This window comes from Melanostigma gelatinosum (genome assembly GCF_949748355.1).
Source record: "Melanostigma gelatinosum genome assembly, chromosome: 11".
Lineage (NCBI taxonomy): Eukaryota > Metazoa > Chordata > Actinopteri > Perciformes > Zoarcidae > Melanostigma > Melanostigma gelatinosum.
In genome coordinates this window covers 27,216,495-27,288,583 of record NC_136644.1, presented here as the reverse complement: position 1 = coordinate 27,288,583, position 72,089 = coordinate 27,216,495, and the positions used below count along the sequence as shown (strand labels likewise).

Below are 72,089 nucleotides of genomic sequence, written 5' to 3'. Positions count from 1 at the left end.
GAAAACAAATGGGAGAAAAGAAAAAGGAGTGGGAGGCACAGAGGAGAGGTATGCTCTGCTGGAGGACTGGGAGAGGAAAAGCACAGGAAGGAGTGAGAGAGAGGGAGGGAGAGAGGGAGGGAGGTGGTGAGGGAGGGAGAGAGAAAGAGAGGGGGGAGAGAGAGGGAGGTAGAGAGGGAGGGAGGGAGAGAGAAAGAGAGGGGGAGAGAGAGGGAGGTAGAGAGGGAGGGAGAGAGAAAGAGAGGGGGAGAGAGAGAGGGAGGTAGAGAGGGAGGGAGAGAGAGACAAAGAGAGGGGGAGAGAGAGACAAAGAGAGGGAGAGGGAGAGAGGGAGGTAGAGAGGGAGGTAGAGAGGGCGGGAGAGAGGGGGAGAGAGAGGAAGAGAGAGACAGAGAGAGAGAGAGAGAGAGAGAGAGAGAGAGGGAGATAGAGAGGGAGGGAGAGAGAAAGAGAGGGGGAGAGAGAGAGGGAGAGAGAGAGGTAGAGAGGGAGGGAGAGAGAGACAAAGAGAGGGGGAGAGAGAGAGAGAGAGAGAGGGAGGGTGAAAGAGAGGGGGAGAGAGGGAGGTAGAGAGGGAGGTAGAGAGGGAGGGAGAGAGGGGGAGAGAGAGGGAGAGAGAGAGAGAGAGAGGGAGAGAGGGAGGTAGAGAGGGCGGTAGAGAGGGAGGTAGAGAGGGAGGGAGAGGGCGGGAGAGAGAAAGAGAGGGGGAGAGAGGGAGAGAGCGGTAGAGAGGGAGGTAGAGAGGGAGGGAGAGAGAGAGGGAGAGAGAGAGAGAGAGGGATGGAGAGAGAAAGAGAGGGGGAGAGAGCGGTAGAGAGGGAGGTAGAGAGGGAGGGAGAGAGAGAGGGAGAGAGAGAGAGAGAGGGATGGAGAGAGAAAGAGAGGGGGAGAGAGGGAGGTAGAGGGAGGGAGGGAGAGAGAGAGGCCAGATCAGGGAGCTGTGGGAGGAACTATTTCCTGTGAGAGGAGAGAGAGCGTCAGTGAACTCTCTGCATAGTTTGACTCTCACAGTTTCCACAACACTCCTCTGAGGAACCATCCTCTGAAGGGAGGGTTGGTGCGTGTGCACGTGACTGAATGTGCACGTGTTGCTTCAGCAACACTCTTTGTACGTCTGAACTCCTTTACGTGCAACTCATTGTTGTAGGTTGTTCTTCATACGTCAAACTAGTTGCTCCTCTGCCTGTCAGATGCTGCTCTGGGTCAAAAGGACCCTGACCTACTCCCTCACTAGCTCCCTACCTTTCTCCTTCACCAACTCCTTCACTTGTTCCTTTCCTCGCTCCCTCATTCGCTTCCTCACTAGCTCCCTACCTTTCTCCCTCACTCACTCCCTCACTAGCTCCCTACCTTTCTCCTTCACCAACTCCTTCACTTGTTCCTTTCCTCGCTCCCTCATTCGCTTCCTCACTAGCTCCCTACCTTTCTCCCTCACTCACTTCCTCACTAGCTCCCTACCTTTCTCCTTCACTAGCTCCTTCATTCACTTCCTCATTTGCTCCCTAACTTGCTCCCTTACTAGCTCCCTACCTTTCTCCTTCATCAACTCCTTCACCAGTTCCTTTACTCGCTCCCTCATTCGCTTCCTCACTAGCTCCCTACCTTTCTCCTTCATCAACTCCTTCACTAGTTCCTTCATTTACTCCCTCACTAGCTCCCTGACTTCCTCCTTCACTCGCTCCCTGATTCGCTCCCTCCCTTGCACCCTAACTCCCTGTAGCCTACATGAAACCATCACAACATGAGCAATGAATCCTCGTTCCCTTGTTCCCTCTCACATCCTCAGCCCTCCCTCTCGTCTCTTTGCTGCAGAAATGTTTCCGTGTCACAGAATTCACTTTTTCATCACCAGAGGCAGGTTTGTTATAAACTGTCTCGCAGACCAGATGGAAAGTGGAAAGAAGAAAGATCTTTATCCGAGATAAGGACACGAGAAAAGCCGTGATGACCTCCTGAGGTCCCTCCAGCTGTGGGACACATGTTGACTTTAGATGAGACTGAAGGTCCTGTAGAGAAGAAGTCTCTCTCTCCTGGACATACCGATGACTCTAAACAGCTCTTTCCCGTCTCCTCAGGTGAGCAGCAGCCACCTGCAGCCATGCTGTCATTGGACGAGCCGCTGGACTTGAAGCTTCCCGTCAGAAAGAGGGCGTGTCCTTCATCTATCTCCGCCCCTTTCTGCATCGCGCGACCTCGCCTGCTGTGCTCCACATTCCCGTCTCCTCCCTCCTCACCAGGTAAGAGTGAACCAGCTGACCTGACAAATGTCTCCTCAGTAGTCACTTCACTGATCTGAAATAAAATATTGTATTTTTATTATCATTATTATATTTAATGATGTATAATAATGTGCCGATTACATCTCCTTCAAACTACTGGATTTATTCTAGTTCATCACCAAAACTACATTTTACAGATGACATGTGAACACATCATGTTAACCTTATAATGAACCTTCAGCCAGTACTCATGTTCACTGAGCAGAGCCTGAAGGCATCATCATGTAACTGAAGTGAACCTCCGTTGGTTAGCCGTTAGCGGTGCTGCTAACGTTACTAGCTCTCCTCCTGTTGGTTAGCCGTTAGCGGTGCTGCTAACATTACTAGCTCTCCTCCTGTTGGTTAGCCGTTAGCGGTGCTGCTAACGTTACTAGCTCTCCTCTGATTGGTTGTTTACAATGAAACATGATCAGAGATCAGAGACTAGAAACACATGTTCTACTGAGTATTGGAAGAGAACCATTGTCAGAAGAACATGTTACCTATAGTAACTACAATTCAACTTTGCTTATGATTATTAAATGATTGCATTCTATTGGAAGGTTTTACTTCAGTGTGACAAATGTACCGTCATCTTGTTTTAACTCTGATCCAGAGTCCCAGTCCTCCCCTCGTGAACAACCCGGGTCCTGCTTCAGTCCTCCAGCCATGGACCTCAGCCTGTCACCTTCCTCCCGCCATGTCTCCTCCCTCTCCCCGTCTCCTTCCTCCCCCGCCTCCCCCCTTCCTTCCTCCCCCATGGAGTCCCCTCGCAGCATCAGCAGCCCTCAGCCACATCTCTTCTCATGGGTGAGTAACGGCGTTCACAGAACGTATTCTGCGACTCCTCTGGTTGTATAGAAGTCTATAGAAAATGACTCTACTTCTCTCTTGATTTATTCCCTCAGTAAACATTGTAAACATGAGTTTATGTCTCAATCTCTAGTTTCAAGTCTTCTTCAATACAGCATGATGTTCATTTAGTACATTATGGTCCATTTAGAGTCACAGACCATAAAGCAGGGGATGCTTTAGGGCGGGGCTACTGTGATTGACAGGTCTCTAATAGACCATAAAGCAGGGGACGCTTTAGGGCGGGGCTACTGTGATTGACAGGTCTCTAATAGACCATAAAGCAGGGGATACTTTAGGGCGGGGCTACACGGTGATTGACAGGTCTCTAATAGACCATAAAGCAGGGGATGCTTTAGGGCGGGGCTACTGTGATTGACAGGTCTCTAATAGACTATAAAGCAGGGGATGCTTTAGGGCGGGGCTACTGTGATTGACAGGTCTCTAATAGACTATAAAGCAGGGGATGCTTTAGGGCGGGGCTACACGCTGATTCCTCATGTGAAACGAGAAATCAATGTTGAGTTACTTGTCACGTAACTTGTGTACTTCATTTTTCTAAACCTAACTAAGTAGTTTTGTTGTCTAAACCTAACTAAGTAGCTTTGTTGTCTAACCCTAACTAAGTAGCTTTGTTGTCTAAACCTAACTAAGTAGCTTTGTTGTCTAAACCTAACTAAGTAGCTTTGTTGTCTAAACCTAACTACATTTTGTTGTCTGGGAGTTGTTGTCTTCATAAGAGAATGAGAATGAGGATATGTGGTTCACCGTACCTTCCTCTTCATCCTCCTCTTTTTCAGGAGCTGACTCGTCATCGCGGTCTGGAGGGCGGAGCTTCACCGCAGGGTTATCCGTTTTATCTGCCGATTGGAAGCCCGCCGAAGGCATACAGCTTCCCCTCCTCCGTGTTCATTGGTCAGAATGGAGAGAAGCAAACATCACCAGAGCCCTCATTGGACGGTCAGCTGGCCTGCCGTTGGATGAAGGTGAATATACAAAAATCAATTCACACTTGTCTCAGTATTTGTATTCTGTGCATTGACAATGGAGAGCTGCAGGGATGACATGTTTCTGGAGTCCAACAGGCAGTCATCATTACTGGTTCCTTCCTCAAAAAGCCAATCACATTATTCCATGTGATTCTGGATTATCATATAAAATAATCTGTGTTTATGATTCTTCCAGGTTTAGTTCATCAAGATAATCTTCGCTCATGAACTCCATTTTTATGATGTTTGAAGTGTAAAGTAAGAAGCTAACTTCACTAGTCTTCAATCTTGATTTAAATGAGCTATAAAGGAACTCCACCACGGTCACGTGACTTCACATTAGTCGATAAAGGAACTCCACCACGGTCACGTGACTTCACGTTAGTCTATAAAGGAACTCCACCACGGTCACGTGATTTCACATTAGTGTATAAAGGAACTCCACCACGGTCACGTGACTTCACGTTAGTCTATAAAGGAATTCCACCGCGGTCACGTGACTTCACGTTAGTCTATAAAGGAACTCCACCACGGTCACGTGATTTCACATTAGTGTATAAAGGAACTCCACCACGGTCACGTGACTTCACGTTAGTCTATAAAGGAATTCCACCGCGGTCACGTGACTTCACGTTAGTCTATAAAGGAACTCCACCACGGTCACGTGACTTCACGTTAGTCTATAAAGGAACTCCACCACGGTCACGTGACTTCACGTTAGCCTATAAAGGAACTCCACCACGGTCACGTGACTTCACGTTAGTCTATAAAGGAACTCCACCACGGTCACGTGACTTCACGTTAGCCTATAAAGGAACTCCACCACGGTCACGTGACTTCACGTTAGTCTATAAAGGAATTCCACCACGGTGACGTGACTTCACGTTAGTGTATAAAGGAACTCCACCACGGTCACGTGACTTCACGTTAGTGTATAAAGGAATTCCACCGCGGTCACGTGACTTCACCTTAGTCTATAAAGGAACTCCACCACGGTCACGTGACTTCACGTTAGTCTATAAAGGAATTCCACCGCGGTCACGTGACTTCACGTTAGTGTATAAAGGAACTCCACCACGGTCACGTGACTTCACGTTAGTGTATAAAGGAATTCCACCGCGGTCACGTGACTTCACCTTAGTCTATAAAGGAACTCCACCACGGTCACGTGACTTCACGTTAGTCTATAAAGGAATTCCACCGCGGTCACGTGACTTCACGTTAGTCTATAAAGGAACTCCACCACGGTCACGTGACTTCACATTAGTCGATGAAGGAACTCCACCACGGTCACGTGACTTCACCTTAGTCTATAAAGGAATTCCACCGCGGTCACGTGACTTCACGTTAGTCTATAAAGGAACTCCACCACGGTCACGTGACTTCACATTAGTCGATGAAGGAACTCCACCACGGTCACGTGACTTCACGTTAGTCTATAAAGGAATTCCACCGCGGTCACGTGACTTCACATTAGTCGATGAAGGAACTCCACCACGGTCACATGACTTCACGTTAGTCTATAAAGGAACTCCACCGCGGTCACGTGACTTCACGTTAGTCTATAAAGGAACTCCACCGCGGTCACGTGACTTCACGTTAGTCTATAAAGGAACTCCACCACGGTCACGTGACTTCACGTTAGTCTATAAAGGAACTCCACCGCGGTCACGTGATTTCACATTAGTCTATAAAGGAACTCCACCGCGGTCACGTGACTTCACGTTAGTCTATAAAGGAACTCCACCGCGGTCACGTGACTTCACGTTAGTCTATAAAGGAACTCCACCGCGGTCACGTGATTTCACATTAGTCGATGAAGGAACTCCACCACGGTCACGTGATTTCACATTAGTCTATAAAGGAACTCCACCGCGGTCACGTGACTTCACGTTAGTCTATAAAGGAACTCCACCGCGGTCACGTGACTTCACGTTAGTCTATAAAGGAACTCCACCGCGGTCACGTGACTTCACGTTAGTCTATAAAGGAACTCCACCGCGGTCACGTGACTTCACGTTAGTCTATAAAGGAACTCCACCGCGGTCACGTGACTTCACGTTAGTCTATAAAGGAATTCCACTGCGGTCACGTGACTTCACATTAGTCGATGAAGGAACTCCACCACGGTCACATTACTTCACGTTAGCCTATAAAGGAACTCCACCGCAGTCACGTGACTTCACGTTAGTCTATAAAGGAACTCCACCGCGGTCACGTGACTTCACGTTAGTCTATAAAGGAACTCCACCGCGGTCACGTGACTTCACGTTAGTCTATAAAGGAACTCCACCGCGGTCACGTGACTTCACGTTAGTCTATAAAGGAACTCCACCGCGGTCACGTGACTTCACGTTAGTGTATAAAGGAACTCCACCGCGGTCACGTGACTTCACGTTAGTCTATAAAGGAACTCCACCGCGGTCACGTGACTTCACGTTAGTCTATAAAGGAACTCCACCGCGGTCACGTGACTTCACGTTAGTCTATAAAGGAACTCCACCGCGGTCACGTGACTTCACGTTAGTCGATGGAGGAACTCCACCACGGTCACGTGACTTCACGTTAGTCTATAAAGGAACTCCACTACGGTCACGTGACTTCACGTTAGTCTATAAAGGAACTCCACCGCGGTCACGTGACTTCACGTTAGTCTATAAAGGAACTCCACCACGGTCACGTGACTTCACGTTAGTCTATAAAGGAACTCCACCACGGTCACGTGACTTCACCTTAGTCGATGAAGGAACTCCACCACGGTCACGTGACTTCACGTTAGTCTATAAAGGAACTCCACTACGGTCACGTGACTTCACGTTAGTCTATAAAGGAACTCCACCGCGGTCACGTGACTTCACGTTAGTCTATAAAGGAACTCCACCACGGTCATGTGACTTCACGTTAGTCTATAAAGGAATTCCACCACGGTCACGTGACTTCACCTTAGTCGATGAAGGAACTCCACCACGGTCACGTGACTTCACGTTAGTGTATAAAGGAACTCCACCACGGTCACGTGACTTCACGTTAGTCTATAAAGGAACTCCACCACGGTCACGTGACTTCACGTTAGTCTATAAAGGAACTCCACCGCGGTCACGTGACTTCACGTTAGTGTATAAAGGAACTCCACCGCGGTCACGTGACTTCACGTTAGTCTATAAAGGAACTCCACCGCGGTCACGTGACTTCACGTTAGTCTATAAAGGAACTCCACCGCGGTCACGTGACTTCACGTTAGTCTATAAAGGAACTCCACCGCGGTCACGTGACTTCACGTTAGTCGATGGAGGAACTCCACCACGGTCACGTGACTTCACGTTAGTCTATAAAGGAACTCCACTACGGTCACGTGACTTCACGTTAGTCTATAAAGGAACTCCACCGCGGTCACGTGACTTCACGTTAGTCTATAAAGGAACTCCACCACGGTCACGTGACTTCACGTTAGTCTATAAAGGAACTCCACCACGGTCACGTGACTTCACCTTAGTCGATGAAGGAACTCCACCACGGTCACGTGACTTCACGTTAGTCTATAAAGGAACTCCACTACGGTCACGTGACTTCACGTTAGTCTATAAAGGAACTCCACCGCGGTCACGTGACTTCACGTTAGTCTATAAAGGAACTCCACCACGGTCACGTGACTTCACGTTAGTCTATAAAGGAACTCCACCACGGTCACGTGACTTCACCTTAGTCGATGAAGGAACTCCACCACGGTCACGTGACTTCACGTTAGTGTATAAAGGAACTCCACCACGGTCACGTGACTTCACGTTAGTCTATAAAGGAACTCCACCACGGTCACGTGACTTCACGTTAGTCTATAAAGGAACTCCACCACGGTCATGTGACTTCACGTTAGTCTATAAAGGAACTCCACCACGGTCATGTGACTTCACGTTAGTCTATAAAGGAACTCCACCACGGTCACGTGACTTCACATTAGTCTATGAAGGAACTCCACCGCGGTCACGTGACTTCACGTTTCCACCAACAAGATAAAGGAGGACGAGTGTTCTAGTGAGGATGTTTAGTGGTCTCATTTAGACACATTTTAGGATTCACCAGAGGGGCGTTCACTGATATGTTTTATATCAGACAACTAAATGCTGGTGCTACAGAGACCTGATTTCAGACATCTGAACAGAAACATATTAAAAACATCAATAATTGAGAAGAGCAGTCTCACTTCATAATGGTCTCAGTCTTGATTCATAATCAGATGCATTCAATTTGTCCTGGAAGAATATCAGAGAAGAAGACTGCAGGTATTTCTCTGACCACTAGGTGTTGCCAAGAACCACATCATAATTACTGCCAGTCACAGAAAACAGAAGAGGAGAACTAAAACCTGGTTCTGAAATGATTATTGGACACTCAACCAATTATTGTATTAATCCAGCCAGAAAAGAACACAAACATTTGTGTGTTGTTGAATAAAATGTGAAGATTTGCTTCTGAAAATGTAATATTTTGGGGATTGTAAAGAAGTGATTCATTATTATTTGAAACACTAAACGATTAATTATTAAAAGTGTTTCACAAAATAGAAGTCACGCAGCACAGAATGGTATGTAAGTTTAATTAAGTTGTTATTATGACAGAAGTCAACAAGAAAAGTTGCTGAATCACTGAACAAGGATTCAAAATGGTTTGAAATGGTTTAATGTACACCTCATTTTTAATTAGATTAATTAAGATTTGATGAACGTAAAATAAAAAATAAAAATCAATTGGTGGAGTGGAAGCATTTAAATCCAAAGGAAACCCCGTAAATCGAGGATGTGAAGTGACATAAATAACTAAATGAAGTTTAAATCTGTCCTCTAGTGCCACCTGTTGTTCGACTCGCTGCAGGACCTGGTGGACCACATCAACGACCTCCACGTCAAGCCTGAAAAGGATTGTGGGTACTGCTGCCGGTGGGACAGGTGTGCTCGAAATGGCCGGGGGTTCAATGCCAGGTATGATCTGATTTATGACTCCAGGTATCCTGTTGATGGGGGAGGAGCTCCCTCAGGGACGGCTTCAGAATATATTTTTCAAGTTGTAGTTTGAAGTATTGTTTAAAAATAAATAAAAAATGCTCATCCATCACAATTACAGGAGTAATAATTGTTAGTAAATAATTGTTTATTATTATTTTTAATTCACTGATTTGTTTTTTATTTGTTTATAAAACATAAACAAGGGAAAATAATCCAGCACTCAAAATCATGTGTGGAAATGTATTTAAATACAATTATTTTACGAATAATATTTATATTAATAATAATATTTATAATAATAATAATAGTAACAATAGTCGGTGAGGTTCAAGAGGTTTAATTATATTTATCAGCATGTATCAACTTCTAGGGATGTATGGAAGCCCAGAGGGGACATTATTACAATTAAAATGTAAATTAGAAAATGTAATTCCACAATAGCAATTTTCCACGTGTATGTGTTATTTGAGTAAAAAATGCAAATGCATAAATCCAATTTCTTTTTTCCAATTGAACGTTTTATTGCCATATGAGAATAAAAGACGTATTATTACATTTTCAGTTTTTATTTTAATAAAGTCCGCTTTGGGCCTCCATATGCTGGTCCGACCCTCTGTTCATGAAGAGAGTTTTACATAACCCAGCACCAGTGGTGTATAAAGTACTCAAAAGACATACTTGAGTAAAAGTAAAGATACCTTACTGGAAAACTACTCCAGTAAAAGTAAAAAGTCACCTATTAGAATACTACTTGAGTAAAAGTCTTAAAGTATCTGATATTTATTGTACTTAAGTACAAAAGTACTGAAGTATCAAAAGTAATTTTCTGATGTTAAATGTACATCATAACCTGAACATTAAATGTACATCATAACCTGTTCATTGAAAGTAAAAGTAAATGCTGTTACTAAAAGGGTCAGAATTGTGAGAATGATGAAGTTTATTCTTTTAAGTGCTGTGGCATCATGACCAAGGACATGGAGCTGTGTTGAACATAATTGGGTTGCTGTGATCCATCCAGGAGCAACAATGTTCAACATAATATATTGTACATAAGTATACTTTTGCATCTACTATGAACTTATCATCATAATTCTCCGTAAAGCAATATGACACTATGAAGGAGTTGTAACAGTGCGTTTATAAGTCTGCTCATTAGACTAGAGCAGGGATTCCCAAAGTGGGGTGCGCGCACCCCTGGGGGTGCGCGAGCTGCCTCTAGGGGGTGCGCGAGAGGAAAAGTGTAATGGCGGTCTGATGGTGTAATAATATTAAATATTAAAAGAAAATGTAATTTTAATTTAAAAGCTGTCAGGTGGGACATCTGAAGCTATCAGTCGTAAAAGAGGAGAGAGAGAGAGAGAGAGAGAGAGAGAGGAATCGGAGGCGAGGGGAACGGAGAGGTGCAGCACAGACACATCGGGAGCACATCGGCCCATCGCGGAGTCAAGGTGAAAAAAGAGGAAACGAGAGTGAGCATCAGACTGGGAAAACAAGAGGAAATATGATGGAAAGTATGTGTGTCTGGGCTTCACTTGGATTGGCAACACAGATTCCCCAAAGCCACAGTGCGTGGTGTGCAGTGAGGTTCTGGCTAACAGTCTGAAGCTCTTATTTACGTCACCACCTGAACACCAAGCATGCCAGTGCAAGTCAAAAGCCCCTTACATTCTTTATATCGAAATTGGAGGAGTTACAAAACAGCCAAAAACAACTGCAGTCTCATTCATGTGTTGGTCTATAAATGACGCACTACGGGCTTCATATCTGGTTACAGAATAGTGAGAAAGGGGCTACCGCACACAATCACTGAAGACGTGAGCTCGCCAGCTGCCAGAGAGATGGTGGAATGTATGATTGGGGAGAAAGAAGCAAACAAGTTGGACATGATCCCGGTGTCCAACAACACTGTGTCGCGCCACATCGATGCTTTGTCCGAAGACATCCTGGCTGCATTAGTCGCTCATTAATTGTAAATGAAATGTGATAATCTGCCTCTGAGCCTGTGCGTGTGTCCTCGCATCCGTATTGCTCTTTAAAAGTGACGCCTTGTGTCACTGAAAGTTATTGAAACTTTGTTGCAGTGTTTCAGGGCGTTTTCACACCTTCAGTTCGTTTGCTTTGTTGCAGTTGCTCCTTTGTTCGGTTTGTGTTCACACTGCAACATTTAACAGCGGACTAAATCCTGTAAACAAATGCCACGCGCGAGCAAACTGTTCTCTCATTGGTCCGATTCTTATGCGGCTATGAAGGCTTAAAAGGCTCTGTTGCTTCTTTTTTTCTTTTTTCTTTTTTAAGGGGGGGGGGGGGGGGGGGGTGCGCGGACCCGGTCGGGATGTAGAAGGGGGTGCGCGGCCTAAAAAGTTTGGGAACCGCTGGACTAGAGGATGTAGAGGACCAATGCATAATATTATGTTCATCAAAACATATCCACTTGATGCATCAGGTCAGTGTTTAGAGAAAGGACGCCTGCCTTGTAAACTCCTGTGGGCTGATTTGAACACAAAGGTTTTGCTCAAGCTGAATCTGCAATTGGGCGACTGCTCCCATCATAACTCCATCTGATCATCCACAACATGACTCAGATATCAAAACATGATCAATACTAAAGCAGCACCGAAAGTAACAACACAGTCATTACTTGAAACTGAAACATGTCCTGTTCATCTTCAGAAGAAGTTGGTTTTCAAAATTGTGAGAATTCCGTCTCGCTCTTCTTGGGCTGAAGACTCGTCCTGCGATGCTAAATAGTCTTTCACAGGCCGCTGAGGCAGGTAGAGGTGTGTTCAGCGTCACAGACAGCTGCGAAGGATTCCCCTAATGCTAACGCTAATGCTAACGCTAATGCTAACACTGCGCTCTCTCGGCTCCCGTCAATCCTATGGTGTCACAACTGTCAACACTTCCTCAGCTCACTAACTCGCTAGCGATCCACTGGTGTTGGTCTTCGTCACCACCGTGGTTTGTTGCGGGAGTAGCAGGTGCTTCCATTTCTGCTTCCACCATGAAATCAGTCATCGTAGAGTGGAATTCTACTCATGTAGTCGCCCGCTAGCTTATAGCATGTAGCATCCTGGGCATCACTGGGAATCAGAACACCGCGGCTTTGAGAGCACGTGTTTGTAATTGTGCATTAACGTGATTAACCAATGATTTAACTTGCTGCTAGCACCACTGATTCACCAAACCTGCTTGCAGTCTGTTCCACCACAGTCCCCGACGCTGCTCTCACGATTCATTTTTTTCTGAAGATAGATTTGATTTTGTAGCGAGTAACGAAGGTTTCAGGGGAAATGTATCGGAGTCAAAGTATCAGTTTTCTTTGCAAAATGTAGTCAAGTAAAAGTAAAAGTCAACAGAAATATAAGTAAGTAAAGTACAGATACCCAAAAAAACTACTTAAGTACAGTAACGAAGTATTTCTACTTCGTTACTATACACCACTGCCCAGCACACGGATGACTTGATGCGGCGTGTGTCAGGTTTGAAAGTCAAATCATTTTCCAAAGGAAGGAAAAAGTGAGATGAACTGAATGTGTTTGATGTTTGTCAGGTACAAAATGCTGATTCATATCCGCACACACACCAATGAGAAGCCGCACCACTGCCCCACCTGTAGCAAGAGCTTCTCCCGACTGGAGAACCTGAAGATACACACCCGCTCACACACAGGTGAGTTCACAAGGACACGTTCTATGTTCTATGTTCTGATTATTGATCATTAACTAAACATCATGAAAAGAACCAAACAAGTTGATCCTATTATAGGTATAGAGTTGGTCATGATGAGAAACCAGCAAGAGTACTCTAGACTTAGGTAGACAGGTAGGCAGATAGACAGGTAGACAGGTAAGTAGACAGGTAGGTAGGTAGACAGGTAGGCAGCCAGGTAGGTAGACAGGTAAGTAGGTAGACAGGTAAGTAGGTAGACAGGTAGGTAGATAGGTAGACAGGGAGGTAGGTAGACAGGTAGGTAGATAGGGAGGTAGGTAGACAGGTAGGTAGGTAGACAGGTAAGTAGGTAGACAGGTAGGTAGACAGGTAGGTAGACAGGGAGGTAGGTAGACACGTAGGTAGACAGGTAAGTAGGTAGACAGGTAGGTAGACAGGTAGGTAGACAGGGAGGTAGGTAGACAGGTAGGTAGACAGGCAGGTAGACAGGGAGGTAGGTAGACAGGTAGATAGGTAGACAGGTAAGTAGGTAGACAGGTAGGTAGACAGGGAGGTAGGTAGACAGGTAGATAGGTAGACAGGTAAGTAGGTAGACAGGTAGGTAGACAGGCAGGTAGACAGGGAGGTAGGTAGACAGGTAGATAGGTAGACAGGTAAGTAGGTAGACAGGTAGGTAGACAGGTAGGTAGACAGGCAGGTAGACAGGGAGGTAGGTAGACAGGTAGATAGGTAGACAGGTAAGTAGGTAGACAGGGAGGTATACAGGTAGGTAGGTAGACAGGTAGGTATACAGGCAGGTAGACAGGGAGGTAGACAGGTAAGTAGGTAGGTACAGACCATATTAGCTGAATCACAGTTTCCTCACCTCACATGTTGGTGATATCGATAACCTGGGACATTTAGGGGACATTTAGGGGACATTTAGGAGACATTTAGGAGGAGGAGCTTCAGAGGAATCGTGTTTCCTCTGTTGACGTAGATGACGTAGAGTCATGATGTCGGCCAAACCTGATGACGTCACTATGACATCACCCGGGTTATTTTCTCAGATGTTACAAAGCCCAACCTGATTCTAACGCGTGAAGTCGGTGCGCCGCCCCTTTAAGAGAAGCCTACCGTCACTTATTATTGAACAAAAGCGTCTCTCTTCACTCTTTTATGTCTTTTGTGTGAAGGTTCCGATACAGATAAACTAGCCTGGCCTTTTGTTGCTGACAAAGACTTTATTTTGCTATTGTGACCGTGTCACGAACACAGAGGTGGGAAAACCCGACTCGTATTATGTGTTGTGTTTGATTCCCTCCGGTGATGCCGGGCTCAGTTCACGGATTCTCTTCTTCGCTGCTGATCAGCTTTCTGCAGCTTTTATCAGCACTTTCACTACATTTGGTTTTAAGAGCACAGCACAGTGACCTGTGGTGAGTTCGCGAGTTGGAGGAATCGTCAGCCTTTCAGCCATGCTGTTAGCACGGTTCTTGGGTATGACAATGTCCGTCCGTCTGTCTCTCGGTTGGTCCAGAAAAAAACTGCAACTTTGAAAAGATGTAAGAGTGGAAACCCGGGTCTTGGCTTAGAAAGTAGGAGACAGTAATGTTCTTTATCCTTAAAGGGACACGAGGAACCACAGAGTGGAAGCTGTTTACACTGTTATTTTAAAACAAGGAGGTAGACAGGGAGGTAGGTAGACAGGGAGGTAGACAGGGAGGTAGACAGGTAGGTAGGTAGACAGGGAGGTAGACAGGGAGGTAGACAGGGAGGTAGACAGGTAGGTAGGTAGACAGGGAGGTAGACAGGGAGGTAGACAGGTAGGTAGGTAGACAGGGAGGTAGACAGGCAGGTAGACAGGTAGGTAGGTAGACAGGGAGGTAGACAGGGAGGTAGACAGGGAGGTAGGTAGACAGGGAGGTAGACAGGGAGGTAGACAGGTAGGTAGGTAGACAGGGAGGTAGACAGGCAGGTAGACAGGTAGGTAGGTAGACAGGGAGGTAGACAGGGAGGTAGACAGGTAGATAGACAGGTAGGTAGGTAGACAGGGAGGTAGACAGGCAGGTAGACAGGTAGGTAGGTAGACAGGGAGGTAGACAGGGAGGTAGACAGGCAGGTAGACAGGGAGGTAGACGGGCAGGTAGACGGGCAGGTAGGTAGACAGGGAGGTAGACAGGCAGGTAGACAGGTAGGTAGGTAGACAGGGAGGTAGACAGGGAGGTAGACAGGCAGGTAGACAGGGAGGTAGACAGGCAGGTAGACAGGGAGGTAGACAGGTAGGTAGACAGGGAGGTAGGTAGACAGGTAGGTAGGTAGACAGGCAGGTAGACAGGCAGGTAGACAGGGAGGTAGACAGACAGGTAGACAGGGAGGTAGACAGGTAGGTAGACAGGGAGGTAGGTAGACAGGTAGGTAGGTAGACAGGCAGGTAGACAGGCAGGTAGACAGGGAGGTAGACAGGGAGGTAGACAGGTAGATAGGTAGACAGGGAGGTAGACAGGTAGGTAGACAGGGAGGTAGACAGGTAGGTAGACAGGGAGGTAGACAGGGAGGTAGACAGGGAGGTAGACAGGCAGGTAGGTAGACAAGGATGTAGACAGGGAGGTAGACAGGGAGGTAGGTAGACAGGGATAAAAAGACTATTTCATGTAACTTTTGTTGGAAAAAGGCTCAAAACATAAGTAACTTTATATAATAGTATAATAACTTTGTGTAATAGTATAATAACTTCGTGTAACAGTATAATAACTTTGTGTAACAGTATAATAACTTTGTGTAACAGTATAATAACTTTGTGTAATAGTATAATAACTTTGTGTAATAGTATAATAACTTTATATAATAGTACAATAACTTTGTGTAATAGTATAATAACTTTGTGTAATAGTATAATAACTTTGTGTAACAGTATAATAACTTTATATAATAGTACAATAACTTTGTGTAATAGTATAATAACTTTGTGTAATAGTATAATAACTTTGTGTAATAGTATAATAACTTTGTGTAATAGTATAATAACTTTGTGTAATAGTATAATAACTTTGTGTAACAGTATAATAACTTTGTGTAATAGTATAATAACTTTGTGTAATAGTATAATAACTTTGTGTAATAGTATAATAACTTTGTGTAACAGTATAATAACTTTGTGTAACAGTATAATAACTTTGTGTAATAGTATAATAACTTTGTGTAATAGTATAATAACTTTGTGTAACAGTATAATAACTTTGTGTAATAGTATAATAACTTTGTGTAATAGTATAATAACTTTGTGTAATAGTATAATAACTTTGTGTAATAGTATAATAACATGGTGATTCAGACATTAGGCTCCACTTGTTGTCTGAAGAGTGATGACAGTGATAACAGGACCTGCTGGTTTTAAGCTAACGTTCCGCACCCCTTCAGTCACACGGTGAACAAACACACATCTACACCGTGTCGTACCTTTTGATTTATGACGTTAGAGTTCTTGTGAAATGTGACCACGGTGAGTGTTCGACACATTTCAGCTCAGAGAACAAAAAGGTGATTCTCCACCGTCGTCACAGGGCGTGACACCAGTGAACCAAAGAAGGGTTCAGAACTCAGACAGAGAGAGTGAGGTGGCATGTGACACCCTCGCTCTCTGTTTGAGTTCTGAACCCTTCTTTGGTTCACTGGTGTCACGGTGAATATCTGTTGTTATTATTATTATTATATCATTTCATTATTTACATTTTGCTCGTCATGAGGACGGATGAGAAAACAACCGCGACACATAAAGTCGGTTTTACACTTCAAAGAGGTTCAAACAAAGACATAATTCTCAGTTGCATTATGGGAAGTGTTTTGAAGTGTTTACCTACCGACCTGTCTACCTGTCTACCTGCCCGTCTATCTGTCTACCTGCCCGTCTATCTGTCTACCTGCCCGTCTACCCATAAAAGGCACTAAAAGCTGCGCTCATGTTGAGCTTTTATGAATCCATATATTTCTCTGTTCACGCCTTGTTTTAATCTTTGGTGTGGTATAAACGTGCTGCTTTAAAGTGAAGACGGGTTCGTTCTTTTGGCATCTGTGACTAACGAGACGTTAGATGTTTACACTGAGAGAAGAATCCATTTTGTCCTGATGACATATGAACCACTGACAGCTTCATATTACTTACACCCGCTTTTGCGTTTGTATACATTTTGCATTATGTTTGTCTTCATCCTGTAATGAAGTTCTTGTCTCTCCTCCAGGAGAAAAACCCTACGTCTGTCCTTACGACGGCTGCAGCAAACGTTACTCCAACTCCAGCGACCGCTTCAAGCACACGCGCACGCACTACGTGGACAAGCCGTACTGCTGCAAGATGAGCGGCTGCATGAAGCGCTACACCGACCCCAGCTCGCTGCGCAAGCACATCAAGGCCCACGGACACTTTGTTTCCCCGGAGCGCGGCGCCGGGAGCACGGCCGGGTTGGGTCCGGCTCTCATGGGGCCCCAGCGACTCTCTGATCTGCAGGGCTTGTGTGGGGCCCATCTCATCCTCCCCGGGGGCCCTTTCTCTGCTTTCTGCCACCGCGGGGCGCCGCCTTTCTCCTTAACGGGAGGAAGAAGCGCCGTGAGGACGCTCGCCCTCTCAGACTCTCCTCTCTTACACTTTGGACTGTCGGCCGCGTCCGTGTTGGGGCTGGGAGCTCTGGGGGCTCTGGGGGCTCTGGGACGGGTGGCAGGGAGGCAGACGGACGGAGAGGAGGAGGAGGTGGAAGGAGAGGAGAGGGAGGTGCTGAACCTGTCTGCGGGGCACATGCGAAGGGACCTCCCTCTGTCCTGGCTGGTCGTCCCCCGGAGGGCCCTCCTCCTCCAACCGGCCGTCGTCAGCTAGGATGTGCACAGATAGCAGGTAGTGTGTGTGTGTGTGTGTGTGTGCGTGTGTGTGTGTGTGTGCGTGTGCGTGTGTGTGTGCGTGTGTGTGTGTGTGCGTGTGCGTGTGCGCTGTCACCTGCCATAAAAAATGTTTAAACACTTCCGTCATTCCAGCCCAGACAACAACAGAAAACGGACTGAAAGCGTTTTGTGTGTTTTGCGTGAACGCAGGGACGAGAGTCTCCAGCTGAGATCTCTGGTGGAATTTAAAAAGTGCATGTTTATAAAGTGCCGGATGTTTTTAGACTCAACTCGTCTTCTAGTGCAATGGGGCTGATGCGGTGCATTCATGGTCCCCAGGAGACGGGTGCTTCTGACTCTGGTGATGCTGATGTTTGACATTTCAAATCCCGAATTACAAATCACAGATGTTTTTCGATATGTTGAGAACCACGTCTGTCTGCACGGAGACCACAAGTGATGGAACGATGTGTGATTTAGGTGAACCGACCCTTTAATGTTCGTCTGAACCTCGACCTCAGATTCACTAATCTGTTTATTTTATGTTTGACAACCTCCACTGACTGCTGAGCCCGTTTCACTCATGACTATGTGGGAGAGCAGCACTACGGGGAGCACCGAGGAACAAAAACACGAATGGAAACGTGTTGCAGACTTCATCAACATCCAGTGTGACGTCCATCTTTATTGTCTCCTTCAGGCAAAGTGGGTTGAAACTGAACACAAAATGAAATCCGGTTTCCGTGGATTTAGTCAGAGGGTTGGCCCCCTGGAGGAGAGCGGAGCTCGGGGGCCCAGAACCAGGTGAGCCTCTCGAGAGGCGTCGAGGTCGACGACACGTCGTCACCAGTTTGACTGCGTGATGTTCAAGTCGCAAGAAACCAAGTGAAGCCGTTGACTGGATGTGTGCGGTCGACTGACGCATTCTATTGTTCTATTAATCATTCCTCGACAACGATCTCCCGGATCGGCCCGTAGAGAGAGAGCAGACTAAAGGCCAGTGTGTGCACATCAGCTGCATGTTTGACGACGCCCACCTGCGCCGCCAGCTGTTGACTCAGCTCCTGTTCCTGTTTGCACATCCTTTGACCCCTGGTCAGCGCTTCCATAAGGTGCTTTGTGTTCCATCTAAAATACATCACTCAGCGTATGAAACATATCCACACGTCACGTGTATGAATGTACCTTTCATTACAGCTTTACTAAAGATTTCATAACTTGACAACAGACGTGATCTGGACTTCACCAGCATCGATGACGATGACTTGATGTCAATAAACACAAATAATAATTCATGAATACTGTGTCGCTCGTTCTTTTTATTTTATTTGTTTGTAGAGCTTTTTCACAAACACGTGTGAAGCGATAAAGAAGCGTTGTAGTGGAGCTCAGTTTACGGAGGTTACTCGTTTGATTCTTCACAGTTAGTGTGTTTCAGAGAGTACAGCAGCTCCTCCAGTGTGAAGGTCTGCGGAGGACACGCGAGTACGAACACAGTCGAGTGTGGAAGGAGCCGTGATCGATGCTGAGCTGTGATGCTGAACACAAGCTCAGACTTCACGACAAAGGATCGAAATCCTTCATCTTTCTTTCATATAAATATGTCAAAGTCTCTTTCTGCTCCATTTCTCAAAGATTTCACAGAAAAACAACATCAACATAACATCAAAGTCTTCCTCTTGAGTAAGCGGGCCGTGCATGTCGTACCTGGGCCTTTACGCCATCATGTGTTTCGTGTCTAAATGAAGCTCAACACCTGTAGATCCACTGACTGCAGACAACACGCCGAGAGTGCGTCTGCTCTCTGCTGTGACTGCAGCGCTGCTCCTTCACCACAGAGCAGAACTACGAGCGTCAACGCCATCGAGTCAAAGCACCACACAAGCCTCCATCACCACCACACAAGTCTCCATCACCACCACACAAGTCTCCATCACCACCACACAAGTCTCCATCACCACCACACAAGCCTCCATCACCACCACACAAGTCTCCATCACCACCACACAAGTCTCCATCACCACCACACAAGTCTCCATCACCACCACACAAGTCTCCATCACCACCACACAAGTCTCCATCACCACCACACAAGTCTCCATCACCACCACACAAGTCTCCATCACCACCACACAAGTCTCCATCACCACCACACAAGTCTCCATCAACAGAACAAGTCTCCATCAACACCACACAAGTCTCCATCACCACCACACAAGTCTCCATCACCACCACACAAGTCTCCATCAACAGAACAAGTCTCCATCACCACCACACAAGTCTCCATCACCACCACACAAGTCTCCATCACCAGAACAAGTCTCCATCACCACCACACAAGTCTCCATCACCACCACACAAGTCTCCATCACCACCACACAAGTCTCCATCACCAGAACAAGTCTCCATCACCACCACACAAGTCTCCATCACCAGAACAAGTCTCCATCACCACCAGAACAAGTCTCCATCACCACCACACAAGTCTCCATCACCAGAACAAGTCTCCATCACCACCAGAACAAGTCTCCATCACCACCACACAAGTCTCCATCACCAGAACAAGTCTCCATCACCACCAGAACAAGTCTCCATCACCACCACACAAGTCTCCATCACCACCAGAACAAGTCTCCATCACCACCACACAAGTCTCCATCACCAGAACAAGTCTCCATCACCACCACACAAGTCTCCATCACCACCAGAACAAGTCTCCATCACCACCACACAAGTCTCCATCACCACCACACAAGTCTCCATCACCACCACACAAGTCTCCATCACCACCAGAACAAGTCTCCATCACCACCACACAAGTCTCCATCACCAGAACAAGTCTCCATCACCACCACACAAGTCTCCATCACCAGAACAAGTCTCCATCACCACCAGAACAAGTCTCCATCACCACCACACAAGTCTCCATCACCACCACACAAGTCTCCATCACCACCACACAAGTCTCCATCACCACCACACAAGTCTCCATCAACAGAACAAGTCTCCATCAACACCACACAAGTCTCCATCACCACCACACAAGTCTCCATCACCACCACACAAGTCTCCATCAACAGAACAAGTCTCCATCACCACCACACAAGTCTCCATCACCACCACACAAGTCTCCATCACCAGAACAAGTCTCCATCACCACCACACAAGTCTCCATCACCAGAACAAGTCTCCATCACCACCACACAAGTCTCCATCACCACCACACAAGTCTCCATCACCACCACACAAGTCTCCATCACCAGAACAAGTCTCCATCACCACCACACAAGTCTCCATCACCAGAACAAGTCTCCATCACCACCAGAACAAGTCTCCATCACCACCACACAAGTCTCCATCACCAGAACAAGTCTCCATCACCACCAGAACAAGTCTCCATCACCACCACACAAGTCTCCATCACCAGAACAAGTCTCCATCACCACCACACAAGTCTCCATCACCAGAACAAGTCTCCATCACCACCAGAACAAGTCTCCATCACCACCACACAAGTCTCCATCACCACCACACAAGTCTCCATCACCACCACACAAGTCTCCATCACCAGAACAAGTCTCCATCACCACCACACAAGTCTCCATCACCACCAGAACAAGTCTCCATCACCACCACACAAGTCTCCATCACCACCACACAAGTCTCCATCACCACCACACAAGTCTCCATCACCACCAGAACAAGTCTCCATCACCACCACACAAGTCTCCATCACCACCAGAACAAGTCTCCATCACCACCACACAAGTCTCCATCACCACCACACAAGTCTCCATCACCACCACACAAGTCTCCATCACCACCACACAAGTCTCCATCACCACCACACAAGTCTCTATCACCACCACACAAGTCTCCATCACCAGAACAAGTCTCCATCACCACCACACAAGTCTCCATCACCACCACACAAGTCTCCATCACAACCAGAACAAGTCTCCATCACCACCACACAAGTCTCCATCACCACCAGAACAAGTCTCCATCACCACCACACAAGTCTCCATCACCACCACACAAGTCTCCATCACCACCACACAAGTCTCCATCACCACCACACAAGTCTCCATCACCACCACACAAGTCTCCATCAACAGAACAAGTCTCCATCAACACCACACAAGTCTCCATCACCACCACACAAGTCTCCATCACCACCACACAAGTCTCCATCAACAGAACAAGTCTCCATCACCACCACACAAGTCTCCATCACCACCACACAAGTCTCCATCACCAGAACAAGTCTCCATCACCACCACACAAGTCTCCATCACCACCACACAAGTCTCCATCACCACCACACAAGTCTCCATCACCAGAACAAGTCTCCATCACCACCACACAAGTCTCCATCACCAGAACAAGTCTCCATCACCACCAGAACAAGTCTCCATCACCACCACACAAGTCTCCATCACCAGAACAAGTCTCCATCACCACCAGAACAAGTCTCCATCACCACCACACAAGTCTCCATCACCAGAACAAGTCTCCATCACCACCACACAAGTCTCCATCACCAGAACAAGTCTCCATCACCACCAGAACAAGTCTCCATCACCACCACACAAGTCTCCATCACCACCACACAAGTCTCCATCACCACCACACAAGTCTCCATCACCACCACACAAGTCTCCATCACCACCAGAACAAGTCTCCATCACCACCACACAAGTCTCCATCACCAGAACAAGTCTCCATCACCACCACACAAGTCTCCATCACCAGAACAAGTCTCCATCACCACCAGAACAAGTCTCCATCACCACCACACAAGTCTCCATCACCACCACACAAGTCTCCATCACCACCACACAAGTCTCCATCACCACCACACAAGTCTCCATCAACAGAACAAGTCTCCATCAACACCACACAAGTCTCCATCACCACCACACAAGTCTCCATCACCACCACACAAGTCTCCATCAACAGAACAAGTCTCCATCACCACCACACAAGTCTCCATCACCACCACACAAGTCTCCATCACCAGAACAAGTCTCCATCACCACCACACAAGTCTCCATCACCACCACACAAGTCTCCATCACCACCACACAAGTCTCCATCACCAGAACAAGTCTCCATCACCACCACACAAGTCTCCATCACCAGAACAAGTCTCCATCACCACCAGAACAAGTCTCCATCACCACCACACAAGTCTCCATCACCAGAACAAGTCTCCATCACCACCAGAACAAGTCTCCATCACCACCACACAAGTCTCCATCACCAGAACAAGTCTCCATCACCACCACACAAGTCTCCATCACCAGAACAAGTCTCCATCACCACCAGAACAAGTCTCCATCACCACCACACAAGTCTCCATCACCACCACACAAGTCTCCATCACCACCACACAAGTCTCCATCACCAGAACAAGTCTCCATCACCACCACACAAGTCTCCATCACCACCAGAACAAGTCTCCATCACCACCACACAAGTCTCCATCACCACCACACAAGTCTCCATCACCACCACACAAGTCTCCATCACCACCAGAACAAGTCTCCATCACCACCACACAAGTCTCCATCACCACCAGAACAAGTCTCCATCACCACCACACAAGTCTCCATCACCACCACACAAGTCTCCATCACCACCACACAAGTCCACCACCACACAAGTCTCCATCACCACCACACAAGTCTCTATCACCACCACACAAGTCTCCATCACCAGAACAAGTCTCCATCACCACCACACAAGTCTCCATCACCACCACACAAGTCTCCATCACAACCAGAACAAGTCTCCATCACCACCACACAAGTCTCCATCACCACCAGAACAAGTCTCCATCACCACCACACAAGTCTCCATCACCACCACACAAGTCTCCATCACCACCACACAAGTCTCCATCACCACCACACAAGTCTCCATCACCACCACACAAGTCTCCATCACCACCAGAACAAGTCTCCATCACCACCACACAAGTCTCCATCACCACCACACAAGTCTCCATCACCACCACACAAGTCTCCATCACCACCACACAAGTCTCCATCACCACCAGAACAAGTCTCCATCACCACCAGAACAAGTCTCCATCACCACCACACAAGTCTCCATCACCACCACACAAGTCTCCATCACCACCACACAAGTCTCCATCACCACCAGAACAAGTCTCCATCACCACCACACAAGTCTCCATCACCACCACACAAGTCTCCATCACCACCACACAAGTCTCCATCACCACCAGAACAAGTCTCCATCACCACCACACAAGTCTCCATCACCACCACACAAGTCTCCATCACCACCACACAAGTCTCCATCACCACCAGAACAAGTCTCCATCACCACCAGAACAAGTCTCCATCACCACCACACAAGTCTCCATCACCACCAGAACAAGTCTCCATCACCACCACACAAGTCTCCATCACCACCACACAAGTCTCCATCACCACCACACAAGTCTCCATCACCACCACACAAGTCTCCATCACCACCAGAACAAGTCTCCATCACCACCACACAAGTCTCCATCACCACCACACAAGTCTCCATCACCACCAGAACAAGTCTCCATCACCACCACACAAGTCTCCATCACCACCAGAACAAGTCTCCATCACCACCACACAAGTCTCCATCACCACCAGAACAAGTCTCCATCACCACCACACAAGTCTCCATCACCACCAGAACAAGTCTCCATCAACACCACACAAGTCTCCATCACCACCACACAAGTCTCCATCACCACCACACAAGTCTCCATCACCACCAGAACAAGTCTCCATCAACACCACACAAGTCTCCATCACCACCACACAAGTCTCCATCACCACCAGAACAAGTCTCCATCACCACCACACAAGTCTCCATCACCACCACACAAGTCTCCATCACCACCAGAACAAGTCTCCATCACCACCAGAACAAGTCTCCATCAACACCAGAACAAGTCTCCAACACCAGAACAAGTCTCCATCAACATAACAAGTCTCCATCAACACCAGAACAAGTCTCCATCACCACCAGAACAAGTCTCCATCAACACCAGAACAAGTCTCCATCACCACCAGAACAAGTCTCCATCACCACCAGAACAAGTCTCCATCACCACCAGAACAAGTCTCCATCAACACCAGAACAAGTCTCCATCAACACCAGAACAAGTCTCCATCAACACCAGAACAAGTCTCCATCACCACCAGAACAAGTCTCCATCAACACCAGAACAAGTCTCCATCAACACCAGAACAAGTCTCCATCAACACCAGAACAAGTCTCCATCAACACCAGAACAAGTCTCCATCACCACCAGAACAAGTCTCCATCAACACCAGAACAAGTCTCCATCACCACCAGAACAAGTCTCCATCAACACCAGAACAAGTCTCCATCAACACCAGAACAAGTCTCCATCAACACCAGAACAAGTCTCCATCACCACCAGAACAAGTCTCCATCAACACCAGAACAAGTCTCCATCACCACCAGAACAAGTCTCCATCAACACCAGAACAAGTCTCCATCAACACCAGAACAAGTCTCCATCAACACCAGAACAAGTCTCCATCAACACCAGAACAAGTCTCCATCAACACCAGAACAAGTCTCCATCAACACCAGAACAAGTCTCCATCAACAGAACAAGTCTCCATCAACAGAACAAGTCTCCATCAACAGAACAAGTCTCCATCAACACCAGAACAAGTCGCTAGATTTGCCACGAGTAGCTTTTGACAAAAAAGTCTCCATGAGGGTTTAGAAAGTCGCCAAGTTGGCAACACTGGCACCGACTAAATATGTCCCCAGCACAACATAGGACGTAACAATGGTTCCTATCACATATAAAACCAGACAAAAATCCATCTTCATAAAAACAAGTTGTACAAATAATAATATATAAACAAGCCTATTAAAGCTGCTGCAGATATAAAAACAAACATTTAAATGACCAGAGCTGCTGTTCACTATCTAAAGACAAAGTGCGTCCTCCTTTCTTTGTTAATAAAGAGTTTAATCTCACGGTTGTTCAGTTCATCGGTGTGTTTTACTTCCAGTAAGAAGTCCTTCTCCATGAATGGATGCCAGTGAAGACAGTGGAGCCTCCCGTTGTATTTCTTGGGGATATATTACATATATAATATATATTAAATATATAATATATTATATATATGTTATATATATAATATATATATAATATAATAAAAATATATATTATATTATATATATATAATATATTATATAATATAATATAATATATATTATATATATATAATATATATTATATTATATATATATAATATATAATATATTATATATATATTATATATTATATATATATAATATATAATATATTATAGTCAGACATCCAACAGACAGGTATAAGCTTATAAACACAATACATGAATAAAGCAATGGTCTTCAATAGTTCATGACATTTTGTATGAAACATCTTCATCTTCCTCAAATCGATGGACAAGAGCGTCAACATCAACAGGAATCCATCTCCTCCCTGTTTAATTACTCTGAAGCCCCGCCCTCTTCACTGACCACACGCACGCACGCACGCACACACATGGTTAGGTCTCGGTGGTGGAAGGATAAGCTGGTTTCAATTTGGAGAAAAATTAGATTCTGCTAAATGCTAGATTCTCCTCGTGCGCGCGTCCTTAAGGAAGGAAGGGTCGCGGCGCTCATGGAGGTCCGAGGGTGGGGCTCAGGTGGGAACCAGCTGAAAAGGTAAGAACTTTAAAATCCTTCAGCAGCCGTGTGGTAACGAGCTCCAGTAACGAGTTCACGTTGTTTCTCCTGTTCATCAGCGGAGTCATTATTAGACAGGAGGGACTCGAGCTGGAGTTCAGCTTCAACAGTGAAGAAAATAAAACAGAGTTCCACTCATCACAACGGGAGAGTTATTAAAAAACACCTTTCATCCGGCGCGTCTCTCTCTCTCTCTCTCTGTCTCTCTCTCTCTGTCTCTCTCTCTCTCTCTCTCTCTCTCTCTATCTCTCTCTTTCTCTCTCTCTCTCTATCTCTCTCTCTCTTTGTCTGTCTCTCTGTCTCTCTCTCTCTCTCTCTCTCTGGTTTTTCCTTCCCTGAGTTTGAGTGAACTGTTCATGGTTCAAAGTTTCTGATTTTAAAATCGCAACCTATGACGTCAGCACATATCATAACGATAGTATTGAATATTGTGACAGAAGCAGCAGCTCGTGAGCTCGTTATCTCCATTATCTGAGATGAATAAATAAGCGATCAACATAATATCACATTTTTCTCCACGTTGTGTATTTGTAATAATTGAGGTCGTTCCTCCACCGATGAAGGAAGTGTGTGATGTGTTCATGAGTTCTGAGTGACTTCATATCAATGATGAAGCCTTTGTTCAGCCTGTCAGCTGAGAGACTGAACCCTTCATGAACCTCTGCTCAGCAGTATTAATGTCTGTGAAACAATCCTGTATTAAATATATTTTCTCTATTTTACTATCCACGCATTGTGAGAACTTGAAGACTCAGATATGAAATCTAAATCTTTCTCTTTATGCTGATTAATTCTGCTGACTGTGTGATTTCAGGTTTAATGAACTAACGCCGCCTCTCTCACGCGTCACACTGCGCTCCCTGTGACACAAATCCAACGCACCCTTCTTCGTGCGGCGGTCTACTTAAAACTCTTCTTCATCACCTTCAAAAGCCGCTGAAACTCGGACAGCTTTCACGTCTCTCTCGCCGTCATGGAGCCGTCCTCCCGTGCCCGTGTTATGACGCTCACCCTGCGGCGCGTCCTTGTGGCGGCTCTCCACCTCAGAAGCGCGCTCAAGGCGGAGGTGGTCGGAGACCCGTGGTCCACGCTGTCCCGGAGACTCCCGGGGTTCCCCTCCACCGAGGCCCATCAGTAAGCCCCCCGAGGCCGCCGGCTCTTCTCTCGGTCTCACGTTTTGCTGCAGGTGTCTGTCGGCTGCAGGTGTGCGCGCGCGGTTGGCAGGTGAACCCACCTGCTGCTCCCGTATAGTCCTCATCCGGGGTTTATCAAGCGGCTGCCTCCTTTCGTGTGTCAGCTCACATAGATCAGAGGCGGACAAACCTTCTTTTAGGGAAACAAATGTATGGAAGCCAAAAAAAAGAAAAGAGGAAAAGTTAGACTTGATAATAAAAATATCCCCATGAACGTCATAGTCATGAGATAGAACGTCATAGTCATGAGATAGAACGTCATAGTTATGAGATACAACGTCATAGTCATGAGATAGAACGTCATAGTCATGAGATAGAACGTCATAGTCATGAGATAGAACGTCACAGTCATGAGATACGTCACAGTTATGAGATACAACGTCACAGTTATGAGATACAACGTCACAGTCATGAGATAGAACGTCACAGTTATGAGATACAACGTCACAGTCATGAGATACAACGTCACAGTCATGAGATAGAACGTCATAGTCATGAGATAGAACGTCATAGTCATGAGATACAACGTCATAGTCATGAGATACAACGTCAGTTATGAGATACAACGTCACAGTCATGAGATACAACGTCACAGTTATGAGATACAACGTCACAGTTATGAGATAGAACGTCACAGTCATGAGATAGAACGTCACAGTTATGAGATACAACGTCAGTCATGAGATAGAACGTCACAGTCATGAGATAGAACGTCAGTCATGAGATAGAACGTCACAGTCATGAGATAGAACGTCACAGTCATGAGATACAACGTCACAGTCATGAGATACAACGTCACAGTCATGAGATACAACGTCACAGTCATGAGATACAACGTCACAGTCATGAGATACAACGTCACAGTCATGAGATAGAACGTCACAGTCATGAGATAGAACGTCACAGTCATGAGATAGAACGTCACAGTCATGAGATAGAACGTCACAGTCATGAGATAGAACGTCACAGTCATGAGATAGAACGTCACAGTCATGAGATAGAACGTCACAGTCATGAGATAGAACGTCACAGTCATGAGATAGAAGGTCACAGTCATGAGATAGAAGGTCATAGTCATGAGATAGAACGTCACAGTCATGAGATAGACCTTCATAGTCATGAGATAGAACGTCATAGTCATGAGATAGAACGTCATAGTCATGAGATAGAAGGTCATAGTCATGAGATAGAACGTCATAGTCATGAGATAGAACGTCATAGTCATGAGATACAACGTCATAGTTATGAGATACGTCATAGTCATGAGATAGAACGTCATAGTCATGAGATAGAACGTCATAGTTATGAGATAGAACGTCATAGTCATGAGATAGAATGTCATAGTCATGAGATACAACGTCATAGTCATGAGATAGAACGTCATAGTCATGAGATAGAACGTCATAGTTATGAGATAGAACGTCATAGTCATGAGATAGAACGTCATAGTCATGAGATAGAACGTCATAGTCATGAGATAGAACGTCATAGTCATGAGATAGAACGTCATAGTCATGAGATACAACGTCATAGTCATGAGATACAACGTCATAGTCATGAGATACAACGTCATAGTCATGAGATAGAACGTCATAGTCATGAGATACAACGTCATAGTCATGAGATAGAACGTCATAGTTATGAGATAGAACGTCATAGTCATGAGATAGAATGTCATAGTCATGAGATACAACGTCATAGTCATGAGATACAACGTCATAGTCATGAGATAGAACGTCATAGTCATGAGATAGAACGTCATAGTCATGAGATAGAACGTCATAGTCATGAGATACAACGTCATAGTCATGAGATACAACGTCACAGTCATGAGTTACAACGTCACAGTTATGAGATAGAACGTCACCGTCATGAGATACAACGTCACAGTTATGAGATACAACGTCATAGTCATGAGATAGAACGTCACAGTCATGAGATACAACGTCACAGTTATGAGATACAACGTCATAGTCATGAGATAGAACGTCATAGTCATGAGATAGAAGGTCATAGTCATGAGATAGAAGGTCATAGTCATGAGATAGAAGGTCATAGTCATGAGATACAACGTCATAGTCATGAGATAGAACGTCATAGTCATGAGATAGAACGTCATAGTCATGAGATAGAACGTCATAGTCATGAGATAGAACATCATAGTCATGAGATAGAACATAAGTTGCAGGAAATATAATGTTTTCTGCGCTCACGTGGGAGACAACGGGCTGTGTGACCTCTGAACCCGGAACAAATAAAACCTCAACAACTGGGAGGCTACGCTAACTAGCTAAATGGGAAAACAACAGCAGCAACACGCATTCTGCTGCACACTGGAGGGCCATTCAGATATTAGATGTAAAAAAACAAACGGTTGACTTAAAGACAAACTCCATCCTCCTTTCTTTGTTGACCAAGAGTTTAATCTCACGGTTTAATCCCAACTCACAAATCCGTTTCTCCTCCTTCAGACATTGAGTGTTAAAAAAACAAAGCAGGTAAAAAACGAAAGCATCTACACCAAGCAAAATGCAAAACATGTCATAATTTCTTCCATATCTTACAATTTTAACTCTTATTACTCCGACTAAACTCTGATGGCTACCGTAAGTTTCATTTTCCAACAGTCACCTGCTCGCCCACTGACCAATCACAGCACACGCTGCACCTGGAAACTGAGCTGCACGTAATGCTGACGTACTTGTAGGCCAGCTAGCAGCTCTGACACGTCAAAGACGCCCAACATGTCAAACTAAAGATCTGATTGGTTGAACACTGACAATCAACAATATCGTCCCCGTTCACTTAAAGTGCACATGATGCACTTGTGAGTCTGCAGGCCTCTGGCTCTGTTCTACCTAGAGACACAGAGGTGAGATCTGATTGGATGAAAGCTCTACTTAAAACAAGCTGCACTGGAAGCAGAGCAACTGAGGAAGACAGCAGCTGTGCAATGAGAACATGAGATGATGGGGAACATATGTTTATAAATTATAATACATGTAGTGTATTTAAGAAACATTAAATTATAAAACAGATAACTTTGTGATTCTGTCTAGGACAGCAGAGAAGGACCACCACTGGTGAATACAGCCTCCGGATGATTCGTCACAAGAATCGTCATGTTTTTAAGTTTTCTTCAGTATCACAGTGATGTTTGTCTGTACATCCATGAGACTCTACTTCCTGTTTCCCACCAATTTTAAACTTTGATCTTTCTTGTCTTTTTTAGTCCGAAGAAGCCTTCGTTGCTCTCCTGGTTGCTGTTCCTGCTCGTTCTGGTGCTCCTGGTCTCGTGTTACATCCTGTCCAGCAACTCTCTGTCGCTGTGGGAGAGCCTTCCACTGCAGTACTACCACAGGTTTCTCAACCAAACCAGTCGGGTTAATCTACCTCCTCGGTATCGTGTCCATCCCAAACACAGAGTCAAGCCAACGGGAATGTATGAAACCACAGAACGCCCTACCGTACCGCCGACCGTGGCCCCTACAGGTGCTCGGTTCCATCAGGCCTACCCACGCAACTACCACTTCATCATGGACAACCAAGAGGTATGCAAGACCGAGACTCCTTTCCTGGTCCTGATGGTTCCGGTGGCACCGAAAAACGTGGCGGCTCGGGACGCAATCCGGCAGACGTGGGGCAAAGACAGCGTGGTTCGGGGCCAGGTGGTGCTCACTCTGTTCATGCTGGGCCTCTCTGGAGGAGCTGATGTGCAGGAGAAGCTCCGACAGGAGAATCTCCAGCGCCATGACTTGATCCAGAGCGACTTTATGGACACGTACCGCAATCTGACCATCAAAACCATGGTGATCATGGACTGGCTGGCCACTCGCTGCCGGTCGGCCGCATACGCCATGAAGGTCGACTCGGACATGTTCCTGAACGTCGACAACTTGGTGGTCATGCTGCAGAAGCCAGGCATCCCCAAGGTGGACTACCTGACAGGGATGCTCATGTGGAACAGGCCGGTCATCCGTTCAAAGAACTCCAAGTGGTACGTCCCGGAGGAGATGTTCCCGGAACCCCAATACCCCACCTACACTCTGGGCATGGGCTACGTCTTCTCCAACGACCTGCCAGAGAAATTTGTGGAGGTCTCAAAATCAATCAAACCCTTTAACATAGAGGACGCTTATATTGGAATGTGCATGAAGAAGCTGGGACTTGCGCCGACGTCTCCGCCAAATCCCTCCCAGTTCAAGGCCTACAACCACAGATATGATCGCTGTGAGTACTCCAAGATCATCACCTACATCCTCGGGTCGTCACAGGAGTTGGTGGAATACTGGAGAGACTTGAAGAAGCCAGGACCACCTTGTTAGGACAATGACTGCTACAGATGCACTGAGAAGGTCAGCACAGAGTTCTACTGTACTGCTTTGTGATTCTCACGCCATCCTCAGGGTTCAGGTCACCGTGGTGTCAGAACAACTGCACTATAGAAATGGTCAAGAGAAGACTTTTGTTTTTTTGGAACGTGTGTGTATTTAAAACTCCGTTTGTTGGGTTGCAAACAAAATAAAAATGACAATGAAGGGAATGTGTGTCCGTGGAAATGTGCACGAGTGGAATTAAAGGTGCCCCGAGGAGCTTTTGAACCACTGCTGGTTGCGGTGGAAAATAATCTTTTTAACCTCCCTGTGAGAAATAACCGAGATGAGAAACAGCCACTAATAATAATCCAGCTGAATGGATAGAGCTCTTTCCCCACAGATGGTTTGGAGGTCTAACAACAAGGAATAGTTTAACAGAGTATATATGCACATTATCTCGTCTGTCCTCCTCCTCTGTCTGCGGATGCATCCACCAAGACCAGGTTCCAGTCTTGGTATTGTATTTTTGTGGTGAGATCAGGATGACACTACAGCAAGCCAGAAATGATAAAAGACCTTCGATATGATAACATGTATTATTAGGTTTTAAATGAGTCTGGTTGGCCTCGTCTGCATATGTTCAGGTGATACAAGTTATAACTAAAAGAACAACATGATACATTGCCACAACACTGGTGTTTTTAGTCTGTATGTCGGTAGTACTGCTGCAGGGTTACAAAGGCAGAACGTGGAAGCTGCCTACCCTGGATACACGTTAGTGCTAACCACAGAGAGCAGCAATGATGCATGAAAAACACACACTTTGTGTGCGTGTCTATGTGTGTAAATCTCCAGCTGGACATGCTTCCTTCTCGGCCTCTCCAGAGCCGGACGCAACGCCGCAATCAAAATCCAAAATAAATCTCTGTTGATGTGTCGCCATTAATACGTGGTCCGGGAAATTAGTGTGATAGTGTTTATTGTAAAGTGGCCATCCGCTCATGAAGAACAAGCACTTGAAAGATATTTCTACACCGGACAGAAAGGAAAACAACAAGGCCTCTCAAGGAACACTTAACGTTGATCATGCTCAGGACTTCTTCTGTTGTCTTGAATGGGGCAGTGAAGGTTTAATGTCTGAAAGGAAACAGGGAGAACTGACTTTAACTTTAGCTTCACTAGTGCACTACTCAAACTGCACTGGTTATAGAACAGAAGATCACACGATGTGTTTCTCCTCCCAGACACGTCAAAGCTTTGTTAAGTTAGATAAGTGAGTGTATTTAATGTGGGCCAGAGGGCAGGAGATGACTGCTCGTCTTACTTGTCTTTGTTTAAAGACAGGATGAGCTTTTTATCAGCCGCTACGTGTGAACTATGGTTGTTTTATCTGTGGACGCACCTCTCAATCTGAAGACATCCTCAGTGTGTCAGCAACATGTGAGAGTAAAAGTGTTCACTCATGTTTACTGCACATCCAGAACAAAACGTCTGATAGCAACACTGCATACATTCATTCTTTACTTTTTAAAACGGCATTCATTTAATAGTGACATTATTTGGTTCAATATTTCTTTCATGTGTTTATTTGTATGTACTTAAGTTTGTTAAGTTGGGACAAGCTGCTTACAAACATATTTGGAATGGAGAAACAAATTCACTTTACCCTAACCCGACTTTATTGGATTCTGGCTGGGCGTGTCCAGGGCTGCAGTTTGGATGTAAATCAGTGACGGAGGTTAGCGGGACACACCTGGTTCTACTGTGCACATTGTGACTCATCCAACACACGAGTACCACTGACATCATTCACCGAGTAGATGGATTACTGAACAGCCCCCCCCCCCTGGCCTTCAGCTAGGAAGTGTCACTCAAAGGAAGATTCAAAATGACGACGGAGAAATAATACAACCACCACAAACACACCAACACAACCTCAAAGAGACACAAAGTAACAACGAGACGGAAAGTGACTACAAAGAGAAACAACATGACTACAAAGAGACAAAGAGAAACAACATGACTACAAAGAGACAAAGAGAAACAACATGACTACAAGGAGACAAAGAGAAATAACATGACTACAAGGAGACACAAAGAGAAACAACATGACTACAAGGAGACCCAAAGAGAAACAACATGACTACAAAGAGACAAAGAGACACAGAGAAACAACATGACTACAAAGAGACAAAGAGAAACAACATGACTACAAGGAGACACAAAGAGAAACAACATGACTACAAAGAGACAAAGAGACACAGAGAACCAACATGACTACAAAGAGACAAAGAGAAACAACATGACTACAAAGAGACAAAGAGAAACAACATGACTACAAGGAGACAAAGAGAAATAACATGACTACAAGGAGACACAAAGAGAAACAACATGACTACAAGGAGACCCAAAGAGAAACAACATGACTACAAAGAGACAAAGAGACACAGAGAAACAACATGACTACAAAGAGACAAAGAGAAACAACATGACTACAAAGAGACAAAGAGAAACAACATGACTACAAGGAGACACAAAGAGAAACAACATGACTACAAGGAGACCCAAAGAGAAACAACATGACTACAAAGAGACAAAGAGACACAGAGAAACAACATGACTACAAAGAGACAAAGAGAAACAACATGACTACAAGGAGACACAAAGAGAAACAACATGACTACAAGGAGACAAAGAGAAACAACATGACTACAAGGAGACAAAGAGAAACAACATGACTACAAGGAGACACAAAGAAAAACATGACTACAAGGAGACCCAAAGAGAAACAACATGACTACAAAGAGACAAAGAGACACAGAGAAACAACATGACTACAAAGAGACAAAGAGAAACAACATGACTACAAGGAGACACAAAGAGAAACAACATGACTACAAGGAGACACAAAGAGAAACAACATGACTACAAAGAGACACAGAGAAACAACATGACTACAAAGAGACACAGAGAAACAACATGACTACAAAGAGACAAAGAGACACAGAGAAACAACATGACTACAAAGAGACAAAGAGACAGAGAAACAACATGACTACAAAGAGACACAGAGAAACAACATGACTACAAAGAGACACAGAGAAACAACATGACTACAAAGAGACACAAAGAGAAACAACATGACTACAAAGAGACACAGAGAAACAACATGACTACAAAGAGACACAGAGAAACAACATGACTACAAAGAGACACAGAGAAACAACATGCCTACAAAGAGACAAAGAGACACAGAGAAACAACATGACTACAAAGAGACAAAGAGACAGAGAAACAACATGACTACAAAGAGACACAGAGAAACAACATGACTACAAAGAGACACAGAGAAACAACATGACTACAAGGAGACACAAAGAGAAACAACATGACTACAAAGAGACACAGAGAAACAACATGACTACAAAGAGACACAGAGAAACAACATGACTACAAAGAGACACAGAGAAACAACATGCCTACAAAGAGACAAAGGGACACAGAGAAACAACATGACTACAAAGAGACAAAGAGACAGAGAAACAACATGACTACAAAGAGACACAGAGAAACAACATGACTACAAAGAGACACAGAGAAACAACATGACTACAAAGAGACACAAAGAGAAACAACATGACTACAAAGAGACACAGAGAAACAACATGACTACAAAGAGACAAAGAGACACAGAGAAACAACATGACTACAAAGAGACAAAGAGAAACAACATGACTACAAGGAGACACAAAGAGAAACAACATGACTACAAGGAGACACAAAGAGAAACAACATGACTACAAAGAGACACAGAGAAACAACATGACTACAAAGAGACACAGAGAAAGAACATGACTACAAAGAGACAAAGAGACAGAGAAACAACATGACTACAAAGAGACACAGAGAAACAACATGACTACAAAGAGACACAAAGAGAAACAACATGACTACAAGGAGACACAAAGAGAAACAACATGACTACAAGGAGACACAAAGAGAAAACATGACTACAAAGAGACACAGAGAAACAACATGACTACAAAGAGACACAAAGAGACACAAAGAGAAACAACATGACTACAAGGAGACACAAAGAGACACAAAGAGAAACAACATGACTACAAAGAGACACAAAGAGAAACAACATGACTACAAAGAGACACAGAGAAACAACATGACTGCAAAGAGACACAAAGAGAAACAACATGACTACAAAGAGACACAAAGAGACACAAAGAGAAACAACATAACTACAAGGAGACACAAAGAGACACAAAGAGAAACAACATGACTACAAGGAGACACAAAGAGACACAAAGAGAAACAACATGACTACAAAGAGACACAAAGAGAAACAACATGACTACAAAGAGACACAGAGAAACAACATGACTGCAAAGAGACACAAAGAGAAACAACATGACTGCAAAGAGACACAAAGAGAAACAACATGACTACAAAGAGACACAAAGAGACACAAAGAGAAACAACATGACTACAAAGAGACACAAAGAGACACAAAGAGAAACAACATAACTACAAGGAGACACAAAGAGACACAAAGAGAAACAACATGACTACAAGGAGACACAAAGAGACACAAAGAGAAACAACATGACTACAAAGAGACACAAAGAGAAACAACATGACTACAAAGAGACACAGAGAAACAACATGACTACAAGGAGACACAAAGAGACACAAAGAGAAACAACATGACTACAAAGAGACACAAAGAGAAACAACATGACTGCAAAGAGACACAAAGAGAAACAACATGACTGCAAAGAGACACAAAGAGAAACAACATGACTACAAAGAGACACAAAGAGACACAAAGATAAACAACATGACTACAAAGAGACACAAAGAGAAACAACATGACTACAAAGAGACACAAAGAGACACAAATAGAAACAACATGACTACAAAGAGACACAAAGAGAAACAACATGACTGCAAAGAGACACAAAGAGAAACAACATGACTACAATGTGGTTATGAAGTACATTTATCTTAATCTGATCTTAGTTCCTGAACACTTTCATGATAAAGTAAAGAACCAGATTATACAGGACAATATATATTGAATGCATTTGTTATTTCTTATCAACACTGAACCACTTTAACAGCACAAGTCAGATGTTCTCTCGTTTCTCTTGAACTATATTTGTGTTGTAAAACGATGCAAATGTAAATGCAAATGTAAATAATCAGGCCTGCAAGCAATTCACTTCAATCAATCAATAACATGAACATGTCTACAGATAGTCCATCATGTTCTCCTGCACTCGGAGAGTCGATAATCAAACACAGGATATAAAATACAATATTTAAACAACACATGTATTAAATATATTGGGAAACTTTAAGGGTTGAAGATACAACAGAAACACACGGTTCAGCCCCACTGCGCATGTGCGCTACCCACACAGCTCCAGACTGAGCTCATTCTGCGGTCTGGTGGGGGCGTGGTCAGTCTCAGGTGACGGTGATCCACAATCAGCAGAGCACCGAAGAAGAAGAAAGCGGATGAACGCAGACCAGACACAGGTAAGTAACGTGTTGCACCTCCACCTGGTGTACTTCTCAAGTCTCTTCATTGTCATCTCCTCGCTCGAACCGGAAGTTGTTCTGCGCCGCTATATTGACGGCCGTCCCAAAGCTCTTATTTCTGCTCTGAGGATCGAGGAGGGATCTCTGAGGAGCCATGAGGAGGACCCACGACTGTGAAGTATAGATGGTAGTACATGAAGTACTGTGAAGTATAGATGGTAGCACATGAAGTACTGTGAAGTATAGATGGTAGCACATGAAGTACTGTGAAGTATAGATGGTAGCACATGAAGTACTGTTTAGTATAGATGGTAGTACATGAAGTACTGTTTAGTATAGATGGTAGTACATGAAGTACTGTGAAGTATAGATGGTAGCACATGAAGTACTGTGAAGTATAGATGGTAGTACATGAAGTACTGTGAAGTATAGATGGTAGCACATGAAGTACTGTTTAGTATAGATGGTAGTACATGAAGTACTGTGAAGTATAGATGATAGCACATGAAGTACTGTGAAGTATAGATGGTAGCACATGAAGTACTGTGAAGTATAGATGGTAGCACATGAAGTACTGTGAAGTATAGATGGTAGCACATGAAGTACTGTGAAGTATAGATGGTAGTACATGAAGTACTGTGAAGTATAGATGGTAGTACATGAAGTACTGTGAAGTATAGATGGTAGCACATGAAGTACTGTGAAGTATAGATGGTAGTACATGAAGTACTGTTTAGTATAGATGGTAGTACATGAAGTACTGTGAAGTATAGATGGTAGCACATGAAGTACTGTGAAGTATAGATGGTAGCACATGAAGTACTGTGAAGTATAGATGGTAGCACATGAAGTACTGTGAAGTATAGATGGTAGTACATGAAGTACTGTTTAGTATAGATGGTAGTACATGAAGTACTGTTTAGTATAGATGGTAGTACATGAAGTACTGTGAAGTATAGATGGTAGTACATGAAGTACTGTGAAGTATAGATGGTAGCACATGAAGTACTGTGAAGTATAGATGATAGCACATGAAGTACTGTGAAGTATAGATGGTAGCACATGAAGTACTGTGAAGTATAGATGGTAGCACATGAAGTACTGTGAAGTATAGATGATAGCACATGAAGTACTGTGAAGTATAGATGGTAGCACATGAAGTACTGTGAAGTATAGATGATAGCACATGAAGTACTGTGAAGTATAGATGGTAGCACATGAAGTACTGTTTAGTATAGATGGTAGTACATGAAGTACTGTTTAGTATAGATGGTAGTACATGAAGTACTGTGAAGTATAGATGGTAGCACATGAAGTACTGTGAAGTATAGATGGTAGTACATGAAGTACTGTGAAGTATAGATGGTAGCACATGAAGTACTGTTTAGTATAGATGGTAGTACATGAAGTACTGTTTAGTATAGATGGTAGTACATGAAGTACTGTGAAGTATAGATGGTAGCACATGAAGTACTGTGAAGTATAGATGGTAGCACATGAAGTACTGTTTAGTATAGATGGTAGTACATGAAGTACTGTTTAGTATAGATGGTAGTACATGAAGTACTGTGAAGTATAGATGGTAGCACATGAAGTACTGTGAAGTATAGATGGTAGCACATGAAGTACTGTGAAGTATAGATGGTAGCACATGAAGTACTGTGCTGTTTAAAGAGACAGAGATCAAAGTCCTGTGAACAACAACCCTGAACTGATAACAAGTGGTACTTTCTGCTCCACTACCTTTCAGAAGGAAGTATTATTCGCTCCACTACGTGTATTTGACACTTTGAGTTACTTTTGACATGAAATAAAACCCATGATGAGGCAGTAATCTGGCGAACGACTACATTAAAACCTTCTTCCGTGGTAAAAACAGAATATTAATGTTCTGCATATTTAATACTTCAGGCTACATTCTGCTCATTGATCTCGTTCTTGACAAAAGGAAAAGCTTCTTCAGGGAAAGAGGCTCAAAGAGGTCAAATGAAAAGATAAAGAAACAGCAACACTCCCTTTACTGGCACACGACCACAACCAGTATCACTTTACAACCACAGAAGAAGAGCGCCTTCAAGCAGGAAGACAAACAAGCAGAACAACGGAGGAGAACCGCACTCAAATGTGAGGGAACAAACAGAACGGAGTTATTGAGAGCTGACTTCAGGAGAGAATCGTAATGTGAGGAGACAAACCTCAAAGCGTCACGTCTTAAAGCTGCATTCTCTCTAGTGACCACCAGGGGGCGACTCCTCTGGTTGTATAGAAGTCTGAGAAGATGACTCCAGTTCTCTCTTGATTTATTCCCTCAGTAAACATTGTAAACATGAGTTTATGGTTAGTTTAGTGTATCGGCTGGAGCAGGAGGAGGAAGAGGAGGAGAAGGAGGAGCAGGAGCAGGAGCAGGAAGTCAGACTTCATAACACAAACAGGATTCCTCTGGTGAGGCGTACTTGGTGCTCCGGGTCACATGTACTTCAGCTTGTTTGTGTCCATGCAGTGGGTCACATGTGTGTGAGCAGATAAAGAAGTGTGAGAGCAGAGAGTGAGAGAGGAGCAGCACAGCTTCAGGACGGAGGCTCTACTTCCTGAACGTCAGCGGTACGGCACCATCTTACTTCCTCTGCGTCGGACCATTGAGCTCATTGTTTTACGGAGAAGTGTTCCCCACGGATTAGAGATGTAATGATTCTCATGAATAAATGACGACAATGGGTTACAACGGGTCGCTGGTATGGAATGTATCTCACAGTCTGAGAACAGGAAATATTGACACACTTTTCATTTATTGTAATATTATTTGGATTAAATAGTATTTCAGCTCAGTAACACGAGATATTTACGAACGAAATGTACACATACATTTCTGTGATTTCACTCTGTAATACCACAGAGATGTGTCCAGTACAGCGTGATGTTTGTGAAGACATGGTTCACCTCAGACCTCAGGTCGGTGCGATCCATTCAGAGTTCACAGTAAGTTCTTCTCAGTCGACCACATGTGAGCTGCTTCTTCGTCTGTCTGCGTTTCGACATCCAGGAAATGAGGCTCGCGCACAATGATTTATGAAACGTAATCAGGCGAAAGAAGTTAGAAGACGAGAGAGCGGACTCAGGAGAGCAGAGACCACAGAGCAGGTGTGTCGATGTGAAGTGTTTAACAGCTGCAGCTGTCACGTGATCACAGTAAGGGCTCGGTGGACAGTAGTGGACAGTAGTGGACAGTAGTGGACAGTAGTGGACAGTAGTGGACAGTGTGGCGGCGTACTGGGCAACTGTAGAGTCCTCACAAGAACAGGACGTTGGGACGGTTTAGTCAAAAAGAGGAAGTGTTGTCGCATAGCTCTCTGTCTCTGAGACACAGAGCGGGCAGCGTTGACCATATAAGGAAGTATAACCTGTCAGATCAATGTGTGTGTGTGTGAAAGCGGCTCGGTGAGGAGTGTGCAAACGAGGCTCAACGGGACGATAGCAACAGAGCTGATCAGCTGGTGACTTGAAGCTCGTTCGTTGTCTGCTGGTTTATATGTGGACACGAAATACTGGACCACTTGTTCACGTCTTCTTCTCACTGACAGCACTCGCTCTGGAAAGTCCCTTTGTTTCAGTTTCATCTTTGCTGGTTCATCGTTCATTGTTTGCAAACTACATTTAGGACAAAAGTCATCTCTTGAAAAGATGGTATCACCTTAATGTTATTTTGCTGTTCCACAGAGATTCTTACTGGCAATGAAAGTAATTTAATCTAAGACGAGTAATATCCAAAGGAATAAAGCCAGCTCAACTTTGTTGACAGCATCATCAGCATCATCAGCTCCAAAAGTCTCTAAATCTAGAGAGAAAGTGTCCAAGTCTTCATCAGTGACCGTCCGACCCAAACGGTCTCCCTCCAAAGACACGCCCCCTAAATTATCATAGAGAACGTAAACAACCAACATGGCCGCTGTTAGAACTCACAGCTGTTCAGAGAGAAGCTGGAGGAAGACTCTGGTGATGAAGAATGAGTGAACGGGCAGAGTGCACCATTTTCCTGCAGCTTTTGTTGTTGCATTTTAAATGCATGACATCATTTATTTGTTCATCACATATGGTAGAGTGCTGAATTGTGTGTTATCAGAATTATCTTTGCTGAGACGAGAGTGGCGTCATAATGCGAGTCTCTTCTGTTTGCAGTTTTAATGGAGAACAGGAGGAGACACTTCTTGATCTGCAGCCTGGGAGCAGTGACTGTCTTCTTCATTTATCTCAACTGGGACGGGACTTTCGCAATGAGGATTACTTCAGCACCGTCGTCAGATCCTGGACCGTATCACGTGGCCTATCCACGAAACTACCAGTTCATCATGGACGACACGCCCACGTGTCGCACCAAGACTCCTTTCCTGGTCCTGATGGTTCACGTCGCAACCGGTGACGTTGCAGCTCGGGACACCGTCCGGAAGACGTGGGGAAGTGAGAAACTGGTTCTGGGTCAGCTGGTGGAGACTCTCTTCGTGCTGGGCCTACCCGGGGGAGCTGATGCCGAGCAGCAGCAGGAGAAGCTCAAACGGGAGAACCTGCAGCACCGTGACCTGATCCAGAGTAACTTCCAGGACAGCTACCGCAATCTGACCATCAAGACTATGGTGATGCTGGAGTGGCTGGCTGCGCACTGCGTCAAGGCTTCCTATGTCATGAAGATCGACTCTGATGTGTTCCTGCATGTCCACAACGTGGTGAAACTGCTGCTGGATCCCAGCACGGCCAAACACAACTACATGACAGGTTTGGTGTGGTGGCACAGCCCGGTTTTAAGAAACCCATTCAACAAGTTCTACATGCCCCGAAACGTGATAGCGGAGCCAGAGTACCCCCCGTATCCTCTGGGCATGGCCTACGTCATGTCCCTGGACCTGCTGGCCAAGATCCTGGCGGTCTCTCCTCAGATTAAACCGATCTTCATTGAAGACGCCTACCTGGGAATGTGCCTCAAGCGCCTGGGCGTCTCCCCCACCGACCCTCCGGAACAAACTATGTTCATTGTCGCCCCCGAGCATCCTCTGAGCAGCTGCAGCCTTTCAAAGGCCATCGCCGTGACGACGACGAGCATCCCGCAGATGACGAGTTACTGGGAGAGGAGCAGACAGCCAGACGCTAAATGTTGAACCCTGTTCTAGGTTTACCAAGACTGGCTTTAGACTGTTGGGGGGGGGGTCATGTGTTTGGATCATGTCTTTGTGTTTGTCTGAAATATGTGTTAAACTCTCAAGCGTTGATTTCTTGAAGGTTTATTTCTCCCCTCAGCACTGAGGGGCCCTGAGTTACGATAAGAGACTGTAAGAAATGGACGCAGCATGTCACGTCTCGCATTGCTTTCTAGATGGTTCTGAAACCTCCAGTTTGGCGTTTGGCCAACGCCATCTTGTTTCTTTTGCAACTAGAAATGACAGGATTCACAGTTTTTTGCTCCGGCGCCACCTGGAGGGTTAGTAGTGCTTCCAAAGATAAGGTCCTTCTATCTACGTTATAGACGTGTATCATGCTCAGTGGAGAGAATAGGTCACTTTCAACTGAACTGGGGAAGACTGGTTTCCAGTACTATGCATCTAGTGGGATGGACTGCAGACTGTACTGATCACACATGCATTACTCTGCGGGGCATTAACGTGTGACTTGGTAACCGTGTTCTCCTTAAAGGTGACTTTCTGAATGTATACGAGTGACTGAATTGTCTCATTGTAATGTATAGACGTGTTTTGTTTGTAGAGGTGATCTTTATCGCAATGAGACTTCTACGTCTTCTTCACAAACCACCATCCTGTCTGTTCCTGAAGGTGGGAGTGATGCCTCCCAGGTCACTGATTGGTGCCCTAATGTTTAATCTTTGCATTCTGTACTATGCATATAGGTACACATATCTACGCAGGTTGTACAGCTTGTATACCTCTCGTGTAATGATAACACGGTTGTAACGTGTTGAGTAATTGTTCAATACATTCTGATTGAACTGATCAGCTTTCATTCAGTGATTTATACCAAACTCTTTTGTACCGTTCTGGTGCCCAGATTAGAATTAAATAGACTGTGGAAGTGAACGAGTATTCATTCTGTAAAAGAACGTCAACGGAAAGAATCGAGATAGTTCTTAAGAGTGGTTTACTGTTTGCGTCACAACACCGCAGCCCTTTCTCTGGAGGCGATAGCTGGAAGACGCTCTTCTACGCTGTACTTTGGTACTGAAGGGGGATCTCTACCCTGAGGTGGGGGGAGCCGGCAGCTCTGTCCGTCTGCAGGCTCAAAGGCCCGCAGCCGGCCGAAACACTTCCACAAGCTGAGAAGCTGAAGATGCCTCTTCTGTCACTTGGGTTCTGATATGCTCCAACGACGACGGCCCTCCCGGTTCTGGCCTTGTGTTGCTGACTTATTGACTACGGCCGTCCTGTCGTCTAAGGCGACCTGCAGCTCCATCCTGTGATGCACCAAAGTGCTGAAGATTTGTTCCAACTATTAAGAGAGAGATTCTTTGAAGGACAGACATCGAGGAATGAAAAACATTTGTGACCCCTGCAGCTACAGAAGGGGGTTCACGAGACGGTTCAGCGTCCCGCGGAGACGAGGATCAACGGTTCAAGCCGAACCTTTGTGAAGGAGACCGGGTCCGACGGAACCAGAGGGAGCGGAACAAACTTCCACCAGAAAGTCAATCAGAACCGTTGGTTAAGAACAATATATTTACAGACGTGAACGTGTGAAGTAGTGTTCGGCAATAAGATGGATCCGAGAGTAAATGAGAAATGAACTTGAATCAATAAGATTAGACCCAACGTAGGACCGCCTGCTGTTTGGTGCACATTGATGAATGAATCCTTAGTTATTGCATTCCTCATAATAATCTTTATTCATTGCATTCTTCTTATTGATGTGACAGAAGTTGACAGTATGTTGTAGAGTAATCCTGTCTGAACGCCTCAGTATGATGCTTTGAACATTCTTCACGGCTCAAGTGTCTCCTTCAGTTAGCGATGTAGTTTTACACAAAGTGTGTCCAGCTGTAGTCTCATCTGTCCTCCTGTACGGATGCATTCGTTCTCCATTGATGTCACGTTCACAGTGAAAGCAGAGCTCTGTTTCTGCTCGTCTTGGTCCTCCGGCTCAACGCGGGTTTGAAATACATCATAGAATATATGAATATCAACCCTAATTGTGACGACTCAGCGCTGGACAGTCACTTCTGCGTGGTCCTTCCTCTGAAGGAGCCTCTACAGCTGTAGCTGTTGCTCCATCCAGAAGAGGGCAGACTAACATCAGGGAGCAGACAGTGTGAAGCCATGCTCATGCATGATCGGATCAGGATAGCGACAACATGGAAGCACCTTGATTAATGAACGCCACGATTCAGAAGTCAAATCAATGTATTCAGCGAAATACAACGTAGACCCACACAGTCCAGCTGGAGGATGCACTCCTGTATGATCTGTAGTGGATGTGTATGCGGAGCAGCTTGAGGAGATGCATTTATGTTCTTCCCCTCGTCTTAGAACAAAGACTTGTCTCACTGTTTAGCTGCAGGAGGACGAGTGAAGAGTGAAGGAAAGACTCGTTCAGGTAGAGCTGACACCAGATGAAGAAAGACCATCTATCATCGAGGCCCAGAGACGGTCCGTGAAGGCAGGTTCACGGCGTCGTTATCAGGACTCCTGCTCTGGCCCTCCACCCCCCCAGTCTGGTCCAGACTTACAGGCAGACAGGTGCTTTACTGCTCAAGTATCTCAGGGTCTTGTTGAAGTTGTGAGGGTCAAATGGAGAAGGTCCGGTACAACGCCGGCGTCGCTGCTGACGCTGCACCGAACCTGGAAGGCAAGGCTCGAGATTCACTCGTCCGTCTAGACCAGCGGGCCACACGTTTTCAGCTTGCGAGCTACTTTTAAAATGACCAAGTCAAAATGATCTACCAACATTAAAAATGCTATATATATATATATATATATATATATATATATATATATATATATATATATACACACACACACTGAGTATACTTTATATTTACAATATATGTTGGCGTACCTTGCATAACTGCATGAACCCTTATGGCACAATACAGTTCTGTACATTGTTGCTCGTTATCTTACTCTGATGATTGCACTGAATGGCATTGGTCAGAGTTGCACAGTCTGACAGTAGCTGCTGGTATCCGCCTCAAGCAGACTTCAGATGATCATCTGAATATTTTTTGAAATACTTTTATTTTGAAAGGTAAGAACAGCGAGCAAACGGACTTCTTGTTTCAGACTGCGGTTCCTCTGTTTTCTCGTTTCATGAATAAGAGAACGTTACGGGTTATAACCTGATTGCTTGATGAATTTGTTGGCTGTGAAATCTGAGAAAAATCAACCTTTTTCACATGGTGATATTCATGCTCCCTGAAAGCATTACGACAAAAACAGTTAAAAGAAAACATGTTTACGTGTTATTATATTTATATTATATTATTATTGAAGGAGAAGAACATCACTATAACCTGCTGCTACATTCAGAAGTCCATCAGTGATTGTTAGCGTGTGTCAGCTGTGTTTGATGCTCTGAACACGTGTTTCTTACCAGAAACACGACGAAGGTCTCAGGTTTCCGTCCACAGCTCGTTCACAGCCGAGGAGACGGGCGGAAGGATTCGCTTAGCGGAGACTTTCCCAAGACGGAGTATAAATACACTCTTTATCTGGAAACGTGTCACGCTGACGTCAACACAAAACACAGATCGACCCCGTGGCTGTTCAGAGCAAGTTATCGATTCAGGCTGCTCTCCATCAGGAGGCAACCTCTGCTGCATTCTCCCTAGTGTCCACCAGGGGGCGACTCTTCCCGATGATTAAATATTAAAGCAAACATATTTAAAATACCAATAGATCCTCCTAAATGCTCCACAGTCCTACTCCTCAGGTGTCCTTGAACTCATCACTGAGGGCGACCGTGGTGCATGGTTCGATCCTCGGCTGCCACATGTCCTGTGTCCCTGAGCAAGACACTGAACCCCGAACCGCTCCCAGCGGCCCACTGCTCCCAATATACAGAGAATACATTTCCCCACTGCAGGACTAATACGGGATTTATTTATTTATCTATTTATTTATTTATCTATTCATCGATTTATTTATTCATTTATCTATTTATTTATTTATCTATTTATTTATTTATTTATCTATTTATTTATTTCTCTATTTATTTATTTATTTCTCTATTTATTTATCTATTTATTTATTTATCTATTTATTTATTTGTATATTTATCTATTTATTTATTTATCTATTTATCTATTTATCTATTTATTTATCTATCAGACGGCTCCTCCCACTTTCCTCAGCCCGCTTTAAGCGCGCGCCTCCTCTGCTCCAGTGAGCGCTGTTTCAGACGGATCTGTGCGCCTCCTGAACGCACGCGGACGCGGGTCTCCAGCTGAGACAGACGGACAGCAGGACACCTTCTGGGGTTGTTTTCGTTCGTGCGGACAGACATGAAGAGGACTGGGACAGAGTGAGGCTTTTGCACGCGGACAGATACACAGCGGAGGACGCGCTGCTCGAGCGCTGTCTCGCGGACTTTGGATAACTTTGTTTTTTTTATCAAGGTGAGCTCCTCTCGTGCGCCTTTTACCTGCAAGTACGTGTGTGTTGTCCCTCTGGTGTCCCTCAGGTTGTCCCTCAGTGGACATTACAGCGTCGATCACAGACACGCAGCCAATCGGTTGATCGCGGTGCTCACCGATCCGCTGGCTCCTCCGGTGCGTCCTCCCGTCGTGTGTTTCTGGATAAAACATCTCAAACTTATTGTTCTGACATTTGATATGAAGCCAGCGATGAGTCAGTTGGTTTTGCAGCTGATTGAAATATGACGTGAAGAGTCACGTGATTCATAATAATCATAAATGAATGGGTTTAATCAGACATGTGGAATCTATATATATATATATAATATATATCGGAGAAGTGATTTAAAGAGAGTCGGTTCTGTGCAGCTGCTGTCGTCACACTGAGGCTGTTATTGAAGCAGAGAGGAGAGAGTTTGAGGAAAGTAAAGGAAGAGACAGAGCAAACATTCCTGACTCGCTGTCTCAGCGATTTAATTAAGGTTTGTGTGAGATGCTGCAGAGAGCAGCTCGAGGTGAAGGCTTAACCTCCACACACACACACACACACACACACACACACACACACACACACACACACACACACACACCCCTGCTTCCAGCTTGGACTAATCCCAAGGGTCAGTTAATAAGTGTCGGGGTCATACCACCATGACAACCACACAACCACACCAAGCTCCCAATCAGAGGAGTTAAGAGGTACAAGGTGAAGAGGACACGCACGCACGCATACACACACACGCAAACACACGCTCACACAGACACACACACACAGACACACACACTCTCCCCTCAGCTCACTGGTTGGGTAGATTTGGGTAGATTGGTCGTAATACGTTCATCAGGTCTAAATATGTAGAAGTGGACCATCAGGAGCATATTTATTTATATATATGTATATATATATATATTTATTTATTTATTTATATATATGTATATATATAAATATACATATATATATATTTATATATATGTATGTATATTTATATATATGTATGTATATATATATATATATTTATATATATGTATGTATATATATATATATATATATATATTTATTTATTTATATATATGTATATATATACATATATATAAATATATATATATATATGTGTATATGTATATACAAACACAATATGATGTTTCCGTGAAACGTAGACGTCCAGCTTCACTCTGTCTGCTCATGAATCCTGAATTCATCCACACTAACAGTCTTGTGATACTTTATGCTGATGACGCGTTGCTCAAACATTTGGATCATGAATTCTTCCAGATTATTATTAAATGTCCAGATGTGCAACGACGTGACATCACTTGTTTAATGCAACAGACCAAACCCCAAAGAGTCCCTTCGGACTGAAATATGTGAAATGTTTTGACTTTTGTTCTCTGAGCATTTGAACTGTTTACATTGGGAGGAGAGGCTCTCGGGTTTATTGGGACTTTTCAGTTGAAAGGGAGAGAAGCTGGACGTCTCAGACAGGTTACGGTTCAAGTCCTTTATTCTCCTCCAACAACAAGAAATGAAGCAGGAACCAGAGAAGCTCTTCCACTTGTTCTTGATGAACCACTAGTTAGAAGTAGTGATGTAACGGACCGGACCAGGACCCGTACTGACCCCTCACAGTTCAGCATGTGAACCTCAGATTAATCTACAGTTCAACCCTAACCGTCACAGTGTGAATAACGTTTGGCTGACGATCGTTATCCTCCAATATCACAACAGAGCGGATGAAAAGAGTTGTGGAAAATATTCTGGATGCTTGTAGACCAGCTGCTGATACCCAACAACAATACGGATCATCGACGATCCGTAGTCAGTGTCGGCAGCTCAGAAACGTGATCCAAAAGTTCTATTCCCGCCTTTTTTTCTTTTGTGTCGATCCGATGCGTGAGTCTGTTGATCCGTCGCTCCGCTAACTATAAGCGACGATTACAGAAGATATATTCACACGCAGCTGAAGTCTCTACTGCTGAACATATTTGCTGAAATTGGTTTCTGTTTTCAGCGACATAAAAAGACTCACGTTACGTCTTTACAAGGTGGTTTGACACCAGAGGAGTTCTACACTCAGAGCTACAACAGGGTGAGGACCCCCCCCAGGGAGGGTTTAGGGGCTGCGACCTCGTTACTAACCCACGAAGCGTGTCTCTGAGTCCCCCCCATCCTCCCGGTGTGTGTTTCATAAACACGGCGGTTCAGGAGGAAGGAAACATTCCTCTGTGGTACCAGGAGGCAATGCCTGACAGCAGGTCTGAGGTCAGGTTCATGCACAAACACCAGATCAGCCTTTACATGACGTGTTGACCGTGTGCTGCACTGTAACAGATCAGATCTGACCAGGGGTCGGGTCTCAGACCGGATCTGAATAGAACTTTTAGATCTTTGATCATGTTTGTTTGCCACTGATACTAATTATTGGTCATTGATGATCCATATTAACACATACATATCTCTTTGATCTTTGATTATAGCAGCTGGTCTACAAGGATCTAGAATATGTATTATTTGCCACCATCCCAAAAATCATTTCAACAATCTGAAGTCAGTAAACCATGAAAAATATTAAATGTTATACTTTTACTTTGTTTCAGTAATTTAAAGTGGTTTTTTTCTTCTTCATAAAATTACACAATTCCAATTTTTAGGAAATAAAAGTTGCATTTTTATTGATATCCCACTTACTTATTTCATATGTTATCCATGTAATCATGACGAGGAATTATTAAGATACGAGTCCAACAGACCGATGATTGTTCCTCATGTGAAACCAGAAATAATGATTTGTGACTTCTGTAGTTATTTAAACCCAAACGACCATCTTGTCATGAACCTAACTAAGTAGTTTGTTGTCTAAACATAACTAAGTAGTTTAGTTGTCTAAACATAACTAAGTAGTTTAGTTGTCTAAACATAACCAAGTAGTTTAGTTGTCTAAACATAACTAAGTAGTTTAGTTGTCTAAACATAACTAAGTAGTTTAGTTGTCTAAACATAACCAAGTAGTTTAGTTGTCTAAACATAACCAAGTAGTTTAGTTGTCTAAACATAACTAAGTCGTTAGTTGTCTAAACATATCCAAGTAGTTTAGTTGTCTAAACATAACCAAGTAGTTTAGTTGTCTAAACATAACCAAGTAGTTTAGTTGTCTAAACATAACTAAGTTGTTTGTTGTCTAAACATAACCAAGTAGTTTAGTTGTCTAAACATAACTAAGTTGTTTGTTGTCTAAACATAACCAAGTAGTTTAGTTGTCTAAACATAACTAAGTCGTTAGTTGTCTAAACATAACCAAGTAGTTTAGTTGTCTAAACATAACCAAGTAGTTTAGTTGTCCAAACATAACCAAGTAGTTTAGTTGTCTAAACATAACCAAGTAGTTTAGTTGTCCAAACATAACCAAGTAGTTTAGTTGTCTAAACATAACCAAGTAGTTTAGTTGTCTAAACATAACCAAGTAGTTTAGTTGTCTAAACATAACCAAGTAGTTTAGTTGTCTAAACATAACCAAGTAGTTTAGTTGTCTAAACATAACCAAGTAGTTTAGTTGTCTAAACATAACCAAGTAGTTTAGTTGTCTAAACATAACCAAGTAGTTTGTTGTCTAAACATAACTAAGTAGTTTAGTTGTCTAAACATAACTAAGTAGTTTGTTGTCTAAACATAACTAAGTAGTTTGTTGTCTAAATCTAACACTTTCTGAATTCTGAATATTAAAACCTCTTTCTTTGGAAGCACGGACGGTGACACAGAACGCTTTTATAATATAATATGTCATAAATTGTTAAGAAAACACCTCCACCTGAGGGCGAGGGAGGTGGGGGGGGGGGGGGGGGAGAGACCACCTTCTGGCTTCTTTTCCTGAGCCTCTCTCTCTTTTCTTCCATGCACACACACACACACACACACACAGAGGCCTCTGCAGCTGGCAGAGGATTAGAGGTGTCAGGAGTCCACCCAGAGACCAGGACACCAAACTGACAAAGCAGGGGGGAGAGAGAGAGACATTTTATTATTCAAAAAATGAAAGATATTGAAAGAGTTGAGTTCACTGAATCCCCATGTTCACTGTGAAATGGGTTAACCTTTAAGCTACGAGAACCCTGAACCTGATCCACGTAAGTCCTGACCTGATCTCGTGTTAGGAAGTTAAGCAGCTCATAATTCATCTCTAATATCTATTTTATGTTCATGTGAAAACATCTCCTTCAAACTACTGGATTTATTCACCAAAACTACATTTTACAGATGACATGTGAACACATCATGATAACGTTATAATGAATGTTAAAACTTTATTTACACTCTGATGGTTAACGATAAAACTTTATTGACACTCTGATGGTTAACGATAAAACTTTATTGACACTCTGATGGTTAACGATACAACTTTATTGACACTCTGATGGTTAACGTTAAAACTTTATTTACACTCTGATGGTTAACGATAAAACTTTATTGACACTCTGATGGTTAACGATAAAACTTTATTTACACTCTGATGGTTAACGATAAAACTTTGACACTGATGGTTAACGTTAAACTTTATTTACACTGATGGTTAATGTTAAACTTCATTTACACTGATGGTTAATGTTAAACTTTATTTACACTCTGATGGTTAACGTTAAACTTTATTTACACTCTGATGGTTAAACGATAAAACTTTATTGACACTCTGATGGTTGATGATAAACTTTATTTACACTCTGATGGTTAACGATAAAACTTTATTTACACACTGATGGTTAACAGTAAACTTTATTTACACTCTGATGGTTAACGATAAAACTTTATTTACACTCTGATGGTTAATGATAAAACTTTATTTGCACTCTGATGGTTAAACGATAAAACTTTATTGACACTGATGGTTGACGATAAACTTTATTTACACTCTGATGGTTAACGTTAAAACTTTATTTACACTCTGATGGTTAACGTTAAAACTTTATTTACACACTGATGGTTAACAGTAAACTTTATTTACACACTGATGGTTAACGTTAAAACTTTATTTACACACTGATGGTTAACAGTAAACTTTATTTACACACTGATGGTTAACAGTAAACTTTATTTACACTGATGGTTGATGATAAATTCTGAGGAGGGGGGGGGGTCTGTGACATAAGGACAAGGATGTTTATTGTCATTGTAAAAACATACAACGAAATTAAGTTGGCGACTCATCAGTACAGCAGCAACAGTTAAAAAGTGTATAAAAACATTAAGACAAGACGATTTAAAACAAGACATTAAATAAATATATACAAGATAAAACAAGACATCACTACTCAGCAGGGGGGCAACTTTACTTTTCACTGTATTTTAATCGTTTTTCCATCTTTAGTTTAGAGTCGTATGTAACGTGGTAGAAAGGAAGTTTGTTAAAGTTCAGATCAGATGTAAGTGGTGCAGTGTCTGTCTAGACTTGTACAACCCCCCCCCCATTCCAGTCCAACCTGCACCCTGCCAGAGGCCAGACTGGGACTGACAGCTGGGCTTAAAGAGCATGAAGGGGCCCCTGCTGGGCTCAGTCATCAGGAGACAGAGGAACGAACCAACAGTAACAAGTGGACGATGGAGGGATGAAGAGTACAAAACATGCACAGAGAAAGTTTACGAGGAACGATCGGACAACACCTCGCTGCTTCAGGCTGCAGAGACCAGTTCACTATTAAACACACCTAGAACTTATTGTCTCAAGCTCTCTCAGCCTGTCTCTAGAGGACGTCTGGAGACTTTAAGGTGCGCTCAGAAAAGTCGACTTTGCAACTTTCCCTCTGGGAGGATGAAAGAAATTAGTACAAACATTTATAAGGGTGGGACGAGGAAAGAGGAGGCGTGTTTGAGCGCGGTGTGTTCACTGCCAGCTGGCTCACCTGGTTAATTAGAGCTGCTGACAGACGGGAACTAAATGTGCTTCTGCTGTTGTACTTTTATCACCTCGGTGGGAAAACCAGAGTCGCCAAACTAGTCGTGACTCCAGGTGTGTGTGTGTGTGTGTGTGTGTGTGTGTGCGTGAGAGTTAAAACAAACCAGGCTGGTTGTCTCTGTATTCTCTGCAGTGTCTAATGTGAGTGTGTGTGCAATGAGAAGGAAGTCGACTGAGCGGTTTGAATGCACATCAGCATGAGTTAAGGAGAGCCGAACGGTCAGTTGTCGCTGGTTTGAAACTGTTAAATGTCTTTAGTTCTGCTGCAGAGGAATGTTTAGTTCTATCTGGTGTTGAATCTCCAGGAACACGAGGATGAACGTGTTCCTCTGCAAGCATTCAGACGACAGCAATCATCTCCACGTTTCCAATCGATTCGTCGACAAACCTTATCTGTGAGTCGACTTATGTTTCCTTGATGGAGGACAGAAGTGGTGTGAATGTAACGGAGCTTGATTGTGTTTACTGTGACATATATATACATACATATACAGTATATACTCATGTCCTCACAGTTCACGGTCATGTGGCGAGTGGAGTCTTTATTCTCATGATTTTCAGTCTTCATCCTAGAATAGACTCACAGCTGCTGCTGGCCGCTCTAGACAGCAGTTGTCAGCGCTCAGGTGTTTAGTGCCGGTCCAAGCTGAGCGACATGCTCCGGATGTCTCGCCGTCTCTCTTTAAGCTCACGTCATAAAAACCCGCGAGGCGGTTTTAACCCTGAACGCTTCTTTGATGGCGACGTGGAAGCGAACACCAACAGGAACGGCTTCGTGGGACTTTTCCTCCTTTGTGTTTCATGTATTTCATCAGTTTCTTCACGACTCGATCCAAACTGATCGGTGGAAAAAGACATCGAACAATCACGTTCCGAGGAGCCACCAACCGCACGGAGGATCCGTAGTCTGAAAGACCAAAGCCAGCGGAGACCAGATCCACTCCTTCTGTCTTTCACCTTCACAATAAAAGCCCTAGAAAGATAGTGTTTGCAGTGGAGTATTTTACATTTTACCCCCAGTGTGTGAAGACGTTCCATTTATTTTTATATCGTTTATCTGCTTACACAATAGATTTTTTTCTGGGGGGGGGGCTAAGAGTTCTTGAGGGACTGAAGCTGTTAAACTGATTCCAGGCATGAGGTAACAGGATATTCCACTGTGGGGAGTGGAGGGAACTCACGCCCTCCATGAGGATGAAGTAATCTCCCCGTAGACCAGCTTCCTAACACAGTTTACGATCCTTCTTTGACCTCCGCTCCCACACATCCTGAAGTCTGTTCTTTGATTTCAGCTTCTTCTTCAGTGATTAAAAGGTCATCGTGGTGGAGACCTCACCTTTCATCCTCCATCCACAGTTCAACTGTTCGTTCGGTCACCGAGGACGCTGCTGCGTGTTCAAACTCTTCAACTCTTTTATTAGAATCATTTTGAAAAAGCAAACTTATTTAGCGAAATACACAACTAACATCAAATGTTGAAAAGAAAGTATTAAATAGAGAGTCATCAATTAGTGTTGTTTTTCCTCTAGAAGTCATGCAAACGATCACACGTGAACCCTGGTGGACACCTGAGTGAGTCACACCTGAGTGAGTCACACCTGAGCGAGTCTTTACACCTGAGTGAGTCTTTACACCTGAGTGAGTCTTTACACCTGAGCGAGTCTTTACACCTGAGCGAGTCTTTACACCTGAGTGAGTCACACCTGAGTGAGTCACACCTGAGCGAGTCTTTACACCTGAGTGAGTCTTTACACCTGAGTGAGTCTTTACACCTGAGCGAGTCTTTACACCTGAGTGAGTCTTTACACCTGAGTGAGTCACACCTGAGTGAGTCACACCTGAGCGAGTCTTTACACCTGAGCGAGTCACACCTGAGTGAGTCTTTACACCTGAGTGAGTCACACCTGAGTGAGTCACACCTGAGCGAGTCTTTACACCTGAGTGAGTCTTTACACCTGAGTGAGTCACACCTGAGTGAGTCACACCTGAGCGAGTCACACCTGAGTGAGTCTTTACACCTGAGCGAGTCACACCTGAGTGAGTCTTTACACCTGAGTGAGTCTTTACACCTGAGTGAGTCTTTACACCTGAGTGAGTCACACCTGAGCGAGTCACACCTGAGTGAGTCACACCTGAGCGAGTCACACCTGAGTGAGTCTTTACACCTGAGCGAGTCACACCTGAGCGAGTCACACCTGAGTGAGTCTTTACACCTGAGCGAGTCACACCTGAGCGAGTCACACCTGAGTGAGTCTTTACACCTGAGTGAGTCACACCTGAGTGAGTCTTTACATCTGAGCGAGTCACACCTGAGCGAGTCACACCTGAGTGAGTTTACACCTGAACGAGTCACACCTGAGCGAGTCACACCTGAGTGAGTTTACACCTGAGCGAGTCACACCTGAGCGAGTCACACCTGAGTGAGTTTACACCTGAGCGAGTCACACCTGAGTGAGTCTTTACACCTGAGCGAGTCACACCTGAGCGAGTCTTTACACCTGAGTGAGTCACACCTGAGTGAGTCACACCTGAGCGAGTCTTTACACCTGAGTGAGTCACACCTGAGCGAGTCTTTACACCTGAGTGAGTCACACCTGAGCGAGTCTTTACACGGATCCAACAGCCTCTTCGTGGGTCTTCTATCAGAGCTGCTCGTGTCTGTTCGGTGGCATTTGGGATTTTACTGAAGTGTTTCTCCGCAGTTCATCATCCAACAAGTAGAACTGTGTGAACACGCACAGCAGCACCTGCTTTACAGACTAAATGCTCTAAATTGGGAGTTTGTTTACAACCTGTTGGTGGGTCTGACTTCATCTCTGGCTGCTCAGAAAAACGACGAGTCTGCATGTTTGTTTTTTGACGTATAACAAAGACGTTTCTTGCCGCAGTCGGCGTTAACGTGGGGAGGAGGTAAGAGTGGACGGACGGGTCGGACTAACTCAGGACTTTCACCCCGGAGACCTCGGTTCATGTCCGCTGTGAAACTTAATTACCGGAACAAACACTGATTATATCGTCAGACCGCGACGCTCTACTGCACATTACCGAGTAGTTGCGTTTTTAAAACTCGGCTTAGTTTGATGGAACGTGACGTTGGAGACGGAGCTGCTTCTCAGACCTCACGAGCAGTTTGTTGAGCGTCATGATTTTAGGAATCACCACCAAACCTCCTGAAATAATATCCAGGTCCTCATCTGTTCCTCTTCAGTAAGTTAGTGAGAGGACATGTCTGTGTTTACTGCAGAGTGAGGATGAATGGACGACACTTCATCTCTCCCTTTACCTCCAACTTCCCCCCCTCCCCCTCCCCCCCCCCCCTCTCCCTCGCTCTTATCAACCGGGGGAGGACAAAGGTTTATGTGGGCCTTTCACTCTGTCTCACGGTGAGAGATGGCTGCAGTGCATCGTGGGTAACAGAATCCAGCTGTGTGTGTGTTTGTGCTGTGTGAACATGTGCAGGAATGTGTGTGTGTGTGTGTGTGTTCTGTTTCGTGTCACAGTGACGGTGATGTTTGTATTTTATCACGCCATCTTATCCTCGCTCGTACTAAAGAAGAAGAAAAGTGGATGAAGCAGAAAACTAATCAGGAATTCATGATGGAGAAGAGAGAACCCGTTCTGCTTTGGTTGCTTCCCAATATGAGAGGCCAGAGCAGGGCCGATGATGATGAAGATGAAGACGTTACTGATCATTGTTACTTGTTGTGTATCAGAACATCGAGCTGCTGCGGTAGAAGTTCAAGAACTAACCGGAACTTCTTTGAGTGTTGTGTGTTTGATTCTCATCTGAAGAGATTTAGATTCAGAACTGAACTTGGCAGTCAGGACTACAGGACTACAGGACTAAAGGACTACAGGACTACAGGACTACAGGACTACAGGACTACAGGACCAAAGGACCAAAGGACCAAATGACTACAGGACTACAGGACTACAGGACTAAAGGACTAAAGGACTACAGGACTACAGGACTAAAGGACTACAGGACTAAAGGGCTAAAGGACTACAGGACTACATGACTAAAGGACTACAGGACTACAGGACTAAAGGACCAAAGGACTAAAGGACTACAGGACTACAGGACTAAAGGACTACAGGACTACAGGACCAAAGGACTACAGGACTAAAGGACTACAGGACTACAGGACTACAGGACTAAAGGACTACAGGACTACAGGACTAAAGGACTACAGGACTACAGGACTAAAGGACTACAGGACTACAGGACTAAAGGACTACAGGACCAAAGGACTACAGGACTAAAGGACTACAGGACTACAGGACTACAGGACTACAGGACGAAAGGACTACAGGACTACAGGACTAAAGGACTAAAGGACTACAGGACTACAGGACCAAAGGACCAAAGGACCAAAGGACCAAATGACTACAGGACTAAAGGACTACAGGACTACAGGACTAAAGGACTACAGGACTAAAGGGCTAAAGGACTACAGGACTACATGACTACAGGACTAAATGACTACAGGACTAAATGACTACAGGACTAAATGACTACAGGACTAAAGGACTACAGGACTAAAGGACTAAAGGACTAAAGGACTACAGGACTAAAGGACTACAGGACTAAAGGACTACAGGACTAAAGGACTAAAGGACTAAAGGACTACAGGACTAAAGGAACGCTCTCTGTGGCTTAAACAGCATCAGTTATCTAGACATGTCTTCGTCTTCACTGCAGGTGATTACAGATCAACACTCGACCATCCACGAGGACTCGTCAAGAACAAAGCACTAACAAAACATCACGTCCACAGATATTCTTTCCTCTACTTATTAAGATTAAATGATGTCTGCCTTCATTTTAAGAAAACACCTCAAAACGTTCGCCGGGTCGGGAGGTGCTGATGACGCCGCCGTCAATGATCCGTCAAATACCAGAGAAGTAGATTCTGAGCATGCTCAGTGAGCTCGTCTTCCTTTGACGTGTTAACTAACAGTGAACGATGGTAAAGCTGAGGCGGACCGAATAACACTATTGGGAACGTAGAGGAGCGTGTTTGGGTTATCAGCATTTAAGAAACTGAATTCTTGACATCAATAGAATTATTAATGTATGTAACAATTATTAATGATTATTAATAACAACGGGGCACCACCCTGTGAACAGGGACTAATAACCAAACGATAAACTGAGTCTCATAATTAGTGGTCACTCATAATGTCAATAGTCTGCGTATGACTACACATTCAGTGACAGTGAAGGGTTAAGTTCGTACACAAGGCTACTACATACAGCTTTCATTACACACATATGCACAAGTAATCACCGACGACGGCTCTTTAAAATATAACAGAGTTTATTAAATCAGAATAATAAATGATCAGATCAATGAATATTACAACCAACAAACGCTATCATACAATTTTATATGCCTAATACCTAAACAAATGAATAAAATGAGGGAGAGTGTATGTATCTAGGTGAGGATGTATGTATGCAAGTATGTGTGTGTGTGTGTGTGAGTCTATGTGTGTGAAGAGGGAGGGGGCCTTGAAACTACAGCCGAGAACTACAAACCAAGATGGCGGAGTCGAGCGACTTAGACAAAATGGCGGAGGGGGTGGCTGTGTGTAATCACGTGTGCCGGCGCATCACGTGTGTCGGGACAATGGCGGGCGACAGGTTCTATGTGTATGTACGTTAAGGGAGAGAGAGAGAGGAATCATCAAAGCTTCTGCGTGCGATCCGCGTTGTAGTGGGAATGAGAGCCGCTGATCGTATCTTGCACAAGTCTGCCGCCTGTCGTTCTGAACTGACGACAGCTTATGCACGATAGCCGCGATTCTCCACTTCACTCACAGAGTCAATTTAATGAAGAGAGAATAAAACAGAACGAAATGAAATAAATCAAAATAATCCCCAAACAAACCAGATCTTTATCACTGCGGTGAGATGAGCGTATTGCTTCCCTATCACATCTCCCAAGTGATAATACACAAACTCTACATCCACTCGCAGCGACGGATCTAATGCAGACAGTTACAGCAGTTAAGTACACAATACAGCGGAGCTCCGGGGTCCGCGATGGTTGCGCAATCGCACAGTATAACGCGACCGTGACTTAACACGACAGGATACGGGAATGACAACACATAAATGAATAACCTGAATTAAATGTAGGTTAAATTAAGCTAAGCTACGCCCAGACACCGTGAACTCTTACTTTGAGACGCTTTGTTGCAAAGGGGAGAGTGTTCGTGGAGGAATGGTTCTTTCCTGGAGATGTGGGGCTGCTTGTCGGCACGGCTTTTGAGCTGGTGCGTCTTCGGTCCTGCTCGCTGCAGCGAGGAGGCCTGCGGTTCAACGTCGGCTTCAACGTCCCGGTAATGATCGGTGAAGAAAGAGGTTTAGTCGTCCTTGTACCGTTGGTGTGTACACGAAAGGCGGGGAACGGATCGCGGAAGTGATTCGTTCTAGCGGGCAAAAGCCTTAACTCAGAATGCAGCACAGTCTGTTTCGTCCAGCGAAATGGCACGTGCGCGCTGAGATGAGGGTGGATGAGGCCGATCGGTCCTCGTGAATCTTCTTGGAGACCGGACGAGGTCCAGAGCGAAGAGAGCGATTCTCGCTGTGTTGGCGCTTATAAACCTGGTCTCACAAACAGTGGGGGGGCCGCTTCTTGGCCAATGGAGGGTCAGGCTCAGGTTATGAGAGGTGGAGTTTCGCTCTGACTTCAGGTCAGACTTTGGTGAGGAAGAAGGAACATGTGAGGAGCTCAGTCAGCCAGGAGGTGGCGCCAGACCCCAACAACACTGAGACGCCGCCGCTAACACACAAACACTCCGCTAGTCCGCCATCGTTTTCTATGGCTCATTGGAGAAAACGACAACGGGCGAGAGATGACGTCATCGTCTCCCAGCCCACACGGATACGGAGTAACCGGAGCTTTTAAATATCTAACACCCGAGAGGATGTTTTACAAAATATGCGTTTTGTGTGCAGACGAGAGGCCTAAACATCGAGGAGAAGTCGAATTAAATGTCTATATATACATGTAGACCGGGCCTGAAACTGACCTTCTGTCTCAGCCCGACCCGCTGTGAGGTCAGAGGTCAGGTTCAGCTCCAGACTAACACCACTAAGCGTCAAGGCATTGAGTTTGTTAAGCAGGGAGGCTTCAGCAGCAGCTGTGAATACTGATCCTCTGCGGTTGTGGTTTGTTTCTACCTGACCGCCCAGACACCGTTCACTGGGATAGAACACATCCAGATGTGTGCATGAGTAGTTTCTCTTCTCTCGACTCGTTCATCCATATTCCATTCATCCCTCAGTCATCAGATCAATCAGTCAGAGTCAGCAGCACCCTGAAGGAACGATGAGCAGCTCTGATTATATTATTATTGTCCTGTTGTCGAAGAAGAGCTGCTCTCTAAGCTTAGACATGCACCGCAAACGAAAGCAGTGAAACGCCTCAACCCCTGAGAATAATGGTGATGAGAACAGCTCCTCTTCTTCTGGCTGATGTGACGTAAACAAAAGCATGACAGATATTTTCTTTATGTTCTCGTAGACGTAACACTTCACAAACACTAGAGCGTCTCGGTTATTTTAAATTCAGTTGAATTGTAGCAGAACACGTGAGAAAGATCTGATTCTGATTCTGCACATTGGATATGAATCCAGACTGTTTGTCTCTCGGATGTCTGGGCTTCACCATGCAGAGGGATGCGTTCTCATTCATCTGCTGAACGTTTGACTGAAGTCTTGGTCGTACGAGCAGGATTCATGTTCAAGTGTTGGCCCAGAAACAGAAACAGCGACTGCACCAACAAGTCTCTGCGGAAACCAAGTCGTACTCTGAAGCCGATTTAAAGAACCCGAGAGCCTGTCAGAGATCAGACACCACTCTGTGGTTTACAACAAGACGAGGCAGATGGAGAGGGATCTGTTCCACACTGTGTTTGTGTCAGTAGCAGATCTTATTTTTCACTTTGGCTTATTGTTTATTAGAGGTTTGATCTCTAAAACCTCTGGTTTGTGTTAAAGTCCCTAATTTGGTTATTAAACCTTGTGTGTGTGTGTGTGTGTGTGTGTGTGTGTGTGTGTCAACACACTCGCAGCATGGCGTATTTACCTTGGATGTGTTTGTATGTAGCCGTGTGGTGCTGCGGGTGTCGGGCTGCTTTACTGCACACTCCGTTTCACGGGCAGAAGACCGTGTCGTAAACACACGGAGGAGGCTGACGGGGTTCCTCGCTGACCCCCAGGAGGGGTCGCCCTGGGGGGGGGGGGGGGCTGTGTTAACCCGTGGCCTCGGCCTCTGGGTTCCTGATCCCTTGGGGTGTCTGCTCATCAAGGATTTAGAAAGAGAATATTCACTATGTGTGGAAGCGAAGGTTTGTTGGGTAAAGTGTGCTTGCATGCTTTGAATGTGAGCATGTGGTTGTGGAAGGGATAAAGACTAAATCCTCAGGCATTCATTATGAGCAAATAGAATTAAGGGTTTAGGAATTACATTCAGAAAAGACTTCTTGCATAACTTCAATTTCTCCCTCAGACATTGTTAAGAGTAAAACTATTTACAGCCTATTTTATGTCCCAGTTTGTTTCTTGCTGTAAAGCCTCCCTTTTTAACTGTGACCTGCTCGTTAAGGGAATGGTGATTAACAGCAACCATTTCCTGTCTCTTCTGTCTTTCAGAGATTAAGAGCTGACACCATGCTGCCTTACTTCCTGCTCTTCTTCCTCTCATCTGGTCTGGTGTTATCCTCCGACTGCCCGGCCGACTGTTCCTGCCAGGGACAGGACTCCATATTCTGCATTCAGCGGCGCTCCAGCGTCGTGCCTCGTGTCCCCACCACCACCCAGAATCTATACATCTTCCAGAACGGCATCGACACTTTCACCCAAGATGACTTCAAAGGCCTGGGGGAGTTAGAGTTGCTGGATCTGAGCCAGAATGAGCTGGCAGAGATTCCAGATGGTGTGTTTGAGATGCTGTCAAAGCTGAAGAACTTAGACCTGTCCTCTAATCACATTGCCCACATTTCCAAAGACAGTTTTTCTGGGTTGGTCCAGCTGGAGAGGCTGTATCTCCACGCAAACCGCATTCAGAGCATCCATTCGGAAGCTTTTGGAGGTTTGGAGATGCTGCTGGAACTTAAGCTCCAAGGAAACCAGCTCACCTCTCTGCCATCCCTTAGTTTCCCGAGACTTCTGCTTCTAGACCTCAGCTACAACGACATCCCAACCCTGGGACCCTCAGACCTTCAGACTCCCCACTTAGAGGCCCTTAAGGTGGCCTCGCTGGGGCTTACTGCTGTGGATGAGGGTCTCATAGCTTCTCTGGGGAACCTCCATGAGCTTGACATCTCCACAAACCAGTTAACTGAGGTGCCCCAGGCCCTGAAGCAGGACTCCCTCAAGGGGCTAATCAAACTCAGCCTGGCTACCAACCCATTGGGTGAGCTCAGGGTGGAGGACTTCCAGAAACTGAGTGGGCTTCAAGAACTGGATCTCAGTGGACTTAATCTCCAGGGATTTTCCCAGAGTTTCTTCCAGACCTTCCCAAGGTTGATGCACCTGACTGCAGCTGAGAACCCATTTAACTGCTTGTGTCCATTAGCCTGGTTCCCAGTTTGGCTAAAGGATAAGGATGTGAATCTCGGGAGGCCTGAGGAAACCAGATGTCACTTCCCTCTAGTTAATGCTGGGAAAATGCTTTCAGCGCTCGAGCACAAAGATTTTGGGTGTCAACCTACCACAACAGTGCTGATTGGATTCCCCATTGGAAGTACTCCGGTTCCCCAGATTCCTACCACATCTCCAGAGACCATCCATACCAACGCTATTCCCCCCCCTCCTCCTCCTCCCAGTGAGGCAACAGTCTCCTCAAAGACGGTCAGCGCCCTTTCACCAGGACCTCCAGCCTCCCCAAGCTCCACCAGCAGGGATCTAGGTGAGCACATCTGCCCACCAAACATCTGCCTCAATGGGGGCACTTGTAATTTTGATCCGCTGGGTCAACTCAGTTGTCTGTGTCCGTCGGGAACCTCTGGCCTCTACTGTGAAAATGTGGATGATGTTCCTGAGACACCGAAGCCTTCAGCAACAGAAGTTTTGCTGGTTGCCCCTGCGGTGCCGGCTGAGCTTGATGCTATCAGCTCTCGGCAGGTCACCTCCACTTCCATCCTTCTTGACCTGCACCGCTTCATCAAGACACGGCCACACATCCGTGGCATCAGGTTGACCTACCGTAACCTCTCAGGGCCTGACCGCCGCCCCATTATCCTGAGTGTACCGGCATCCTACCCCGAGTACACTTTGCGTGGGTTGAGACCCAACTGTACCTACTTTGTCTGTGCCAGTCCCCTGGGTGAAAGAGTCAACTCAAGGGCCAACAGCTCTGTAGAAACGGGGTCGTGTACGGAGGCTCGCACCGAAGGGCTTCCCCTGCCATCCTCGGAGTCCAGGGTGGAGACACAGAGCCCGCTGACGTACACGCTCATCCTCGCCATGGCTGCACTGGCACTGGTGATGGGTTTGGCCGCGGTAGCTGGGGCAATCATCTGTGTCCGAAGGAGGAGGCGGAATCCCAAGGCAGGAATGGAGCTGGAGCTGGGCCCGGCAGATCCTGATCCCATGGAGCTGGAGGGGATGAAGGCCTGCCTGGAGAATGGGGAAAATAGTACACTACCCCACAAACAGCCTGAGATTGACCGCTGTCACACTCCTCAGCCGCCTCCATCTTTGCAACAGAATGGGGGTTTGGACTATGAATTCCCCTTGATGCAAGGACACTGTCCATCAAATAACAATCTATCATCCTTAAAGCCATCTTATTTCTAAGATGCAATAAACTGCAAACACTTGTAAAGACATTGGAGGCAGTGAGCTCATCCGGATTTGAGAAATCCTGCTATGGTTAAAATTACAATTTTCATTCCAATATCAGATATCCACAAGTTGAAAAGTGGCACTTACTATCCTTTGGTTGACTGGATCATCTATTTTAGAGACACTGAATGATGAATTTAAGATTACAGGATATTGGAAATGTGTTGAACCACTGTGGGGCCGCGATCAGGATGGTTTAAAGTCATCGAGTCTGATGGTGGTGAAAGTGATGAAACTAAGTGCAGTCGACTAGAAGGGTCTTAGTAGCTGACTGAAAACGGAAGTGCCTTTTTTTGCATTGACACATCTGTAACCAGTGGCTCTTTCTTTTCTATCTGTTTGTTTAAAAGAAACTATGTGAATATGGTGAAATCCTTTTGCTGGATTTAGGAGGTACCATCTGGAGAAAAAGGGCCCCATCAGCGTTTGGGCTACCGAACCAGAGGAAGTGGTTCAAATGAAACTAGTGATGCAGATGTGAGACGACCACACGATTCGGTATTAAAAATGGGTTTTTCAACCAACTCCAGCGGATCCGCGGGGACTACAACGAGAACTTACACAGTGTCCCAGTTCACTAACTGCCGCAAGACTGATGATGGTCACATAAAGAAATGCAATAACTTTGCAGATAGTTTAGACGACAGAAAAAGCTGTCTGAATATGTTTCTGTTGACATAATTTAATCTGAAAGTCTTCACAGTTGGATTCTTCAGTGTCAACAGAGCCACCATCATGCTCTTCACACATCCCGAAGCTTTTGGTTGTGTGGGAGATGAATCTGCTGTGAAAGAAAAGAAGGACTGAAGGAATGGACACTGATTGTACTGTTCTGTGCCGTGACGGGAAAGCTGTTTTGTGTAGCTTATATTATGATAATTGTTTTTGTCATGTGTTTATTTTGTGTTTTTGTTGTTGATGTCCATTCAGTATTTAGCTGTGGCTGCGAGTTGAACCATTATTAATTATTCTCTCTTGGAAAAAAAGTCAGCTTGAGGCTCCGATCGCTCCGAGACGCGTCACTGGCAAAACCGTTGTTTTTCTTATCGGTTCGGTGCGGCGTCCAAAAAAGTTCAACAACTTGATTTGATTGGCTGCGTCAGTCAAGTTGAAGATATTTCAACTTTTATTCAAACACTCATCTGAGAACACATGCATGGCGTTGCGTGAGCGACCAGGTGGATCCGTCTGGACTTGGATTCATTAGTCCCCGTTAATTACGTTTGCTCGCCTGGTTGTGCACGCACCCCCACTCCACAGCGCTCACCAGCTGTTTCTGCCAAGAGGCGCTTTATGAACGGTGAGACGACCCTAACCCTAACCCTAAGGTAACCCTAACCCTAACCCTTATGAGACGACGCGTCTCGGTGCGATCAGCCGCTAAGTCACCGTGGATCTTTTAGTTTACTATTTGCATTTTAGGTGACATGGAGCTGAATCTTCCCGGAGCTACTTGTAGTGAGTGCAGAGTAAACAAGCTTAAAACCAGCAGTGCTCAAATATCGCAGTCATCTCTACATCATGCACAGAAGGATTCAGTATTCTGTTCCCCAAAGTGTGTCTCAGGAACTCACCAAGTTTATTTTCTCTGCCAGCGCTCCACAAGGACAAACCACAGACTATTCCTTCACAGCCAAACCTCACAAAATTGTGTTCAAAGACCTTTGTTTTGCCACTGAACCCACTCCTATTAAGCAGCACACGCGTGAGAGAGAGGAAAGCGAGTTCAAAGAGCTTGAGAGAGGTTTGCTGTGAGCTTTAGGCTGCAGACCCAACTGTCGATCCAGACATCTTTACCCCTCCAGTGTGCTCTGGTCAACACGGACTATTGGTGTGTCTTTGTGTGTCTGGAGACTGTTTTGCTTGTTTGCAGCCAACCAGACGGTGAAATGCACCGTTCTGGTTTATTCGTTCCCTCTTTTCGTTCTCGTCTCTCGTCTCTTGTTAGTCTTTCTTTCTTACGTCTTAGCTATCTTAGCAATGTGCCTGAGCCACATTCGTGCAGAGCCTTACTGATATCTCGTAGTGGCCAATTACACGCTGATGTGTATTTCAAGAACATTTGGCCTCGCATGACAAAGTTTCAACAAAAAGTCCTTCCTTCCTTATCAGTTGCAGTAACAGCAGAAAGCCTGCCGACTGGGTTCCATCTGTTCGTTTGTTCAGGTGTTTGTTAATCGAGTACATGCACTTCACTCCAGCACTGTCCAAAATCAACTTCTCCACTGTCTTCACTCTGTCAGTATTCCACTATAAACACAGACACAGATGCTCAATTTATCAACTGGAAGAGAGGCAGGAAATGTTTGAAATATTTTTCAAAGTGCGTGAAAACCTTCCCTGATTGTTTAGGGGGAGCCTTTCTCTTTGTTCTTTTTGTATTGTTCTGTGTTTGTCGTTTACGTCAATTACAATGTTGTGTGTCTGCCAGAGAAAAAGAACAGTATTAAAATGTTGAGTTTGAGTCTCTGCTCTTTCATAACGGTGCAGTAATGTTTCCTTGTGGATTTGAGGAATGCGGTCCCATCGGAGGCTGTGAGTGAGTTGATGCTGTCGCAGAGAAACGCAGAAAAGATTTCCAGCAACAACAGAAGCCGATTACACAGCCTGTATCTCTAAGTACCTCATTACACACACACACACACACACACACACACACACTAAACTCAACCACAACAGGATCACTGTGTGACGTTGAGCTCATTTCAGCTAATAGCCAGGAACACTGGTGGAACATATTACTAAACAACACACAGTTAGACATTACAGAGCTCTGCTGCTTTTATCTATCGGCTGGTTTCTTGCTGACTCAGCATCTTGACATCTTGCACAAAGTAAACAAAGGAACAGCAAAAGGATGAACGTCCACACTTACACTTACAGAGCATTTTGTAAATCTTTACAAGCAGGGCAACGTTTCGATTATTGATTCAGCTTTAAACAGGAAGTCCTGGTTCAGGGTCACTGATCGGTCTCCAAGGCTAACAAACGGAAACATTAGTGACTTCACCGTCCAGGTATGTCTGACCTCAACCACCAGTCCACACTGGAGACGTCCAAGACGTGGAGGATCATTTATTAAATGGGTGTTTTGATATATGTTGAACTCACATGAATAATGACGACATGTCATTTAAGAGTCCCAGTGAACACAAAACTCTTCTCTGTGGTCAAAAGAAAGTGACTGTTAGTTTGTTAAGGTGACAACACGTTCAGAGGGGCTGTAGAGTGTTAGCGCTCGCTGGGAAGAGAGCGGACGCAGACGATGGCTGGTTAGTTAGCTAGTTAGCTTGTTAGCTTGTCCTCTGGGGCGGCGGGGGAGGTGCTGCTGGTCACAAGCCTGCTGTTAGGGTCGTTTTCTGCTACCAGTGTAGCATTAGCACCACTAGTTAGCTAGCTAATTACAGCATGCTTCCATGCTACACTGGATCCACCGTGAGATCATGTGTTAAAGCTGCATTCTCTCTAGTGTCCACCAGGGGGCGACTCCTCTGGTTGTATAGAAGTCTATAGAAAATGACTCTACTTCTCTCTTGATTTATTACCTCAGTAAACATTGTAAACATGAGTTTATGTCTCAATCTCTAGTTTCAAGTCTTCTTCAGTACAGCATGATGTTCATTTAGTAACCTTTGGTCCATTTCAAGTGTTTCCAGCTGGCGCAGCTTCACTCCATAAAAGCTCCCAAAGAACAAGCACATCACAGCGGACGGAATCCAAAGAATACTTCGTGGATGAGAATCTCAGAGTAGAACTGCTTACGTTTCAATGTTATGTTGATGGACACTGTTGTCTCACAATTCAGAGCATGATGGAAGTCAATGGTTCTCACTGTTCAAAGTGTTTGTACCGGGTTTCATGAGAGTAACTTCATACCAACTGACAAAATATTGACCTTCTGAGATATCAGTAGATTTAGATGGTAACTTACTCGGCCTTCTTCAATCAGATAAAGACAGAAGAAATGCATTTAGAAGAACTCCACACTGAGGTCTGAATCAGTCACAGTTTGGCAGAAAACCAGCAGAAAGTATTTACAGCAACACAAATAGCTAATTATATAATCACAGAACAGATTATAACCCTTCAGCTGTGGCTCAGAGGGCGGCTTCTCTACATTATCCTCGTGAATTCCACAGAAGACTACTAAGGGGGGGGGCAGACCATTTTAGTTTGGTTGTTTGGTCGTGTTTGCTACAAGAGCCACTTTAGGAGGGTGTGGCCTCGGATGGCATGCTACAACTGAGAGTTTCTCTTTTTAGGATTCAGCTGAACGGTCCGTCGTGGACACAAAGGTCTAAACTGGTGAAAGAAGAAACAGAAGAATAAAAAGGTTTTGCTGTCAGAGGAAGCTGAATCCCTACAGGTTTGATCACAGGCAGGTCCTGGGTAGTGGTCTCAGCCCGACAGGTTGTAGAGAACAAGAAGGCACAATAAAGAACGTGTAAAATATCTCGTGACACTACGGAGACGGTGCGTAAAATGTCACATTTTAAACTGGACGTTTTTAACAGAAGACATATCCGTGTCAACGTGTTACCCGGGAAACACAACGGACGTCAGTGCGACGCGAGGATATCGTTCGATCAGGACATTTCAGATGCCAGCATGGTCTCCTGAAAAATGACCATCAATGAACAGTGAAAGTTGCTGTCAATTCTATTTTAAAGGGAACATATGTTCTCCAGGATTACATTAGTTGTTTAATCGAAGCCTGCGTCGGGGGGGCGGAGGGGTCAAACGTTTGCTTGAACCGTCTTTGAGTGAACCTGAAGATAGCATTGATGTACACGTATCTAGAAATGTTCAAATTAAACAGATTTTTGGTTCAGATATTTTAAGATTAGACGTATCAAATGTACGATTGTTTCACTCCGCTGGGTTGCAGATACACGTGTTTTTATTGCTTTTTTCAAACGTCTGACAACCAGTTGGTTAATTTCAAGCTCAGGATCAACAGTGCTAAAAGTATGTTGTTCCAAAATAATATCTTCCATCCCAGTGCAATGTTTGGTAAAAGCACAGAGACGTTGAACGTAGTCTCGGCTTTAAAATACAAATTTTTCTCAACTGTTTTCACTGTTTCGGTGCAACATAGCAGAGAAAAGTCCACTGGAGACACTGGAGTCCAAAATTAGATTCTCCGTCTTCAATCTGGATTGAACCAGGCGGCAACCTCCGGTTCTTTAAGGTGAAGTCAGAGCTTCATGTGTTAAAGCTGCATTCTCTCTAGTGTCCACCAGGGGGCGACTCCTCTGGTTGTATAGAAGTCTATGAGAAAATGACGGTTCGATCAACGGTTCGATCCCCGACTGGGACGTGTCACGTGTCGAAGTGTACCTGAGCAATACACTGAACCGCCGGCTCCCCAGGCGCCGATCAATGGCAGCCCACTGCTCCCTGTATACAGGGATGGGTCAAATGCAGAAGTCAAATTTCGTGTATGTGTAAATGTATATGACAATAAAAATGGTTTCTTCTTTCTTCTGATTGACAGGTCGACACCAGAGATGTATACGGCTTCTCTACGTCACTCCTCCTCAGTCCATATATGGTCAATTCTGTTTATCGATTGCAAAATAATAACATGGCGACGGCCGTAATCCAAGATGGTGACGGTGAAATCGCAGAACTCGAGGCTTCAAAACATCCAGAAACCAGCGAGTGACGTCACGATGACGACGCCGTCCACTTCTTACATTCAGTCTGTGGTTTGAACCAACATATGGAAAGTCAATACAAACACAAACCTCCCAACTTCACAGCCCATCTCCCTCTGTAACCCCAAAATGTGCTTCTCCTTTAGTGGCTGTCCTTCGTGGACGGCTGCAGGGTGCTCTGAGAGAGAAGAACGAGACGGAGACGGGGAAAAGAAAGCGGGGGGGGGGGGTATTTAAACAATCTGGTGGTAATGAAAGCAGTCAGGGCTTGCTGGAGGCGGATAGATGGATGGTGCAGAGGAAAGAGTGAATGGGCTGGAATCCAACCGCAGACAGATTGTTGAACTTGATAATGGTTTAAACGTGTGTGTGTGTGTGTGTGTGGGTGGGGTGGGGTGGGGGGGGGGTGTACCTAACCCACCCTAGAACAGCCATGAATTGCACATCCAACTCGTTTGTGCTGCAGCATTTCTTCCTGTCGACGCTGCTGTACGTGTAACACATAAAGTTCATGTCTCGGTTTAAAAAGGGAATCCCGTCCTTCAGTGTTGAAACTCATTCGATGCACTAAACCTTCAGGCTCTGAGTCTCAACACAGGTCTTTGGATCCCTTCATTTCTACTCCTTAATCTCTCTGGTCTGAGGTTTTGATGTCCCATGTGGTCCATGTGAATCCTCCAAACGAGTCCTCCAGATCAAACAGGTCTGTGTCGTTTGTCCGAACCTTCGACACATAGAAGCGTCCTCGGCCTGTGAGGATTCTACTCCATAACTCAGAGGATTCTACTCTATAACTCAGAGGATTCTACTCGATAACTCAGAGAGGATTCTACTCTATAACTCAGAGGATTCCACTCGATAACTCAGAGAGGATTCTACTCTATAACTCAGAGGATTCTACTCTATAACTCAGAGGATTCTACTCTATAACTCAGAGGATTCTACTCTGTAACTCAGAGGATTCTACTCCATAACTCAGAGGATTCTACTCTATAACTCAGAGAGGATTCTACTCTATAACTCAGGGGATTCTACTCTATAACTCAGAGGATTCTACTCTATAACTCAGAGAGGATTCTACTCTATAACTCAGAGGATTCTACTCTATAACTCAGAGGATTCTACTCTGTAACTCAGAGGATTCTACTCCATAACTCAGAGGATTCTACTCTATAACTCAGAGAGGATTCTACTCTATAACTCAGGGGATTCTACTCTATAACTCAGAGGATTCTACTCTATAACTCAGAGGATTCTACTCTATAACTCAGAGGATTCTATTCTATAACTCAGAGGATTCTACTCTATAACTCAGGGGATTCTACTCTATAAGTCAGAGGAGTCTACTCTATAACTCAGAGGATTCTACTCTATAACTCAGGGGATTCTACTCTATAAGTCAGAGGATTCTACTCTATAACTCAGAGGATTCTACTCTGTAACTCAGAGAGGATTCTACTCTATAACTCACAGGATTCTACTCTATAACTCACAGGATTCTACTCTATAACTCAGAGGATTCCACTCTATAACTCAGGAGATGAGCTTGAGGCTCTTTCTGGTTGGTTCTTAAAAGCAAACTAACGACATGATGATGATTTCGATTAAAGAATATTTTTCTCACATTAAGCCACTTTCAGTCTACTTTTTAATGTTAAAAACGTGGTGCAATCACAGCACGTTGCCAATAATGGTTATCATGCACGGACGGAGAGAGTACTACAACGTTTAGTGTCTTTTTATTTTATTTTATTTAAATGTGGGGTGAAGGGAGAGAAACTAAAATGTATATGATGATGATAATATGATATGATTATAATTCAATTAAAGAACGTATTGAGGCTACAATGCAATGAAGAAATACAAACATGTCAACGTAGACCATCAAACCACAGAGCCCAATCATGTACAAACCAACGAGGCATTCCTTTCCTATAGAGGAACTCAGCAGCCTGAACAAACAACTGATGACCAATGAACATCCAGAAGAGAGGAACAACTCTGACAACAAATGAAAGAGCTGTGGACACCACGGCGGGTGCAACAAGCATCAATAGGCTGCATAAAAACCAGCATGAAGCATCTTATGGAACCAGCAGCAGAATAAAACGTCACCAAAGCAGACATCAGCGACATACAAACAGTATTAACTCTGCAGCAGCTGCAGCTGCAGCCACAAATGCACAGTAACGCAAAAAAAGAAAGCTGCAAAGTTTGTGCACAACATGCAGCGCAAACCGCACAACGTTGACATTCTCCTCTGGAGAGAGGTGGTGCACCATGAGCGGTGTTGTTGTACTCACCGGGCTGAACTATGTCTAGAAGTCCTCCTCAATCTGCTCCAGGTTCAACTTCTCAGCTCGTTCATTCTCAAAGAACCAGTCCACTCAGTCTTTCTGGTCCCAGTGTACCCAGTACACCAAAAGCAGCCAGACTGAAGTCAGCAACGACCTGGTGACCAAAAAGCAAAAAGGAGATTTAAATAAACGATATGTATTCTTACTATAACAAATCAGGAGTATTTAAAAACATGTCATTTAACTTTAAC

General features: G+C 44.8%; 4 protein-coding genes across 4 annotated transcripts in view; all 4 read left to right on the top strand.

Moving 5' to 3' along the window:
- Positions 1 to 18,905, top strand: part of LOC306784279 (zinc finger protein GLIS2-like) — a 25,718-nt gene extending 6,813 nt beyond the window's left edge. Inside the window, exons 2-7 of the mRNA XM_079278182.1 lie at positions 2,076 to 2,237; positions 2,875 to 3,068; positions 3,911 to 4,096; positions 8,939 to 9,072; positions 12,650 to 12,768; positions 16,986 to 18,905. Of these exons, the coding sequence (XP_079134308.1) occupies positions 2,099 to 2,237; positions 2,875 to 3,068; positions 3,911 to 4,096; positions 8,939 to 9,072; positions 12,650 to 12,768; positions 16,986 to 17,614 (1,401 nt within the window). The 5' untranslated portion in view covers positions 2,076 to 2,098 and the 3' untranslated portion in view covers positions 17,615 to 18,905. The remainder of the gene's footprint in view (positions 1 to 2,075; positions 2,238 to 2,874; positions 3,069 to 3,910; positions 4,097 to 8,938; positions 9,073 to 12,649; positions 12,769 to 16,985) is intronic.
- Positions 18,906 to 27,364: 8,459 nt separating this feature from the next.
- LOC306785112 (beta-1,3-galactosyltransferase 1-like) lies at positions 27,365 to 31,909 on the top strand (the record flags this gene model as incomplete). The annotated part of the gene is made up of 2 exons (XM_079279336.1): positions 27,365 to 27,525; positions 30,817 to 31,909. 2 exons carry the CDS (start codon positions 27,365 to 27,367, stop codon positions 31,907 to 31,909), a joined length of 1,254 nt encoding a protein of 417 aa, XP_079135462.1.
- A 5,522-nt stretch (positions 31,910 to 37,431) lies between these two features.
- On the top strand, positions 37,432 to 43,375 carry LOC306784760 (beta-1,3-galactosyltransferase 2-like). The gene is made up of 2 exons (XM_079278869.1): positions 37,432 to 37,456; positions 41,633 to 43,375. Exon 2 carries the CDS (start codon positions 41,638 to 41,640, stop codon positions 42,601 to 42,603), a length of 966 nt encoding a protein of 321 aa, XP_079134995.1. The 5' UTR covers positions 37,432 to 37,456; positions 41,633 to 41,637; the 3' UTR covers positions 42,604 to 43,375.
- A 3,493-nt stretch (positions 43,376 to 46,868) lies between these two features.
- On the top strand, positions 46,869 to 66,316 carry LOC306784894 (vasorin-like). The gene is made up of 2 exons (XM_079279075.1): positions 46,869 to 47,063; positions 61,686 to 66,316. Exon 2 carries the CDS (start codon positions 61,704 to 61,706, stop codon positions 63,831 to 63,833), a length of 2,130 nt encoding a protein of 709 aa, XP_079135201.1. The 5' UTR covers positions 46,869 to 47,063; positions 61,686 to 61,703; the 3' UTR covers positions 63,834 to 66,316.
- The last annotated feature ends 5,773 nt before the right edge of the window (positions 66,317 to 72,089 follow it).

What these genes read in the sequence shown, in the direction of transcription:
- LOC306784760 (XM_079278869.1), top strand. Translation starts at nt 41,638, where the DNA reads ATGGAGAACAGGAGGAGACACTTCTTGATCTGCAGCCTGGGAGCAGTG.
- LOC306784894 (XM_079279075.1), top strand. Translation starts at nt 61,704, where the DNA reads ATGCTGCCTTACTTCCTGCTCTTCTTCCTCTCATCTGGTCTGGTGTTA.